Genomic DNA, 60,948 nt, shown 5'->3' on the forward strand with positions numbered 1-60,948 from the left:
GAAGTTAAGCAAATTGGTTAATTTCACTGCCGCCTCTCTGACTGGTTACTGATTAAAGGAATGGTTCATGCAAATATTTGGATCCAGCCATGGATAGGGAACAATTGGCTAAACGGTTAAATGATTTTTTAAATATCCAAGTGTTTTTCAAAATATATTAAAATAAAAATTATTTTAGGTATGTTTTCCCCATTATCCCTCGGGAAGAACCAGAAGGCAGGACATTTTTCCCTGTTGCCTCATTTCTCTTGCTGTTTCCTTTCTTTCATCAGTGCTCTTAATGTCCTTTAGATGTCCTTCAGGTGGGCCATCATTCTCTCTGATTCAGACTCTATGGTTTTTACTTGTGAACGCAGATTATCAGTTTTCTTTCTGAAGAAGGGGATTGAGAATAGTTACACATGACAGTTTCTTCCCTGTCATGTATGCTTTGAACATGAAATATTTCCATACAACCTCAACTAGTGAACTGCCGGAGCTAAATGTGCCATTCCCTGCGTCTTGGTTAAGGCTGCTCTAACAAGGTCCCAGCGCCTGGTGGCTCATCAGTGATAGTTTATTTGTCACAGTCCTGGGGGCTGCAAGTGTGAGATCAGGGTGCCAGCAGGGTGGAATTCTGGTGAGAACCCTCTTCTGGGTTGCAGACTGCCAGCGTGTCTCTATGTCCTCACATGGTGGAGAGCAGAGACAAAGCAAAGAGTCTTGTGAGCCTCATGAAGACAGTAATCCTGTGCATGAGGAATCCCCCCTCATAATCTCCTCTGACCCTAATGATTTCTCTAATATCCCACCTCCTGATATGATCACATGGTGGGGGAACACACACACATTCAACCTGTAACATGATAACAAGAAGATACCCAGGCATTGTGTTTATTGCAGATTCATTAGACTATGTTTCATTCTTGATATTTGTTTGAGGAGAACACATTCCCTGATGCTGTCATCCCTCATTATGGCTCATTCATCCTGAATTGATTCCTAATGAAATGTTACAATGCTACTGTGCACATGATTACCAAGAACTTGCCAAACAAATTCCACAGACTTTCAGTCTTTATAAAAAATGACATTGACAGCAACTACAAATTCCTTAGCCCTTCAAAGGGACACTCAATCCTTCCAACATAGTTGAACCTGAGTTGTAAATATTCTCATTTCCAGGAGCCACCTGCTAAGACTTGATTTGAATAAAACAATCGAATGAGAAAATGGCAAGTCCAGGTTTCAAAACCTATTATGTCAAATTCCGTATTCCCCCTCCCCATCCATTCCATAAACACCTGTGCAAATTGTCTGTATTGAACCATCGCTTATTTTCCTATTTCACTAACACACGTGTGCCTTTGTTTTCCATACCTTGCTGTTACAGTACTCTATATTTTCATTAGTTTATCGTCTACCTCCAGATTTTTAGATGAATTGAGCAACTGACAAAGAATCCTGATTATTTTATGTAATAAGCAAAATGAAATTATCAACTGGTAATTCTTTCTGAGAGTCTAAATGTGACTGACAAAATTAATATTTCTAATAATTAAAAAGAATCATATTTAACCATCCAAGATGATTCATATAGATGCTCAATTAACCGTCACCACAAATTTGAGATGCATGATAGATAAGACCCTTGAGAATAAGAGACTGGATTACAAACATTTCAGTGAGTCTCTGTAGGAAACAGGCTTCCCTGGTGGGAAAGAATCTCTCAGTGGATTAAAGAATCCACGTGTCCATGCAGGAGAGGGGTGTTAGATGCCTGGATTGGGAAGGTCCTCTGGAGGAGGAAATGGCAAGGCACTCCAGTATTGTCTGGGAAATCCCATACAAGAAGCCTGGCAGGCTACAGACCATGGGGTCACAAAGAGTCGAATAAGACATAGCAACTAAACAATGAGAACTGTAGAAAACACCAAGCTGATAGAGCTCTCGTGGATTTAGGTTAAAAACACTTAATGCTGCCAAGTGAAGTGAAGTGAAGTGAAGTCACTCAGTCGTGTCCGACTCTTTGTGACCCCACGGACGGTAACCTATCATGCTCCACAGTCCATGGGATTTTCCAGGCAAGAATACTGGAGTGGGGTGCCACTTCCTTCTCCAGGGATCGAACCCGGGTCTCCTGCATTGCAGACAGACGCTTTACTGACTGAGCCGCTAGGGAAGCCCCTGATGCTACCAAATACATGAATATGGGAAATGACTGGAAGAATAGAAGACGACATATGCTAAGGGGTGAAACATTAGGGATGGAGCAGAGCATCCCGGTTGCCATCAGCAGGGAGACCAGAGTTTCAGAAATTCAGCACTTCACCTGGGTCTCAGTGAAACAGCTCAGGTCCTGCACTAAGCCAGGTCCTCCAAGCTCCCTTCGCTGCGCCCCAGCGGCCGGGATGTGCACCTGAACTCTCAGTAATGGACCGGACGCGCCTCCAGGTCCAGCGCCGCGAACTCCTGCGCAGGATCCAGGGGAGAACCGAGGAGTCCCTGTCAAGAGCCTTGACCCCTGCGAGGCGCCACCATAGCCCTGGGAGCCCCTGGGGCCGCGGAAGCAGTGAGGAAGCTTCCTTTTCGGTCCCACCGCCCAGGGGAGCTTTAATGCTACTTTGCTCTGATCCTCAGATTTCTGCACCTGCCCTCATGTCCACCCTCCCCTTCCTAGGAGGAGATTTTGGCCAGAGCGGTTTACACTGGTGCCCTTTATGCTGTGATTGATGGCTGGAAATCAGAGGATGTTGTGAAGTATTTTGAAATTCAAGATTGTTTCTGTGGAGAAAGACTAGTTCTTTCAGGGATTCAGGGAAAGGGAAAGGCACGTGAAGTCTGTCCAGGAATCTAGGAGATATTTGGACCCTCCAGTGGGAAGACTTGGGGACAAGACTGAGACTGAAAAGTATTACATTTAATATTAATATAAATGGTTAATTTCTCTTGCAGTCTTAATTGGTTAAAAAAGATTTCAAAATGTATAGTGAAAGTCGTTCAGTCACGTCTGACTCTTTGTGACCCCACGGATTATACAGTCCATGGAGTTCTCCAGGCCCGAATACTAGAGTGGTAGGCATTCCGTTCTCCAGGGGATCTTCCCCACCCAGGAACGGAGCCCAGGTCTCCCGCACTGCAGGCAGCTTCTTTACCAGATGAGCTATTAGGGCAGCCCCAGAATACTGGAGTGGGGAGCCTAGTCCTTCTCCAGGGAATCTTCCTGACCCAGTCATCGACCCGGGGACCCCTGCATTGCAGGCAGACTCTTACAATTTATAAGTAATTATGAGCAACTTACACTTTATAAGTCTTAAATATCAAGTTAAGACATTTTCTTTAAGACCAAACAAAATGTTAAGTTCTTGGCTTCAGTGGAAACATTATCATCAGTAATGTTTGCAAAACTGTTTCCTAGTTTATCTGACTTCATTGCGTGAATGCCATATTTCACTAACAATGCCAAAGAATGCTAAAACTACCTCACAATTGCACATATCTCATATGCTAGTAAAGTAATGCTCAAAATTCTCCAAGCCAGGCTTCAGCAATATGTGAACCGTGAACTTCCAGTGTTGAAGCTGGTTTTAGAAAAGGCAGAGGAACCAACGATCAAATTGCCAACATCTGCTGGATCATTGAAGAAGAAGAGAATCCCAGAAAAACATCTCTTTCTGCTTTATCGACTATGCCAAAGCCTTTAACTGTGTGGATCACAATAAACTGTGGAAAATCCTACAAGAGATGGGCATACCAGACCACCTGACCTGCCTCTTGAGAAACCTGTATGTATGCAGGTCAGGAAGCAACAGTTAGAACTGGACATGGAACAACAGACTGGTTCCAAATAGGAAAAAGAGTATGTCAAGGCTGTATATTGTCACCCTGCTTATTTAACTTATACTCAGAGTACATCATGAGAAATGCAGGGCTGGAAGAAGCACAAGCTGGAATCAAGATTGTGGGGAGAAATATCAATAACCTCAGATATGCAGATGACACCACCCTTATGGCAGAAAGTGAAGAAGAACTAAGAGCCTCTTGCAAGTGAAAGAGGAGAGTGAAAAGTTGGCTTAAAGCTCAACATTCAGGAAACGAAGATCATGGCATCTGGTCCCATCACTTCATGGGAAATAGATGGGGAAACAGTGGAAACAGTGTCAGACTTTATTTTTGGGGGCTCCAAAATCTCTGCAGATGGTGATTTCAGCCATGAAATTAAAAGAAGCATACTCCTTGGAAGGAAAGTTGTGATCAACCTAGACAGCATATTAAAAAGTAGAGATGTTACTTTGTCAACAAAGGTCCGTCTAGTCAAGGCTATGGTTTTTCCAGTGGTCATGTATGGATGTAAGCGCTGGACTGTAAAGAAAGCTGAGCATCGAAGAATTGATGCTTTTGAACTGTGGTGTTGGAGAAGACTCTTGAGAGTCCCTTGGACTACAAGGAGAGCCAATCAGTCCATCCTAAAGGAGATCAGTCCTAGGTGTTCATTGAAGGACTGATGTTGAAGCTGAAACTCCAATACTTTGCCCACCTGATGGGAAAAGCTGACTCATTTGAAAGGACCCTGATGCTGGGAAAGACTGAGGGCCGGAGGAGAAGGGGATGACAGAGGATGAGATGGTTGGATGGCATCACCGACTCAATGGACATGAGTTTGGGTGGACTCTGGGAGTTGGTGATGGATAGGGAGGCCTGGCGTGCTGCAGTCCATGGGGTCGCAAAGAGTCAGAGATGACTGAGTGACTGAACTGAGCTGAATGGATGATCCAGGAACTGTCATAAATAATTAATTTCAGTTTACAAAATCCCTTTTTCTCTCATTTCTTTCAACCAAGGGTCTTCCCTTGTGGATCAGACAGTAAAGAATCTGCCTGAAATGCAGATTCCAGATTCCATCCTTGGTTGGGAAGGTCCCCTGGAAATGGCAACAGACTCCAGTAGTCTTGCCTGGAGAATCCCATGGGCAGAGGAGCCTGGTGGGCTATAGTTTATGGGGTCCCAAAAGATTCGGACTTGACCTAGCAACTAAACATAAAACAGTAAAAAATTCAAGAAGTTCACCTTGATAATATTTAATAGATAAAAAAAATTACAAATTTAATGAAATAAAAATGTGACTGTATTTGTTAAATTTTAATACAATATAAACAAAAATATTTTATATAGAAAAATAAATAGGAGGAGATCAAAGAATAAGTATAACAAAATAAATAAGCAAACAAACAATAAAATCAGGGCAGTCTTCACTTCAGGACTGATGCACCTGCAGCCAAGAATATTTATATATCTTCAGTTACTACTGACAAAGCATTGGCTGAAGTAATTCAATCAATTTGGTGGGTAAAGTAGAAATCAGAGTCTTCTGAAATGGCCACAGATGAGTGTGCAAAGATGATGGGGGCATCTGAATCAGTGAGAGTCATGTCAAGGTGAGTTCACGTCTCCATCCATCATTCTTAGCCTTTCTTGCAAGCTGGTTGATGAAGACAAGGATCTCATGATTTCCACTCTGACGGTTTCCCAGGCGCAGTCACTGTATCCCTTCTCTTTCAGGTAGACATGGATGCCCTGAAAGTACCTCTTCACGGCCAGGGTGGGGTCCATCCTTCCCAGGGCAGAGTCTTCCTCTCCCATATCCTGCCCCAGGCAGGTATCCAGGTCGACAAGCTGGTCCAGGAGTCCTTTGCGGAGCTGCTTCAGGAGGGTGGTGTCCCAGGCAGGAGAGGAGCGCTCTGTGTGGAAGAGGTTGAAGCTCTGCTGGAGCATCTCGTGGAGCACAGAGATGGCCTGGGCCTCCTGGAGCTGGCCGCCCTCCACCATCTCCTGGGGGAAAGCGAAGTCTTTTCTGTCCTGCAGACACAAGTGAGGGGGGAGTCTCGTCATTTTGCCCAGGAGCCTGAGGTTCTTCCTGCCAACCAGCACGTGGTTCTGAGACAGGTCGCAGCCCAGGGATCCTCCCTGGCCATAGCTGACCAGCACCAGGGCCATGAGTAGAGAGAGCACGAAGGCCATGGGGAAGATGAGGCTGCTGCTGGGCTGGCTGAGATGGTGTCTGGTGGAACCTTGAGGTAGGTTCTCTGATGCCAGGCTTTCTAAGCGAGGCTATTAAATAGGGAACATGGTAGTTTTCATTTTCTAGTCATTTCTATGCACTTTTGCTTCCTTTTTTGATTTTCATTTATGTATTCTGAATATGGTCAAAGGAATTGTCATCAGTCTAAACTATTAATTTTATCTGTTTCCCAATAACTTCAAATGTACCCATCCAAATGGATATTTTTCAATCAAATGAGAAAGGTCTTTGTCAGACATCAGAAATGATGTAGGTTTCTAAGTACAAACATTACCACTCTTTCTCCTTCATGTGTAAATGTAGCTCTTCTCTGTTCCATGAACACATTTTTGGCCCTGATCCTAGGCTCAATTTCTGTTTCTTCCTTTACTTTGGAAGGCAGGCTCTGTATTTATCAGGGATTTACCAGGTCACTCTAGCAAATAAACTGTTTGAAACAAAGGATGGGTTTTCTTTAGTGTCTGATTTAGAGAAGAGGCTGATTATTATGAGTCCATGAGCTCCCTCATGTTTCTCTTCCTTCTAGAACACGTCCCTGCAGGTCCATGTGGTTGTGCTTCAGGGAACCACAAAGTCAGGACTATTACAGACATCAGGCTTGTGTTCCACCGTTTTCGTACTGGAGACCTATTGTCCTTTGCTGGCCCAGCCAATACGCCTACCAAGAATTCTGGTTCTTCTCAGATAAAATGGGTGGGGAGACTCTAATTCCAGGATAATTGATTGTATTTGCCCAGCAGCACCTCACTCACACAGGAGAGATCACATGGAGCCACCCCCTGTCCTCTGGAGTGACAGAGTCCCCTTGCTCACCTGCTGGACTCCCTCCCTTAGGGCAGGCTGTTATTGGAAGCTTATGTCACGGAATCTAGTGAGTTACAGCTGTTCATTCAGGCAGTTGATTCCACCAGGCATCTCTGTTCCTCTGAGAATGCAGGGCAGTGAGACCCAGACTACTTGATCAGGAGAAATAGTCTTCTTTCCTTGACTGTAATTTTTCATTTAAACTTTTTATATTCACTTAGTGACTTATTTTGGGTAGGATCTGGGAGTTGGTGATGGACAGGGAGGCCTGGCACGCTGCAGTTCATGGGGTTGCAAAGAGTCGGACACGACTGAGCGACTGAACTGAACTGCACTGACTGACTTATTGGACAAGGTTTGTCTCATTGCTCCTGTTGCGGTTGTAATTGATGATGATGTGAGAACAACAAAGGGAAGTGAAGAAGCCAGAGGGGCTGCATCTCTATCCCTTTCAAGACGTTAGTTTTTTTGTTTCTCTTTGCAACTTTTCTAGAAAGTAAAATTGCACATTTTTTTGTGTGGGCAACACAAAACAAGGGTAAGTCTCAATGTCATGAATATGAAAGAAGGGAAGTGGTTTTCCCCTGACCCAGTGACGTGTTCTGAGTTAGCAAACTTCAGTGCAGCACAGCTGGAGACAAGTCTGAGGCAGAGGGAAACGATGAGGCCAATATGAACAGCAGAAAGGCTGGGACAGGGCTGCTTCTTACAGAAGCGCAAAGAAGGACAAGCCCTTGATCTGTTGACTGCCGTCAGCTTTGTAAGACCAGCCACCTAATTTTTCTTTTCTTGAATCAGCATGTGGTCAGTATAAGGGCAGGAGGAAGAAGTCACACTCACCAGCTCACCAGAGACAGGCAATCAGAGCCCCAGTTGCTCGAACACTAATGCTCTCTGGCAGGGCTGACGAGACCAGCCTTGCTGATCATCTGCGTAGGTGATAAATCCACCTGGGCAAAGAGAATATGCTTTGAAATAACTAGAATGAAAGGGAATTAAATGATTCCAAAAGAGCCTGATCTTAGTCTAGCTAATAGTAACTATGACATTAAAAATAATACCTGAATTTTATTGATTACTAACCCTCATGATCTCCCTAATATTCCAGCTCTCGGTACTATCACATTGTTGGGTTGGGTTTCTGTGGGTTTGTAAAGAATTTTTAAAATATTTATTTCATGTGTTTATTTGGCTGTGGCATGTCTTAGTCGATGTATGCTCGTTCTTGGATCTTGGTTGCTTCATGCAGGATCTTTACGTAAGCCATGGGAAGTCCTGCTTGCCATGCAGAATCTAGTTTCCTGGCGAGAGATCCAGCTCAGGCTCCCTGCTTTGGGAGCATGGAGTCCTGGCCCCTGGACCATCAGGGAAGTCAACGGGGAGGGTTTCAATACATGAATTTGGGGAACGCACACACATTCAGTCTGTAACATGGTAGTAAGGAGATACCAAGGTATTGTGTTTATGGCAAGGATTCATTAGCATATATTTCATTCTTGATATTAGTGAGGAGTAAGAACATGTTCCCTGATGCTGCCCTCACTTTTTATGGCACCTCCATCCTGAATTGATTGCTAATTAAATGTTACAAGACTACCGTGGACATGATTACCAAGGACCTGCCAGAAAAATTTCACAGACTATCAGTGTTTATCAAAAACGACAGTGACAACAACTACAAACTCCTTAGCCTTTGTGAGGGACTCACGCAATACTTCCAGCATAGTTGAAACTGAGTTAATAGTTTTGTTTCGAAGAGCCTCCTGCTAAGACTTTATTGGAATAAAATAATCTAAGAATGAAATGGCAAATCCATTTTTCAAAACCTAACATGTCAGATTCCAAACTGCTTATCTAGACTGTGACGCCTGCGCCCGCTGCGTGCACTGAGCGCTCACTTAATTTCCTAGTTTATTTCTAACACAAGATGCACCCTTGTTGTTTCATACCTCGATGTGACAAACCTCTTATTTCCATTAGTTCACATCTACCTCCAAATTCTAGATAAGCTGAGCAATTTACAACGTATCTGATTATTTTGTATAATAAGCAAAATGAAATTATCAACTGGTAGTTATTACTGACAGTCTAAATGTGATCAACAAAATAATAATTCTAATAATTATAAAATAATCATATTTAACTGGTCAGGATGATTCATATAGATTGTGCAATGAATCCTCACCATAAATTGGGGATACATGATGGACAAGATCCTTATGAGTTTTGACTCCAGCAGGAGATTGGGTTAGAAACATTTCAGTGAATCCTCTGTAGAAAACACCAAGCTGATGGCTTTTGTGACTGTAATTAAAAAAAATACTTAGTGCTTTTGAGAGGGTAACAGACAGGAAAACTGGGGGTCTCCAAACAGAGGAAGCAGGCTGCAAGCGTGAGACATTTTTAATCTCTTTACTCTTGCCTGGAAAATCCCATGGATGGAGGAGCCTGGAAGGCTGCAATCCATGGGGTCGCTAAGTCGGACATGACTGAGCGACTTCAGTTTCACTTTTCACTTTCATGCATTGGAGAAGGAAATGGCAACCCACTCCAGTACTCTTGCCTGGAAAATCCCATGGACAGAGAAGCCTGGTAGACTACAGTCCATGGGATTGCAAAGACTCAGACATGACTGAGCGACTTCACTTCTCTATACAAATTTAAAAAGAGATTTCTCTTAAAATTCTGTGTTGCCATAATGACACCTGGTTCCACCCGAACTTAACCTTTCCCAAACCTTGAGCTAACCAATGCACTTTTCTTCTGGAAATGTTTGTCTTAAGCTGTTAATGTACTGTGTATTTACCCTAGACTCTGTGTTTAAGTCAGTTCCACCCAAAGGCTCAGAACCGACTTGACAAACCAGTATGTTATACTCATACACTGTTCTCCTAATCTGTGTTAATGAAACTGTATATTTGTTTGGAAATCTGCCTTTCTTCAAGATTCACGTCCATCATTTTGTGGCCGGGGATGACTCACCTGGTGCCAATGTTGTCTCAATGCATGTTGTGGGTGAGGGGCCCGGTGCCATTCTCTGAGTTTTGAGACATTTCCATTCTCTAATTAGCAGACTGCTAGTAGCTATATAACATCTGGCTGAAGAGTAGCATGGGGCACTCTTACTGCCCCCTTCTGATGTCTATGTCAGAAGCTTTCTCTATCTCTGTTATACTTTAATAAAACTTTATTACACAAAAGTGCTGAGCGATCAAGCCTCGTCACTGGCCCTGGATTGAATTCTCCTCCGGAGGCCAAGAATCCAGGTGTCTTTCGTGGTTCAGCAACAAACTTTTGCTTCCAAATTATATGAATTTGGCAAATGTCAAAAAGAATAGAAGACGACCTATGCTAACAGGTGAAATGTGAGGGATGGAGCAGAGCCTCCCCGTTGCCATCAGCAGGGAGACCAGGAGTGCAGAAATTCAGCACTTCACCTGGGCCTCTGTGAGATGGTTCAGGTCCTGTGCTTAACTCCGGAGCCCTCCAAACTCCTTTTGCTGCGCCCCAGCGGCCGGGAGGGGGCGCCCGATCTCTCAGTAACTGACAGACCCGCACTGCCCACCCAGCGGGACCCGCCTGCAGGGCTGCCCCCTGGGGCATCAGATCCACGGGGAGAACTCGCGGGTGGCCGTGGGCAGGAGCCACGACCGGAGCGAGGCGCCGCCGGGGCCCAGGGAGAGCTTGGGGCCGCGGGAACAGAGAGGAAACTTCCTTTTAGGGCCCCACTGCCCAGGCGAGCTTTGCGCCGCGTCGCTCAGAGCCTTTGATTTCTGCACCTCCAAATTCTAGATAAGCTACCATTGCGTCCATCCTCCCCTTCCTGGGAGAAGATTTTAGCCAGAGCGGTTCACACTGGTGCCCTTGAATGCCGCGATTGACGGCTGGAAATCACAGCATGTTGTGGTATGTTTTCAGATTCAGGGTTGTTTTGGAGTGAGTGGAAGTCGTTCAGTCGTGTCTGACTCTTTGCGACCCCATGGACTATACAGTCCATGGAATTCTCCAGGCCAGAATACTGAAGTGGGTAGCCTTTCCCTTCTCCAGGAGAGCTTCCCAATTCAGGGACTGAACCCAGGTCCCCTCACTGCGGGCAGATCTTGACCAGCCGAGCCACAAGGGAAGCCCTTGTTTATGGGGCAAAGGAGTAATTCAGGGAAAGGGGAAAGGTATCTACAATCTGGATGGGAATCTACTAGATATTGGGACCCTCCAGTGGGAAGACTTGGGGACAAAACTGAGACTTCAAAAGAAGCTCCTTAGTACAGGGAAAATTATTTCATTGAACATTAATAGAAATGGTTAATTTCTCCTGTCATGTTCATTGGTTGGAAAATGTTTTAAAATGTATAAGTCTTCAACTCACATCAAATTCAAATATTTTCTTTATGCCACAACAGTACTTTAAGTTCCTGGCTTTAATGGAAGCAAAATCATCAATAATGTTTTCAATATTACTTTTTTGTATCTCTCTCTTCATCTGAGCGAAAGCCATATTTGACAAACTTATGAACCAGTAACTATTTTGAATAACTCATTTCAATTTACAAAATCCTTTTTTCCTCTCATTTCTTTTAACCAAAGGTCATCTATTAAGCATTATTTTTTAGTCAGTTTTTCATTGGAGAGTTTCATGAACTTTTTCAAAATGTCTTCTCATGTGGATACGTTGTTTAAAAGTTGCAATTAAAATGCTTTTGATTTCAGCATAATGTATACTCAGTAGACACCAACTGTGAAATAGGCAGTTGGATATATAATTCCAGCATGTGTCTTTGGAAGACATCATCATCAAGATAGATTTTTAAAGGCCTGAAAACTAGAGCAGGTCATGACCTAGTTCATCAGTTTGGACAGAAGACAGTTCTGGGCTTTGAACACAGGAAAACCACAAACTCCTTGGTCACAAATGAAATTCAGACTGGATACCAGCCAGATGGCAGGAGTGCAGTGTGAGTGTGCAGCCTGGGATCTGGTTGAGGACCTTGCAATCTGTGTGTCTTCTAGCTGGAGATCACGGAGTTTGAACGAAAATGAGTCATGAGCTCCTTTACCTGGGTAAAGAGACAGTGCAAGAGCAGTGGGTGCATTCTCTACGGATCAGAAATTCACAGAGGAGGCCTGCACTTCCAGTGGATATGATGGGGAAAGGCTGCCGTCTGTTCTAGTGCAGTGGTCTTAAAACTAACGTCTCAGCTCCACAGCTCTTCTCCTCAACGCTACTCGGTGATGCTGGGGCTGTAGTTCCTTCCAGGACATTTCTCCTTTGGCTGCAGATTGTTTTTCTTTCCCATGCCAGTTCCAAGGGTGGACTAGAAGGCTGGAAGGAATTTTCTGTTTTCCTGACTGGAGTATGACTGATAACAACCGCCATCAATTAGGAAAAGGAAAACTAATGGTTGCTGCTAGATGCTATGTGTCACCAGTCAGATGGGCAAAAACTAAAAAAGGTGATAAGACCCTGTTTTGGTCAAGGTGTGAGAACATATAAGAGCTTATATGGTCTTGATATGGATTAATGTAGCCATTGTTATCATGGACAGTTGGCAGTATGCCTGTGCAAGATTTATGTGTTGACAAATAATATTGAGTTCATGCCCCTTATTCAGAGAAAGACTCTCACTAGGGTATGACACCTGCATTCACTTGTAGCAGTCTCTCCTCTAAAGGCACTAACTTCTGAGAAGGAACAACTTTAGGAGGTGAGCCTGCCAGCACTTAGGGACTGGAGTCTTTATGGAAAACAACTAGGATCAAACCCAGGACAGCCCAGGGTTGGAGAGCAGAACCTCACACTGCGTGGCCCTTGCTCTTTTCTTCCCGCCTGTGCCTTGCTGCTGAAAGACGGAAACCCAACAGAGAGTTGAGAAGGTGATTTTAGAAATAGGTTAAAAAGTAGTACAGGACTACTCATACTAAAGAACAAGAAACATTATTAATGAGCAATGTGTGTGATTCTCTGCAGTCCTAGGAGATCTCTCTGATTTCCGTATTATTCATTTTTATAGTAGATCAAAGCATTTTCTACTAATCCTTCTTTTTCAAAGAATTTCTATGACTTCCTAGAATGCTTCTAGAAGTCTGAAACACAGAAATTGGAATTGTCTTCAGCATTGAGCACAGAAGAGTTCACAAACTAAATTGTGAAACTAGCACCCAAGTTAAATATTTTTACCAAGGACCAGCATCTTTCCAGTGTTGCCTTTCAGTCACTGCCTCAAGCCAGCTGTCCTCTCTGTTTCCTGTGGGCAGCTACTCTGGGACTCACTGTCCTGATCATTTCTGCCAGGCACACTGTTATGCTTCTTGTAATATGGGCCCATTGATCCTAACAGTAACCCTGTGAAAAACTACTGTTATTTTCCACATGTTAAAGAAGAGGATCAGGACAGCATGCGTGCCTGCATGCATGCTAGGCTGGTTCAGAGGTGTCCAACTCTTGTGACACATGGACAGTAGCCCACCAGGCTCCTCTGTCCATGGGGATTTTCAAGAAAGAATACTGGAGGGGGTTGCCTTATCCATCTCCTTAGTGTTTGTGATATTTTGCAGGGTCACACTGCCGTTAAATAGCAGAGCTGCATTCAAAGGTTTTGAAACTTCTAGAATGCTCCTTTCACTTGTGCTCTCTTCCAGTGATTTCCACTCAGAGAAACTTTGAAGCCAGAAACCATCACAGAACAGAGCTCCTGTGTTGGAGGCAGTGAAGATATAGTGTAAGGGAGTGGATTGTTCAGTAAAGCAGGACCGAGGAGAAGGTGGGAGGAAGAGTAACAGGAGTCAGGATCAGCCAGTCAGCACCACATGTTGGCAACTTTTCTGGAGGAGATGAGTCTTACCCCAGATACTGACACCAACAGTTCTTTGCTGACTGGGTATAAATTAGTTTCTCTGTGACTTCAGGACTAATCATTTTCCACAGTTTCAGAACTCCTTTCTACCTTTTTTTTCTTCTTGGAGGGGTGGAATGGAGGGCTGCACTCCGTAGCTTGCAGAATCCATGGCACCTGAGCTTCCTATACTGGAAGCGTGGAGTCGAAACCACTGGACTGCCAGGGAATTCCAGTAATTCCACCTTTTGACAATCAAGTCCTGAGGAGTAATAGAACCATTCCATAGTATAAATGGATAAATGCTATTCCACAATAGGTTTATGTAGACAAAATAAAGATTAAGGTCTTCAGAATGAAGAAACAAGTTTTCCCTCATAAGAATTTAATAAAAAAAAAAACAAATTAGAAGATTAAGGAAATGAACATGTTTTCTAAATTTTATTACAATGTAAACAAAATTTTTAAATGAAAATATAAATATGATGAGATAAACTAACAAATGAAAATATGTACATAAAGAAACATATAAATAACATCAGGGCAGTCATCGCTATGCACAGATTCCCGTGCAGCTGAATACTCTTTATACCTACTTGCTTATTACTACTGAGAAAGAATTTATTGACTTATTCAATAAATATTTTGGCTAAAGCAGAATTCAGAGTCTCTTAAATGACCACAGTTGGGAGTGATGTGGCGTCTTACTCAGTGAGAGTCATGTCAAGGTGAGTTCAGGTCTCGATCCATCATCTTAACCTTTCTTGCAAGCTGGCTGATGAAGAGAAGGATTTCACGATTTCCAGTCTGACGAGGTCCCAGGCGCAGTCGCTGTATCCCTTCTCTTTCAGGTAGACACGGATGCCCTGGAAGTACCTCTTTACGGCCAGTGTGGGGCCCGTCCTTCCCAGGGTAGAGTCTTCCTCTCCCATCACCTGCCCGAGGCAGGCCTCCAGGTCGTCCAGCTGCTGATGGAGTCCAGTGCGGAGCTGCTCCAGGAGGGTGGTGTTCCAGGCAGCAGAGGCGCGCTCTGTGTGGAAGAGGTTGAAGCTCTGCTGGAGCATCTCGTGGAGCACAGAGATGGCCTGGGCCTCCTGGAGCTGGCCGCCCTCCACCATCTCCTGGGGGAAAGCGAAGTCTTTTCTGTCCTGCAGACAGAAGCGAGGAGAGATTCTCCTCATTTGGCCCAGGATCCTGAGGTTCTGGCTGCCAACCAGCATGTGGTTCTGAGACAGATCACAGCCCAGGGATCCTCCCGGGCCATAACTGACCAGCACCAGGGCCATGAGTAGAGACAGCACGAAGGCCATGGGGAAGATGTGGCTGCTGCTGGGCTGGCTGAGACGGTGTCTGGGTGAACCTTGAGGTAGGTTCTCTGATGCCATGCTTTCTAAGCGAAGCCATTAAATAGGGAAGATGATAGTATTCATTTTCTAGTCATTTCTATACACTTTTACTTCCTAATTTGGTTTTCTGTTATGTATTCTGAATATGCCCAAAGAAATTGTCATCTATTTAAACTACTAATTTTACCTTTTCCCGGTAACTTCAGATGTGCTTATCCAAATGGATAATCATCATCAAATGAGAAAGGTCTTTGTCTTATGTTAGAATTGAAGTGCATTTGTGATTACACACATCATTGCTCCCTGTTTCTCATGCATAAATGTTCCTCTCCTCTTTTCCGGGAACACGCCTGTAGCCCTCATCTTGGGCTCCGTTTCCCCTCTCACTCTGCCTAGGAAGCCAGGCCCCTCAGCCCTGTGGTTTCCATATTTATTTAGGGATTTAGCAGATCACTGTGGCTCCTGATCTCACTGAAACGAAGTATGGCTTTTCCTTAGTGTTTGATATAAAGAGCAGGCTGATTATTATCAGTCCATGAGCTCACCCCACGTTTTTCTTCCTTCTAGAACACGTTCCTGCAGGTTCATGTGGCTGTGTTTTAGGGAACCACAAGGTCAGGGCCATTACAGACATCACCCTTTCTTTCCACCATTTTCTTGCTGGAGACCTGTCGTCCTCCACAGCCTGGGCCAATACCCCCACCAGAATCCTGGTTCTTCTCAGGGAACATGGGTGAGGAATCTCTAAATCCAGGATAATTGTATTTTCCCAGCAGCACCTCACTCACAAGGGAGAGATCACATGGAGCCTCCTCTGTCCTCTGGAGTGACTGAGTCCCCTTCCTCACCTGCTGGACTCCCTCCCTGCAGACAGGCTCACCACATCCTGTGGCCTCAAAATCTCCTTTCTGTGGAGGGCTTGTTGATTTGTTGGGAAAATAAATTCTCTTCCTGAACCCCATCCTCTCTCCTGGAGTGTTTCTGTGAAGGACCCTAGTTCTCGGTGGTGACCTCCTCTTCTCCTGACCCCAAGTGTCCAAAACATCAGCAGTGCTCAGATGCTGAGAGCAAAAGTGTGCTTGTGTAAAATAAGTTGGTGAAGGAATTTCCAACTGCAATCATTTTGCTTTTAGTAGATAAATAATATCTACTTTGCCAAGTACAGTTATTATTCAACTCTTTTACTTAAACTGTTCAACACTTGTTCTGGACTGTGTTTCTGAGCTGGAGGAAGGAGATTCAGTGCTGGGGTTGTCTCTTGTTGGAAGCTTGTGTCACAGAATCTAGTGAGTTACAGTCGTTTGTTCAGGCCGTTGATTCCACCCGGCATCTCTGTTCCTCTGTCTCTGTCTCCTCTGAGAAAGCAGGGTGGTGAGACCCAGCCTAACAGATGAGGAGCAATAGCCTTCTTTCCTTGAGTGTAATGTTTCACTTAAACTTTTATATTCATTTAGTGGCTTATTGGACAGGATTCATCTCTCTGCTCCTTCTCTGGTTGTAATTCATGATGAGGCGAGAGCAAGAAAGGGAAGGAAAGAAAGCCCGAGTGGCTGCATCACTTTCAAGAGGTTAGATTTTTTTGTTTCTCTTTGCAATTTTGCTAGAAAGTAAAATTCCACAGCTGTTTTGTGGGCAACCAGAAAACAAGGGTAAGTCTTAATGTCATGAATATGAAAGAAAGAAAGGGGCTTTCCCTGACACAGTGATATATTCTGGGTTAGCAAACTTCAGTGCAGCATAGCTGGGGCCTAGGCTGTGGCAGAGGGGAAGGATCAGGTCAATATGAACAACAGAAAGGCTGGGACAAGGCAGGGACAAGGCTGCTTCTGACAGAAGCTCAAGCAAGGCCAAGCCCTGAGTCCATGGACTGCCCTCAGCTTTGTAAGACCAGCCACCTGATTTTCCTTTCCTTTAATCCATTTGTGGTCTGTATAAGGGTAGAAGGAAGAAGTCACACGCACCAGCTCATGGGAGACAGGCAGTCAGAACCCCAGTGCTAGAACACTGATCCTCTCTCATAGGGTCAAGGACACCAGCCTTGCTGAGCATCTGTGACAAACCCACCCGGGGAATGAGAAGTTGCTTTGAAAAAACTAGAATGAAAGGGAATGAAGTGATTCAAAAGATCCTGATCTTAATCTTGGTAAAAAATAATTATGTTCTTAAAAATGATAACTGAATTTTATTGATTGTATCCCTTATCTCCCTAATATCCCACCTTGTGATATGATCACATTGATGGGATGGGTTTCTTTGGGTTTTTTAAGAATTTTAAATGCATTTATTTGGCTGTGCCAGGCCTTGGTGGCGACATGCTGGATCTTCCATATTCCTTGCTGCAGATAGGATCTTCACTTGTGGCATGGGAAATCTTGGTTGTGGCCTGTAGGATCTAGTTCTCTGACCAGGAACAAAACATCAAACTTCTAGGAGAGTGGACAACTTTCCTAGAATCTCCTCCTCAGCAAAGAACTTCAAGTGCTGTAGGATTTCTCTCCATTATGTACAAGGCCCTGCTCAAAAGGGAGGAAACTTGGGCTCCTGGGCTCGTCACCATCCTGCAGGCATTCCCTCTCCTAGAATGAACACTTAGGGATTTAACATGCAGACCCTTGCCTGTGTTAAGGAACTTGCCCTCAAAGCTTCTCTTGGTTGGACTGAGAGTGGTTATATTGATATGAAAGACTGCTACCATTCATGAAGTTCCACATTTTCAGGCTAATTTGCGAACTTTTCATTATTTGAATTAAAGGGTGTCCTCTGTGACTGCTACTAAAGTTGTCTCGATGTTTTAGAAGACGAAAGGAAAGTCTGGTGTCGGCTGCACTCAGGAGCCCCAGACTGTGAGAGTAGAGCTTCCTGCTGCTCCCCGTCCCTCCTCTTCATCAGCTCTGAGTACTGGCCCTCAGCTGCTCTGAGCACGTGCTGCCTCCTTCCTCCTCTTCCTGCCTCCAAAGTCTTCTCCCCTGCTCCCAGGAGGGCAGTCATCATCCCTTCCTGACACTCCTGGAATCCTCATCGCCGAGCACATTGTCACATATGTGTGTGTGTTCAGCACACTTTGGTCAGAGAATGAAGAGAACACTACGAATTAACCCATGTTCATCATTATGCCACTATTATCTGTAGACCACCAGAAAACAGGAGCTATAGACCTGTAAATAACTGAACAATTCAAACCTCATATATTAGGCCCTTAGAAAGGAAATGCAGAGAGATGTGGCAATTTAAAAATTGGTGCAATTTAAAAATTGTCACAGAGGACTATGGAGTCACACCTCTCAGTTCTCTTTTGGACTAAAGAAGAGAGATGGAGCCTCAGGTTTTTCTTTCAAGCTGAGTTGACTCATGTAGATGAATATCTCCTTTTGGATTGACACTTTTCCATGAGTATATTTCATTTCCAGTATAATAACACAAAAGAAGCACTGAAGCTGTGACATTCTCTGATGCCCAGAATAGAAGGGAAAAGTTTTTCAGTGGAGACAAAATTGAGAAAAGTGCAGAAAGTGACAATTCTGACCTATTTAAAGATCCTATCTGGGGGGAAGGTGCGGGGAACAGCTGGATAAAGGCTGGCACAGCCCCACGTCTGCAGCATCACCAAGCTCACCAGATGCCAACCCCTTCCCTGATGACACAGAGGGTGATGTTCTCCAGCCCTGGAGAATGGTGATCATCACCATTGCCACCCTCTGAGAGACCAGGAATCCCCCAAAATCAGCACTTGAGTGAAATTCAGTCCCACAGCTCCAGCTCAGCAAGATGCTCAAATCTGCCTTTCCTGCGCCCCAGCGACTGGGAGGGCGCCACAGCACTCCCTGTAACAGAGCAACTGACCTTGCTCTCCCAGCAAACCTGTCCAGGTCCAGTGCCTCGAACTCCAGCACCACATCCACCGGGAGAACCGGGGAGTCCCTTTGGGCAGGAGCCTCCAGCTGAGCTAGGTGCTTCTGGGGCCCAGGGAGCACGTGGGGGCCCCAGGAGCAGTGAGGAACCTTCGTTTTGGGGCCAGACTGCCCAGGGGAGCTTTGCAGGGGTTTCACTTAGAACTTGATTTCTGCACCTGCCCCTGATTCCATCCTCCCCTTCCTGGGAAGAGGTTTTACCCAGAGCGGTTTACACTGATGCCTGTTTATGCTGCCACTGAGGGCTGGCAATCTGAGCATGTTGTGGTATGTTTTCAGATTCCGGGTTGTTTCTGGGGAAAAAGACTAATTTGGGGAAAGGGGAAAGGCATCTACATTCTGGACAGTAATTTAGATATTGGGACCATCCAGTGGGGAGACTTGAGGACAAGACAGAGACTTACAGGAGCCCCTGGGGAAAGGGGAAGTGATTTTATTTAATATAAATGGTTAATTTCTCCTGCAACGTTCAAGTAGTTGGAAATATTTTAAAAGGTACAAAGAAGTCTGAAACTCACACCGAGTCTAAATATTCCTTATGCCAAAACAAAACTTTAAGTTCCTGGCTTCATTGGAAGCAAAATCATCTGTAAAGTTTTCAAAATTACTTCTTTGTTCATGTCAGTTCAATTGAGGGAAAGCCATATTTGAGAAATTTATGACCCAGTAGCTACCTTAAATAATGAATCTCAATTTTCAAAGTCTTTTTTCTTCTCATTTCCTTTATCTAAGGATCTTATGTTCAGCTTTCAAATTTATCCATAGTTTTGCATTGGAGAGTTTTATTAACTTTTTTAAAAGGTCATTTCGTATAGATAAGTTGCTTTAAAATTCATAATCAAGATGTGTTTTGTTTCAGCATAATGTAGATTTTCACTTAATATACGATTTTCTACCTAATAAGCATCTTATATGCCAAATGCACTGACTGCATGTTGATTTGATGCCCACTAAATATCACGGTGTGCTGGTACAGTCACGTGAGTATTTTATTTGCTAGTAAAATTTCAAAATGTGTAGATATGGTTTGTACAATACGAGAAAAGATTAACTTACTCTAACTTGCAGAGGTAGAGTTTTTGCATTAACAACTGAGTTGAGCAAGTCGCAGATATGGCATAATCATCTTTAGGGTAGACGTGAGATAATGGTGAAACTTAATATACACTGGTCACAGTAACAACTCTCACAGCTGTTTAATGTGTCCATGATGCTTTATATAATCTACTCATTTAAGATAATTGTGTAAGTTGTTATATTAATATCATATAGAGTACAGAACATGAGATGGTATATTGAATGGCGTACAATATTCTCATTATCCCTATTTTGATTTTAATTGGAGAAAAATTCCTTTACCATGTTGGGCTGGTTTCTGCTGTACAACAATGTAAACCAGCTCTGAGTACACATGTATCCACTCTCATATCCTTATTTTAAAGCTGAGAAAACTGTAGCATAGAACAGAAAAATCAACTGGACTAAATGATTCAGGAACTTGAGGGAAAACTAAAGAGAATGCCCAGTATAACAAATATCCTGGTCACCTGGGAAGACAAGAGTAACCCACAGAAAATAAAAACAAAAAATGTAGAAAGATTGTCGTTTTCAAACAGTTTAACTGGTAAAACCCTTTTAAGCTTATCACTGTTACACTTACACTTTTATTGACAACTCTGAGGACCAGTAGTATCCTACCATTGTGCAGGATGCTGGGTGGGAATAGGAAATGGAGACATGTTCCTGCTCTGGGGAGTCAATTCCTCCCCATTTAAGGGGCTCTCAGTTAGAAGATCCTGGTGGAGGATGTGTGAGGGGGAGCGGTGTTTAAAATGAAAAGAAAGACTTTGATCTTGAAAAGTACAGATGATAGGAAATTCTTAAAATAATAAAAGTTGAAATATGGTGAATGATATGTATAAATTGGTGGGATCTTTGTTGATCAATTTTTATAAACAATCCCACTTGTTACTGTGGGAAACTGGATATACCTCAATAACAATATTTTCTGTGCAGCAGATTGACATGTTGATTTTTAAAATCTTTCTTAGAAAATCATACTATTTGAAGACAGACAACATACCTATTTCCAGCAGTTAACCACGTGTTCAAATCTCAGCCACACGTACGTCCATGGTGGTGAATAAAAGATATGGTGGGTGTGCATGAGATAGTTCAGCATATTTCAAATGGTCAAATATCAAGATTTTGGCTTAGCTTCTGGTTCATGATGGCAGAGTAGAAGGACATGGACTTATCTCCTCACGCAAGAGCAACGAAATTGCAACTAGCTGTTGAACAGTCATCCAGAGGAGGACTCTGAAGCCCGCCGAAAAAGATGTCCCACGTTCAAACACAAAGAAGAAACTACAACGAGATGCAGGAGGCGCTCAAGCACAATAAAAATAAATGCCATATCTGCCAGATGGGAAACCAACAAACTGGGAAACAATAATACCAGAAAAGTTCTCCCACTGTTGGGAAGGTTCTGAGCCTCATGTCATGCTTGCAAGCCTGCAAAGGGACTGGGAATCCCCAGGCAATCTGACTCTGAGGATCAGTGGGAGTTGATTACAGGACTTCCACAGGACGGGGGGAAAGACTCTTCTTGCAGGCGACAAACAAAATCTTTCATGCACCAAGACCCAGGGGAAGGGAGCAGTGACCCCACAGGAGACTGAACCAGACCTACCTCCTAAAGTTGGAGTCTCCTATGGAAGTGAGGTTCAGAAGTGGCTTGCCCTGGGGACAAGGGTACTAGCAGCAGCAATCCTGGAAGGCGGCCCTTGGTGTAAGTCTCCTTGGAGGTTGCCGAAAATCAAGCACTTCATTCATTAATAGTGTTTCTCACTTCTTTCGTATGAGAAGAGGTAAAACTGGCTTCTGAACCATTTGTTGGGTTTTGTTCTTTCAGTAGCAAAACAGAGGCTCCAGGAGGTGACATTGCCAGCAAGTATGAACAAGGGATTTTATGGGAAAGAGAGCTAGGATGCAACCTGGGACAGCCCAGAACTGGAGATCGGAACCATACCCTTCACAGCTCCCGCTCTTTCCTTCCTGCCTCTGCTTGTGTTTGATTATCTGCACTGATGTGCGATCTCTATTCTTTCCCTATTATCGTATTTATGTTAGATCAAGTGTTTTCTACAAATTCATCTTTCTCAAAGAGTTTTCATAGGAATGCTTTTAGAAGTATGAAACCCAGAAATTGGAATTCTCTTCAGCATACAGCAAAGGAAGGTTCTCACACTGAAAGCACTCTGAAACTAGCACCCAAGATGAAAAGAAAATACCTTTGTCGGGGGCCAGCACCTTTCCATGCTGCCCTGCAGGCGCTGTCTCAGGGCGGCTGTCCTGTCTCCTCCCTGAGGGCAGCCACTCCGTGCTTCTCACAGTCCTGATGATTTCGGCCAGGAGCGCGTGATGCCTCTTGTGTGATACGGACTCACTGAATCCAAACAGTAATTGTATGAAAACCACTCTTATTGTCCCATATTAAAGATGAGGAAACTGACATGTTGTGTTTGTGAGATTTTTCAGGGTCACACTGTTGGTAAATAGCAGAGCTGGGATTCAGAGGTTTTGGAATTTCTAGAACTCTCCTCTCACTTGGGCTCTCTTCCTGGGGCTTCCACTCTGACTACACCATGCAGCTAGAAACCAGCACAGAACAGAGCTCGTGTGTGGAGGCAGTGAAGTTACTGTGGAAGGGAGTGAATTGCTCAGTAAGGCAGTCCTGAGGAGAAGGCGGGAGAGAGAGTAACAGGAGTCAGGAGCAGCCAGTCAGCAGGGTGTGTCCTCAGCTTTCCCGCAGGAGGTGACTGCTTCCCTCAGATATGTACATCAACCAGTCTTTAACGAGTGGGGATAAATTAGTTACGCCTGTGACATCGAGACTAGCCATTTTCTACAATTCATAATCTCCTTTCTACCTTTTTTCTTTTTGGCACCCTCCACAGCTTATAGGATCTTAGTTCCTCAACCAAGGCTCCCTGGAGGAAAAACTCAGAGTCCTAAGAACTGCACCACAGAAGATTCTCAGAATTCTACCTTTTGACAGACATTTGTTAGAAAGTGATAGAACTGTTTCACCGTATGAGGTGAACAAATACCATTTTGTGATAGGTATTTGAAGACAAAATAAGGATTTAGGTTTTCAAAATCAAAACTCAAGAAATTTATCGTGATAACTATTTAATAAATAAACCAAATAACAATTTTAATAAAATAGAGAAATATATCTTCTAAATTTTAATACAATGTAAACATACACATTTTTATATGAAAATATAAATATGATGAGATAAAATATTCCATTACCTAAATAAATAAAGAATAAATAAATAACATCAGGGAGGTCATCGCTTATGGATTGATGCCCTGCAGTTGATTTATTTTATATCTACGTGTTTATTACTAAGGACATGTATTTGCTGAGTTAATTCAACAAATTTGGTGGCTAAAGCAGAATTCAGAGTCTTCTGAAATGACCCCAGGTGAGTTTCCAAGGATGACAGGGCATCTTCATCAGAAAGAGTCATGTCAAGGCGAGCTCAGGTCTCCATCCATCATTCTTAACCTTTCTTGCAAGCTGACTGATGAAGACAAGGATCTCATGATTTCCACTCTGACAATTTCCCAGGCACAGTCGCTGTATTCCTTCTCTTTCAGGTAGACATGGATGCCCTGGAAGTACCTCTTCACAGCCAGTGTGGGGCCCCTCCTTCCCAGGGTAGAGTCTTCCTCTCCCATCACCTGCCCCAGGCAGGCGTCCAGGTGGTCCAGCTGCTGATGGAGTCCAGTGCGGAGCTGCTCCAGGAGAGTGGTGTCCCAGGCAGCAGAGGAGCGTTCTGTGTGGAAGAGGTTGAAGCTCTGCTGGAGCATCTCGTGGAGCACAGAGGTGGCCTGGGCCTCCTGGAGCTGGCCGCCCTCCACCATCTCCTGGGGGAAAGCGAAGTCTTTTCTGTCCTGCAGACAGAAGCGAGGGGAGAGTCTCCTCATTTGGCCCAGGAGCCTGAGGTTCTTCCTGCCAATGAGAACATGGTTCTGAGACAGATCACAGCCCAGGGATCCTCCCGGGCCATAACTGACCAGCACCAGGGCCATGAGTAGAGAGAGCACGAAGGCCATGGGGAAGATGCGGCTGCTGCTGGGCTGGCTGAGACGGCGTCTGGTGGAACCTTGAGGTAGGTTCTCTGATGCCATGCTTTCTAAGCGAGGCCATTAAATAGGGAACATGGTAATTTTCATTTTCTAATCATTTCTATGCACTTTTTCTTCCTTTTTTGGTTTTCTGTTATGTATTCTCAAGACAGTCAAAGAAATGTTCTTCCTTCTAGACTACTAATTTTGCCTTTTCCTAGTCACTTCAGATGTGCCCATCCAAATGGATGTTTTTCAATCAAATGAGAAAGTCTTTCTCTTAAGTCAGAATTGATGGACATCTGTAATTACACACTTTATTGCCCTTTATCTCTCATGCATAAGTGTTGCTCTCCTCTCATCCAAGAACGTATTTTTGGCTTGCTCTGAAGCTCCAATTTTCCCTCTTAGGTTCCTTAGGAAGCCAGACTCTGTCTGCTCTATGGATTCCGTATATAAGGGATTTACCAGATCAGTCTGGCAGTTAAGCTCTTGGAAACAAATGATGAGTTTTCTTCAGTGTTTGATTTAGAGAAGAGGCTGATTATTATCAGTCCTTGAAGTCCTCCCACATTTCTCTTCCTTCTAGAACATGTCCTGCAGATCCCTGCCCTTCAGGGAACCATGAGGGCAGGACTATTACAGACATCACCCTTCTTTCCACCATTTTCTTGCTGGAGACCTGTCGTCCTCCACAGACTGGGCCAGTACCCCCACCAGAATCCTGGTTCTTCTCAGGGAACATGGGTGAGGAGACTCTACATCCAGGATAATTGTATTTTCCCAGCAGCACCTCACTCACAAGGGAGAGATCACATGGAGCCACCCCCTGTCTCTGGAGTGACAGAGTCCCCCTTCCTCACCTGCTGGACTCTCTCCCTCCCTGAGGGCAGGCTCACCACATCCTGAGGACTCGAAAACCTCCTTTCTGTGGAGGGCTTATTGACTAATTGTCTTCCCGAAACCCCAACCTCTCCCCTGGAGTTTTTGTGTGAAGGACCCTAGTGCTCAGTGGTGACCTCTTCTTCTCCTGACCCCTGTCCCCAGGTGTCTAAAGTGTCAGCAGTGCTCAGATGCTGAGGGCAAAAGTGTGTTTGTGCAAGTTAGTGGAGGAGTTTCCAACTGCAATTATTTTCCTTTTAGTAGATAAATAATATTTACTTTGCCAGGTATAGGTTTTATTATTCAACACTTTTACTTAAACTCTTCAACACTTGTTCTGCTCAGAGTTTCTGAGCTGGAGGAAGGAGACTCAGTGATGGGGTTGTCTCTTATTGGAAGCTTATGTCTCAGAATCTAATGAGATTCGGTCATTGATTCAGGCAGTTGATTCTACTGGGCATCTCTGTTCCTCTGTTTCTGTCTCCTCTGAGATTGCAGGGCAGTGAGATCCGGGGCACTAGACCAGAAGGAATAGCCTTCTTTCCTTTACTCGAGTGTAATTTTTCATTTAAACATTTTATATACACACTTAGTGACTTATTGGACAATGTTGGTATTCCTGCCTCTGCTCTGGTTCTATTTCATGATGAGGTGAGAACAAGAAAGGGAAGTAAAGAAGCCAGAGAGGTTGCATCTCTTTCACTTTCAAGACGTTAGATTTCTTTTTTGTTTCTCTTTGCAACTTTCCTAGAAAGTAAACTTCCTCAGTTGTTTTGTGGGCAAGAAGAAAACAAGGGAAAGTCTCAATGTCCTGATATGAAAGAAGGGAAGGGGTTTTCCCCTGAGGTAATGATGTATTATTCTGAGTTAGCAAACTGCAGTGCAGCACAGCTGGGGAGCAGACTGTGGCAGAGGGGAAGGATGAGGCCAACATGAACAACAGAAAGACTGGGACAGGGCTGCTTCTTACAGAAGCTCAATGAAGGCCAAGTCCTGGGTCAGTTGCCTGCTCTCAGCTTTGTAAGACCAGCTAGCTGATTTTCCTTTCCTTTAATCCACATGTCATCAGTATAAGCAGAGAAGGAAGAGAGACGGGCACTCAGAACCCCATTTGCTAGAACACAAACCCTTTCTGGCAGGGTTTAGGAGACCAGCCTTGCCTAGCATCTGTGTGGTTGATAAATCCATTTGGGTAATGAGAAAATGCTTCGAAAAAACTAGAATGACAGGGAATGAAATGATTCCAAAAGATCCTGATCTTAATCTGGGTAACAGTAAAATTATGATATTAAAAGTAATAGCTAATTTTATTGATTACTAAAATTAAAAGACGCTTACTCCTTGGAAGGAAACTTATGAGCAACCTAGATAGCATATTCAAAAGCAGAGACATGACTTTGTCAACAAACGTCCGTCTAGTCAAGGCTATGGTTTTTCCAATAGTCATGTATGGATGTGAGAGTTGGACTGTGAAGACAGCTGAGCGCCGAAGAATTGATACTTTTGAACTGTGGTGTTGGAGAAGACTCTTGTGAGTCCCATGGCCTGCAAGGAGATCCAACCAGTCCATTCTAAAGGAGATCAGTCCTGGGTGTTCTTTGGAAGGAATGATGCTAAAGCTGAAACTCCAGTACTTTGGCCACCTCATGGGAAGAGTTGACTCATTGGAAAAGACTCTGATGCTGGGAGGGATTGGGGGCAGGAGGAGAAGGGGACGACAGAGGATAAGATGGCTGGATGGCATTACCGAGTCGATGGACATGAGTTTGAGTGAACTCCGGGAGTTGGTGATGGAAAGGGAGGCCTGGCGTGCTGCAGTTCATTGGGTCGCAGAGAGTTGGACACGACTGAGCGACTGAACTGAACTGAGCTGTACCCTAACAATCTCCCTAATATTCCAGTTTGTGATATGATCATATTGATGGGTTGGGTTTCTGTGGGTTTTTAAAAATTTTTTTAAATATTTATTTTATGTGCTTATTTGGCTGGGCCATGTCTTATTTGAAGCATGCTGGATCTTGGATCTTCCTTGCTTCGTGCAGGATTTTTACTTGGGCCATGGGAAGTCTTGCTTGCCACATGCAGGATCTAGTTCCCTGACCAGAGATCCAACTCAGGCTCCCTGCTGTGGGAGCATGGAGTCCTGGCCACTGGACCATCAGGGAGTCTCGAGGGGTAGGGTTTCGATATATGAATTTGGGGAACACACACACATTCAGTCTGTGACATGGTAATAAGAAGATACTAACGTATTGTGTTTATGGCAAGGATTCCTTAGGATGTATTTCATTCTTGGTATTTATTGGAGGAGAAAGAACACATTCCCTGATGCTATCCTCACTTTTTATGGCATATCCATCCTGGATTGTTTACTCATTAAATGTTATAAATGGTATACTGTGAACCTAATTACCAAGGACCTACCAGGCTTCCCTGGTGGCTCAGATGGTAAAGAATCTGCCTACAATGCAGGAGACCAGGGTTCAATCCCTGAGTCGGGAAGATCCCCTGGAGAAGGAAATGGTAACCCACTCCAGTATTCTTGCTTGGAGAATTCCATGGGCAGAGGAGCCTGACAGGCTACAGTTCACGCGGTCACCAAATGTCAGACTCGACTGAGCCACTAATACTTTCACCAGACAAATTCCCCAGACACTCAGTCTTCATCAAAAATGACAGTGACAACAGCTACAAATTCCTTAGCCTCTGAAGGGACTCACTTAATCCTTCTAACATAGTGAAATGAGTTAATATTCTCCTTTCCAAGAGCCCCCTGCTAAGACTTTATGTGAATGAACTAATCTAATAATGAATGTCAGATTCCAAACTCCCTATCCACAGCATAAACACCTGAGCACACTGCATGTACTGAACTCTCACTTATTTCCCTCTTTTGCTTCTAACACAAGCTGTCCCTTTGTTGTTTCATACCTCAATGTTACAAATCTCTTATTTCCATTAATGTCTCCCTCCAAATTCTCGATAAGCTGAGCGATTTACAAAGTATCCTGATTATTTTGTATAAGAGGCAAACTGAAATTATCAAGTGGTAGTTATTACTGAGAGTCTAACTGTGCTTGACAAAACTAATAATTCTAATAATTATAAAATAACCTCATTTAACTGTCCAAGATGACTCATAGATTGTTAAGTGATCCTCACCATAAAATTGAGATACATGATGGACAAGATCCTTGAGAGTTATGATCCCTGCTCAGATTGGATTACAAACGTTTCAGTGAATCCTCTGTAGAAAACTCCAAGCTGATGGTACTTGTGGCTCTAGGTAAAGCATACTTGCTGCTACCAAATTACCTGAATATGGGAAATGACTGGAAGAATAGAAGACGACGTCCGGACAGAAATCTGCCTGATACTGTGACCCTCCAGTGGGAAGGAAGACTTGGGGACAACACTGAGACTTAAAGGTTTCCCAAGGGAAAGAGAAAATTATTTCATTCACTATTAATATAAAAGGTAAATTTCTCCTGTAATGTTAATTATCTGAAAAATCTTTTAAATATATACATTTTAAACTCACATCAAGTTGAAATATTTTCCTTATGCCACAACAGTACTTGTAAGTTGCTGGCTTTAATGGAAGCAAAATCATCAGTACTGTTTTCAAAATTGCTACTTCGTATATATCTCTCTTCACTGAGGGAATGCCATATTTGACAAATTACGACCCAGTCAGATCAGTTCAGTTCAGTTCAGTTGCTCAGTTGTGTCTGACTCTTTGCGACCCCATGAATTGCAGCACTCCAGGCCTCCGTGTCCATCACTAACTCCCGGAGTTCACTCAAACTCACGTCCATCGAGTCAGTGATGCCATCCAGCCATCTTATCCTCTGTCGTCCCCTTCTCCTCCTGCCCCCAATCCCTCCCAGCATCAGAGTCTTTTCCAATGAGTCAGCTCTTCCCATGAGGTGGCCAAAGTACTGGAGTTTCAGCTTTAGCATCATTCCTTCCAAAGAACACCCAGGACTGATCTCCTTTAGAATGGACTGGTTGGATCTCCTTGCAGTCCATGGGACTCTCAAGAGTCTTCTCCAGCACCACAGTTCAAAATAATCAATTCTCCAGCACTCAGGTTTGTTCACAGTCCAGCTCTCACATCCATACATGACAATTGGAAAAACCATAGCCTTGACTAGACGGACCTTTGTTGGCAAAGTAATGTCTCTGCTTTTGAATATGCCATCTAGGTTGGTCATAACTTTCCTTCCGAGGAGTAAGCATCTTTTAATTTCATGGCTGCAATCACCATCTGCAGTGATTTTGGAGCCCAAAAATGTAAAGTCTGACACTCTTTCCACTGTTTCCCCATCTATTTCCCATGAAGTGATGGGACCAGATGCCATGATCTTTCTGAATGTTGAGTTTTAAGCCAACTTTTTCACTCTCCTCTTTCACTTTCATCAAGAGGCTTTTTAGTTCCTCTTCACTTTCTGCCATAAGGGTAGTGTCATCTGCATATCTGAGGTTATTGATATTTCTCTCAAATAACAAATCTCAACTAACAAATTCCTTTTTCCTCTCATGTCTTTTCATCAGGAATCATCTATTAAACATCCATTTTTTTATGTAGTCAGTTTTTCATTGGAGAGTTTCATTAACTTTTTCGAAATGTCAAATCATATGGATTAGGTGCTTAAACACGTGCAATCAAAATGCTTTTGATTTCAGCATAATGTGTGCTCAGTAGGTACCAGCTGTGAAATAGGCAGTTGGGGATATGATTCCAGTATGCATCTTTGAAAGGCATCACCATCAAGACAGATTTTTAAAGCCCTGAAAACTAGAGCAGATCATGACCTAGTTCATGAGTTTGACCGGAAAACAGTTCTGGGCCCTGAACACAGGAAAAGTACAAGTGCCTTTGTCACAAATGAAACTCAGACTGGATTCCAGCCAGATGGCAGGAGTGCAGGGTGAGTGTGGAGCCTGGGATCTGCTTGAGGACATTGCAATCTGTGTGTTTCTAGCTGGAGATCACGGAGTTTGAACAAAAATGAACTATGAACTACTTGGCTATTTCAAGTCCTGAAAGATGAATCTGTGAAAGTGCTGCACTCAACATGCCAGCAAATTGGGAAAACTCAGCAGTGGCCACAGGACTGAAAAGGTCAGTTTTCATTCCAATCCCAAAGAAAGGCAATGCCAAAGAATTCTCAAACTACCAAACAGTTTTACTCATCTCACAAGCTAGTAAAGTAATACTCAAAATTCTCCAATCCAGGCTTCAACAATATGTGAACTGTGAACTTCCTGATGTTCAAGCTGGTTTTAGAAAAGGCAGAGGAACCAGAGATCAAATTGCCACCATCTGCTGGATCATCAAAAAAGCAAGCGAATTCCAGAAAAACATCTGTTTCTGTTTTATTGACTATGCCAAAGCCTTTGACTGTGTGGATCACAATAAACTGTGGAAAATTCTGAGAGAGATTGGAATACCAGACCACCTGACCTGCCTCTTGAGAGATCTGTATGCAGGTCAGGAAGCAACAGTTAGAACTGGACATGGAACAACGGACTGCTTCCAAATAGGAAAAGGAGTACATCAAGGCTCTATGTATATTGTCACCCTTCTTATTTAACTTATATGCAGAGTTTCATCATGAGAAACGCTGGACTGGAAGAAACACAAGCTGGAATCAAGATTGCCAGGAGAAATATCAATAACCTCAGGTATGCATGACACTACCCTTATGGCAGAAAGTGAAGAGGAACTCAAAAGCCTCTTGATGAAAGTGAAAGAGGAGAGTGAAAAAATTGGCTTAAAGCTCAATATTCAGAAAACGAAGATCATGGCATCCAGTCCCATCACTTCATGGGAAATAGATGGGGAAACAGTAGAAACAGTGTCAGACTTTATTTTTTGGGGCTCCAAAATCACTGCAGATGGTGACTGCAACCATGAAATTAAAAGACACTTACTCCTTGAAAGGAAAGTTATGACCAACCTAGATAGCGTATTCAAAAGCGGAGACATTACTTTGCCGACTAAGGTCCATCTAGTCAAGGCTATGTTTTTTCCTGTGGTTATGTATGGATGTGAAAGTTGGACTGTGAAGAAGGCTGAGCACCAAAAAATTGATGCTTTTGAACTGTGGTATCGGAGAAGACTCTTGAGAGTCCCTTGGACTGCAAGGAGATCCAACCAGTCCGTTCTGAAGGAGATCAGCCCTGGGATATCTTTGGAAGGAAAGATGCTAAAGCTGAAACTCCAGTACTTTGGCCACCTCATGTGAAGGGGTGACTCATTGGAAAAGACTCTGATGCTGGGAGGGACTGGGGGCAGGAGGAGAAGGGGACGACAGAGGATGAGATGGCTGGATGACATCAATGACTCGATGGAAATGAGTCTGTGTGAACTCTGGGATTTGGTGATGGATGGGGAGGCCTAGCGTGCTGCTATTCATGGGGTCGCAGAGAGTCGGACAGGACTGAGCGACTGAACTAAACTGAACTGAACTTACCTGGGTAAAGTGACAATGCAAGAGCAGAGGGTTCATTGCCTATGGATCAGATTCACAGAAGAAACCTGCATTTCCAGTGAATGTGATGGAGAAAGGCTGTCACCTCCTCTAGCATACTGGTCTTAAAATGAAAGTCTCAGCTCCACAGCTCTTCTCAGCTCTACTCTGGGATGCTGGGGCTCCAGTTGTTTTCAGTACATTTCTCCTTTGCCTGCAGATTGCTTTTCTTTCAGAGTTCTCCAAACCGATTCCAAGAGATGGACGAGAAGGCTGGAGTATGACTGATGACAACCACCATCAATTAGGAAATGGAAAACTAATGGTTGCTGCTAGATGCCATGTGTCACCAGTCAGATTGGCAAAAACTAAAAAGGATCATAAGATCCTGTTTTGGTCAATGTGTGAGAACATATAGGGACTTATATGGTCTTGAATATAGATTAATGTACCATTGTTATCATGGACAGCTGGCAGTATGCATGTGCAAGGTTTATGTGTTTTGACCAATAATATTGACTTCAAGGCCCCTTGTCAGAGAAAGACTCTCGCTTCCATTATAAGACACCTGCATACACTTGTAGCAGTCTCTCCTCAAAGGCACTGATTTCTGAGAAGGACCGACTCTAGGAGGTGACACTGCCAGCACTTAGGGACTGAAGTCTTTATGGAAAACAACGAGGATCAAACCCAGGCCAGCCCAGGGCTGGAGAGCAGAACCTCACACTGCATGGCCCTTGCTGTTTTCTTCCTGCCTGTGCCTTGCTGCTGAAAGACGGAAACCCAACAGAGAGTTGATTAGGTGATTTTAGAAATGTCTTCAAGAAGTAGTAGAGTAGTACTCACACTAAAGAAGCAAGAAACGTTATTAAGGAGTAATGTGTGTGATTTTCTGCATTCATGCAGAGATCTCTATGATTTCCCTATTATTCATTTTTATGATCGATCAAAGCATTTTCTACTAATCCTTCTTTCTCAAAGAATTTCTGTGACTTCCTAAGAATACTAGAAATCTGAAACACAGAAATTGGAATTGTCTTCAGCTTTGAGCACACAAGAGTTCACACACTGAATATACTGTGAAACTAGCACCCAAGTTAAATATTTTTACCAAAGACCTAGTATCTTTCCGATGTTGCCTTTCAGTCACTGCCTCAGGCCAGCTGAACAGTATGCTCCCTGTGGGCAGCTACTCTGGGACTCTCACTGTCCTGATTATTTGTGCCAAGCACACTTTTGTGCTTCTTGTAATATGGACTTATTGATCCAAACAGTAGTCCTATGAAAAACTACTGTTATTTTCCCATATTTGAGAAGAAGATCAAGATAGAATGCATGCCTGCATGCCTGCTAAGTTGGTTCAGACAGGTCCAGCTCCTGTGACCCATGGACTGTAGCCCACCAGGCTCCTCTGTCCATGGGATTTTCAAGAAAGAATACTGGAGGGGGTTGCCATATCCATCTCCTTCGTGTTTGTGATATTTTTCAGGGTCACATTGCTGTTAAATAGCAGAGCTGCATTCAAAGGTTTTGAAACTTCTAGAGCTCTCCTTTCACTTGTGCTCTCTTCCAGTGATTTCCACTCAGAGAAACTTTGAAGCCAGAAACCATCATGGAACAGAGCTCCTATGTTGGAGGCAGTGAAGATAGAGTGTAAGGGAGTGGATTGTTCAGTAAAGCAGGACCGAGGAGAAGGTGGGAGGAAGAGTAACAGGAGTCAGGCTCAGCCACTCAGCACCACATGTTGGCAGCTTCCCTGGAGGAGGGGAGTCCTCCCCCCACATACTGACACCAACCATTCTCTGTTGATTGGGTATAAACTAGTTATACTTGTGACTTCAGGACTACTCATTTACCCCCGTTTCAGAGACTCCTTTCTACCTGTTTCTTTTGGGTAGAGGGGGCTGCACTCCACAGCTTACAGGATCTTAGTTTCCTGACCAGGTATCCATGGCACCTGAGTGTCTCACACTGGACGCATGGAGTCCATTCTACTGGACTGCCAGGGATCCAGAAATTCTACCTTTTGACAATCATTTCCTGAAAAGTGATATGACTATTCTGTGGTATAAATGGACAAATGCTGTTCTATGATAGGTTTATGTAGACCAAATAAGTATTTAATTCTTCATAATGAAAACAGTAATTACTTTCATAAGAAATTAATGAATAAAACAAATTAGAAGATTAAGGAAATGAACATCTTTTCTAAATTTTATTACAATGCAGAAAAACATTTGTACATGAAAATATAAATATGATGGGATAAAATAAATACATAAATAAACATAAATAACATCAGGGCAGTCATCCCTTACGGACTGATCCCTGTGCAGTTGAATACTTTTTATATCTACTTGCTTATTGCTACTGAGAAAGTACTATTGATTGAATTCAGGAAACATGGTGGCTAAAACAGAAATCAGAGTCTTCTAAAATGACTTCAGGGGAGCGTACAAAGGTGATGTGGCATCTTAGTCACTGAGAGTCATATCAAGATGAGTTTAGGCCTCCATCCATCATTCTTAACCTTTCTTACAAGCTGGCTGATGAAGACAAGGATCTCATGATTTCCACTCTGACGGTTTCCCAGGCACAGTCGCTGTATTCCTTCTCTTGCAGGTAGACATGGATGCCCTGGAAGTACCTCTTCATGGCCAGTGTGGGGCCCGTCCTTCCCAGGGCAGAGTCTTCCTCTCCCATCACCTGCCCCAGGCAGACGTCCAGGTGGTCCAGCTGCTGATGGAGTCCTTTGCGGAGCTGCTCCAGGAGGGTGGTGTCCCAGGCAGCAGAGGAGCGCTCTGTGTGGAAGAGGTTGAAGCTCTGCTGGAGCATCTCGTGGAGCACAGAGATGGCCTGGGCCTCCTGGAGCTGGCCGCCCTCCACCATCTCCTGGGGGAAAGCGAAGTCTTTTCTGTCCTGCAGACAGAAGCGAGGAGAGATTCTCCTCATTTGGCCCAGGAGTCTGAGGTTCTTCCTGCCAACCAGCATGTGGTTCTGAGACAGGTTACAGCCCAGGGATCCTCCTGGGCCGTAGCTGACCAGCACCAGGGCCATGAGTAGAGACAGCACGAAGGCCATGGGGAAGATGCGGCTGCTGCTGGGCTGGCTGAGATGGTGTCTGGTGGAACCTTGAGGTAGGTTCTCTGATGCCATGCTTTCTAAGCGAGGCCATTAAATAGTGAACATGGTAATTTTCATTTTCTAATTGTTTTAATACACTTTCACTTCCTTTTTTGATTTTCATTTATGTATTCACAATATGATCAAAGAACATGTCATCAGTTTAAAGTATTAATTTTACCTATTTCCCAATAATTTCAAATGTACCCATCCGACTGTATATGTCAATTAAATGAGAATGTTTTTATTATTCATCACTTTTATTTACACTGTTCAGCACTTTTCTGCTCAGAGTTTCAGAGCTGGAGGAAGGACATTCAGTGATGGTGTCTGTCACAGAATCTAGTGAGTTTCAGTCATTCATTCAGGCAGTTGCTTCCACTGGGCATCTCTGTTCCTCTGTCTCTTTCTTCCTGTGAGAACGAAGGATGGTGAGAACCAGGCTACTCGTTCAGGTAATACTATAGTATTGAATGAAAGGTTATTTAGAAAATAATCTGTTAATGAAATGGTATTTTTAACAGTAATATCGGAATGTTTTTTACTTGTTTAGGACCCTAATCCTCAAGAAGGTTTCCAAACCTCTCAATGTACTTAAAAGTTCCCTTAGGGGCTTCCCTGGAGGCTCAGTGGTGAGGAGTCCACCTGCCAACAGGACCCCATGCGGTCCTAGAGGATGCGCGTGCTGCAGGACAGTGAGCCCGGGGGCACAGCTACCGCCCTGTGCTCTAGACCCCGGGCCCTCACCACCGAAGCCAAGTGCACCGGAGCCTGTGCTCCCCAACAAGAGAGGCTCCCACAGTGAGAAGCCTATGCCCCACAACTAGAGAGGACCCACCTCTGCCACAGCTAGAGAGAAGTCCGTGCGGCAGTGAAGACACAGCACAGTGAGAAATGAATAAATGAATAAAATTATTTCAAAAGTCCCTCTGACTTTACATATAGCTGCTGAGTGCGGTATGTCCCAACTGGAAAGAAGAAAAAGATGATTGATCCATCAATGTCCTGAAGATTGCCTACATTAAATACATGAATTTCCACAAAGATCTTTGTTACTTTCAGAAATTGTATTCTTCCAGTGTTCACTTTACTAACATATGTCCTGCGAGGAAAGCTCTGTCCCCCTGTTGCTAAATGTATTAAATGTATTAAAAGCCCTGCACATGGGATAACCTAGGTGCACGGTCAGAGGAGCCCCTGGTGTCTCCACCATTGCTCACTGTGGGGCGGGGTTCCCTCTATTTACTGTGTTTCTCTGGGAGGCTGGACAGTCTGGACCCGCAGTGCTTGGCAGGCAGAGCAGGTGAAGTCACAGGAGAGTCTCTGACAGAGCCAGAACTTTCACTCAGGTTCTGCTTTTAGCTGGTGGTTTGCAGTCGTAAGGGGAAATTGACAACCAGAAACCGTAATGGAGAAGGACACAGCTGTATGAGTGGAGAGGACGCCTTCATGCAGAGTGAATGAGGAGAGCACGCTGGGGATTTCTACACTGGGAGGAAGTGCTGAGGATTACGGTGCATCCTCCTAGAAGTCAAGGGTAGGCACTCCTTTGAATGAATTATTCAAAGTTTAGTGATGGCATGTGTGTTTAATATATATAAATAAGCTTGAGAAACCCTTTTACTTCCTTAGAGTCACATTTCTCATGGCAGCTACTGGTTCTGCATGGCCTCTCTCAGCTGTCTCTGCAGTCCCCAGCCTGCCTTGTTCTTCTTGCCTCCATTTGAAGAGTTCAGGAAGATTCTTTTCTCAGGAATGGCCAAGTGTAGAAAACTTCCTCTCCCTTCCTCATCCTACTGCAGGATCCTAGACTCCACATATGCAGATTGACCTCCCATGATGGATGTGCTGCTGCTGCTGCTAAGTCGCTTCAGTCGTGTCTGACTCTGTGCTACTCCATAGACGGCAGCCCACTAGCTCCACCGTCACTGGGATTCTCCAGGCAAGAACACTAGAGTGGGTCACCATTTCCTTCTCCAATGCATGAAAATGAAAAGTGAAAGTGAAGCCACTCAGTCGTGTCCAACTCTTAGCGACCCATGGGCTGCAGCCTACCAGGCTCCTGCGTTGCTGGGATTCTCCAGGCAAGAGTACTGGAGTGGGGCCGCCATTGCCTTCCCCGCATGATGTATGTGTTTCTCCACTAATCCTTGAAGGCACTCCGGTTCTCACAGGCCCCAGGCAGGCACCTGAGTCCATGACCTGGGCTTTTCTCCTCCCATCTCCCTCCCACCTCTAGTCTGTGTCTCAAGAATCACATTCAATCCCCGCTCAAGTTGTCCATTGTTCCTTCTATGACCCAGGGTGGGTGACCCCGTTCCCTCTTTATTAAGAAGAATTCAGTACAGGCTTATCTTGTAGGATCAGGCTTTGGGTCAGGTTTTATTCAAAGATGTGTGCAAGCCCATTTGTTTTTTTCAAATTACTTTTATTTTCTCTACTGAAAAACAAGAGTAGTCTTGTACAAAATATAGTACAAAGCAAGTATCTTATGAATGATAAAGATTTAAATTCTATGAACAGCCTAAATATTTCCAATAATTTAAAGAAATAAATAAATGTTACAACTTTTTAAGATATGGAAAATGGATTCTTAAATCTGTTTTAAACAGTTATAGTAACAAAACCTTTAACATATATTTAAATAATCCCATACGTTAGCTATTACTTATATTTCATCTGACACAAAAATAGAGTTAAAGGTTGCACCTTGAGTCTTAGAAAATAGCCATTTAGTTGACCAGATGAACTGTTTTCAGATTCAACGCCTTCTTTATTTCCTGAGTTTTCCCATGAGTTTGTTGGCAAAGACCAAGCACCTTCTGATTTCCACGCTGACAACCTCCCAGGCACAGTGCCTGTATTCTTTCTCTTTGAGATACACACTGATTCGCTGGAAGTAACTCTTCACAGCCAATCTGGAGTTCTCACTGCCTAGAGGTGACTGTTCTGGCATCCTTCCCTCCCTCAGACTCGTGTCCACGTCCTCCAGCTGCTGATCAAGTCCCACGAGGAATCTGTCCAGGAGGCTCTCGTCCTGACCTGCAGAAGAGCCCGTGGTGCTGAAGAGCTGGAAGGTCTGCTGGAGCAACTCGCGCACAACAGCTGTGGCTTCTGTCTTCTCACGCCTGGTCCCGGGCACCAGGGTCTGAGGAATCTGAAGTCAGTCCTGTCCCTCAGACAGGACACAGTGGGCACTCTCTCCATCTGACTCCAGCGTGTGAAGCTTTCCAGATTGCCGTGGCCGGCAGGCAGCTCACAGCCCAGGGAGCACATGGGGCTGGAGCAGAGCATCACCAGGGCCCGCAGCACGGAGACGGGGAGGGCCACTGGGATGCTGGGGGCTTGCAGGACCGCCTGCAGGGGAGGCCTAGGCCAGTTCTGAGGGCTTGAGGTGATGGGTGGCTCTTAAAGAGTGAGTCGAGAAACTTTCGTTTTCTGGGTTTTTCCACATTTTCCCCTTTCCTTTCTTTTTCTACTCTTTGTAATGAAATCAATAAAAGTGCTAATTTTTGCCATGAGTGCCTAGGTGGGGGACATCAAATCATGCATGCCACTGTGGTTGATATCTACACAGCCATATATTATGCTTTTCACACCTCCTTTGTTGCTCCTCGGAGAAGAGTCTGATCAAAGTCAGAGAAGGGACAAATATTCATACAATTGTGGCTTTTCCAGGTCACCAAGACATGTTCAGTATGAAAAGAGCTTATGAGAGAAGCTTTGGATTTTTCTCATTTTTCCCTCATTGACCCTTTTCTCCCTTCTTTAAAAAATTTTGGTTCTCTATGTACCTTTATTATGTCACCTGAGTAGGCCTTAAGCTCCCTGGAGACATTATAGGGAACAATATCACTGACATCATTTGTTAAAAATAAGTTATTTTGCAACTATAATCCACAAGGCACTTTTTAAGGTGCTGGTTGTCCTAAACACTTCATGTTTGCCTGTGTTTATTTCTCTTTCTCCTCTACCACTGCAATATTTCAGAGGATACTTTGCTTCAGTCTTTGTGTGATCGTGCAGATAATCTCATCTCCTTAGATATTTCACGGGGAAGTGATAATCTACCATACATTCAGGGATACTGAGGTTGCGATTACATTTCTCCTTGTAATGCATGTCTTTACCAATTCTGTAAGGTACAGATAATTTTTAATAATATTAATGACAGAAATTTTTGCATGCAGCCTCTCAACAAAGTGTTTTTAATAAACATGAATTAATCTTCACAGCTTTCCTATGAGATAATTACTATAATTATTGACATGTCTGCAAATACTGCTGCTACTGCTGCTAAGTCGCTTCAGTCATGTCCGACTCAGTGCAACCCCGTAGACGGCAGCCCACCAGGCTCCCCCATCCCTGGGATTTTCCAGGCAAGAGTACTGGAGTGGGTTGCCATTGCCTTCTCCAGTTTGCAAATAAGGAAACTGAAAACTCAGAGAGATTACTTAACTTGCTAACAGTCAGGATTAACTGTGTAAGTGGTACTTGACCACTGTACTCTTCAGCCTCCACATTATTCTTCATTAACCTTAAGCATTCTCCATAAGCTACATAACATACAGTTGTAATTAAGTAATCCCTCTAATTATGTAACATTTGACTTCCCTGAGAGATTGTAAGCTCCCTAAAGGCAGTAATGGCACAAGTGGAGAACCTAGGAAGGTGTGTGTCCCTGGACAGAGGGGTCTCTGTCCCATTGTTGTTTGTCACTAAGGCATGTTTGACTCTCTTTGATCCCATGGACTACAGCACCCCAGGTTTACCTGTCCTTCTCTATCTCTCAGAGTTTGTTAAAATACATGTTCATTGATTTGACCCAAAGTGATCAAATCATCTCATCCTCTGTTGATCCCTTCTCCTCCTGCCCTCAATCTTTCCCTGCATCAGCGTCTTTTCCAGTGAGTGGGCTCTTCCCATCAGGCGGCCGAAGTATTGGAGCTTCAGCTCTGTCCCAGAAGTAGTTCTAAGAGAAGTATCCACACCAAAGTTTGAGTAGACCTAGTATTTGAAGACTGTTTCAGAAAATGAGAATCTTCTGAAAACAAAGATTGTAAGAGTAAATTTAAATGGGTTTTTTAACTTTCTGAATAGTTTCTCAGAATATTATCTCAGGTGGAAACAGAGACTGTCAGAGTTGTGGTTTAGTTGCCATAGTCGGCCAGGCTCCTCTGTAGATCTCAAAAAAAAACACCACTTGAAATACAGGATTGGAACTTATCAGGTACAAAGGGAACTGTGTACTCAACTGTTGTCTAATGATTGTAATGTCCCAGGAATGAGCGAATGGCACTTTTGTGACATTGAGTAATAGGAATTGGAGAGGAAGACCTTACTAAGTGTTCCTCTAAAATAGGAAGCACATTGTCAGAGCAGACAGCTCGGTCCAGTGCATGAGACAGTGGACATGGGGCAAGATCCCTGGGTTGATGTCACAGCTCCAGCCTGCACTGCCTGTGTGACCTGCGGCACTACGGTTTCTCCTCTTAAATGGAACTGATCATCATAGAAGTCTCACTGGATTTTTCTGAAGATTGTAGAACATAACGTACTTCTGACAATGCTTGGACAGATAAGCTTTCAGTGTCTGTTAACTGTTTCCACGAGGCAGAAAATTCACACATCCATCTATGGAAACTGGATAGAATTTCCCTGAGATGACCTGCTTCCTTCCCTTAATGCTCAGCTCACTGGTCAACATTATCACATCTAATCTCATCTCTGGTGAACATGATGTGCTGTCCAAACACTACATCTAGTAGCTTCCAGGGAACAGCTGGCCTCTCACACATGAATAGGGTGACCGTCCAGTCTGTACCCAAGTCTCTTTTCAGGGTGAGTTAATAGGTCTATATCCTCAGAATCCCATAACCTCCACGAAGAGGGAGAAATGTGAACAGACAAATAAAGATACAAATAAAGATAAATAAATAGATACTGGGAGTTAGCAGAGCGGTCCTCTATCCTTTTAGGTAACACTGTGCCTAAGAGCCTGCCACCCTCCTTGGCTCTGTCTGCAGCTGAACAGTGTCACATAAGCTGCTCTGACATCTGTCATCTGTAGAGCTCTGCATCCCTGTTTGTGTAGTTAAGTGACATTTTGTCATTTGGCAGAGATGTCACTGTAGGTTTTTCAACTACACCATTTACTTTCTCTTTACCTAGGTGCATTACTTCTTCATTCACAGCTTACTTTTACTTTCTAGGAATGTTGAATGAGTGGAAAGTTGGATCTCTTGAAAAATCATGGAGGAAATACATTAACTGTTCTATTCATGTCTGTTTTCTGTTCCTGTTTTTGCAATAAACCTCAAAATGGAAATAGAAAAGATTGTAGGAGCATTAGCACAGCTTTTACAAACTGAAATACAAATGACAAGGAAGAGGCAGCAATATGAAAAATGTGTAAAAGTACCTAACAAAATGTGGGTTGCTCGGACATGACAGGACACTGGCCTGGGCTAAGAAGGCACATTCTAACCACTTGAACACTTGGACAGGAGTGGTGGTTACACTTTATTTTATTAATTTGAACTTAGACGAGCATCAGGATTTAAGATGGAAGTGTTGTAGTCCCAAATTCTATTTAAATGTTCTAATTGTTGAAACATTTCTTTTGTATTTAGAATATTTCATTTTGTGTATCACAATTCAGATTGTATGCATGGAAAACAAAACAGAGAGGATTTTTTGGAATGAATATGCCAATCTCAATAAATAAATTTTCCATTATAATAGCAATTTCAAAAATTCAAATTTTGAAAATCTTCAGCCATCATGTAAAACAGACTCTCTATAACATCTATAGTTTCCCTGACCTAAATTAACCACCTTTTTAGGGAAACAATTTGAGGCACAGCTAAACCAGACCTCCCCCATAAAAATACATATACATATATAGTTGCATCAACATTCAAAAAGCAAAGATCATGGCACACAGTCCCATCACTTCATGGCAAATAGATGGGGAAGAAGTGGCAACACTGTCAGATTTCATTTTCTTGGGGTCCAAAATTACCACGGATGGTGACTGTAGCCACAAAATTAAAAGACTCTTTCTCTTGGAAAAAATTATATGAGAAACCTAGACAGTGTGTTAAAAAGCAGAGATACCATGTTGCCAACAAAGGTCCATCTAGTCAAGGCTATGGTTTTTCCAGTGGTCATGTATGGATGTGATTTGGATCAAAAAGAAAGTGAGTGCCGAAGAATTGATGTTTTTGAACTGTGGTACTGAGGAAGAGTCTTGAGAGTCCCTTGGACTCCAGGGAGCTCAAACCAGTCAATCATAAAGGACATCAACCCTGAATATGCATTGAAAGGACTGATGCTGAAGCTGAAGCTCTAATACTTCGGCCACCTTCTGAGAAGAAACCGACCCTTTGAAAATGACCCTGATGCTGTGGAAGATTGAGGGCAGGAGGAGAAGGGGGCGACAGAGGATGAGATGGTTGCTTGGCATCACTGACTCAATTGATATGAGTTTGAGCAAACTTGGGAGATAGTGAAGTACGGGGATGCCTGGCATGCTACAGTTCATGGGGTCACAGACAGTCGGATATAACTAAGCGACTGAACAAAAACACATACACATATATAAATACACACACTTGCACAATATATATTAAATAAGTATATACATATGTGTTGCTACTTTAACATAAAAGGGTGAACAGCAAATGTTTATTGAATTGCTATTGTATCCTGTATTATTTATTTTGCTGCACCATAAATGTTACCTCATCAGCAGGATGACGGCTAGACTAATTAAGTGACTGTTTGTGGTATTAATAGACTGAGCATAGTAATGTGTCAAATCCTTTATATACTGTTCCATCAATTGCGATTAATTTTATCGCTTAACTCTTTGTGGATACAAAAATTTGCTTTTGTTTTTTTTGTCCTCGCACACAGCATGTGTGAGTTATTTTTTGAAGATCATTATTAGGAAGACTGTCTTCAACTTTCCATTTCCAATATGTAGAAGATCAGGATGAGGCTCTTGGGCCTGGACCCAAATGGAAGACTCACTCATCACTTTTTCTTCAGTCATCCTCACCTAGTTGCAAGGAACTGCCTGATTATTCTTTTCTTGTCTCCCTCAGGTAGTAAGGAAACAGCCTGTAATGTGTCTGCACTGTGGATATTTCCCTGCAGGCAATGCCTTCAGGGATCAGCTTGGAAGTTTCTTTCAAACAGCTGATGATACTGTGAACTATGACAGGCATTCTTGTCATTCTCCCCAAAGCTGAACTTGGAGAGAAAGCATTTGGTTCAGATTGTATTTTAAAGAAGTGTGTGCAAGCAAGAACAATCCTTGTTCCCCTCGACCCCTACCAGAACTTCATTTGAACAAATAGTACAAACGTGAAACCTGGCTTCATGCCCTGTCAAGTACAAACTAGCACGTGCCATTGGCACTTGCCATCTCCCTACAAGGATTAAATCATGTGCTCTTGCAGTTGCTGATTTTCAACACCCCTGGAAAAGTATCTAGGGTGGAAAGCAGAAGTGAGGCATTCTGTGTGCAGGGAAAACTGTCAGAGCAAGTCTTCAGAAGGTGAGCTATTCTCAGGAGCCCATTTTAACTCAATGGTTCGTCTGTCTCCTCATAGCTAGAAAAGCATGGAAACCCTTCATGGTGACGACTGCTTCTTGTAACTCCAAGAAACCTTCACGACACAGGCAGAAAACGTCCACAAAAAATAGGCACATGATTGCATGTATTGCCTCTTCACCAAAATCACATATATCCCTCTGTGTGTCTTTGGAACAGCTTCTCAGAACTATCTGAGGTGCTGTCTCCTGGGCTGCAGTCCTCATTTTGCTCCCCAAACACTTAAATTTCAACTTTCGTGTTGCACATTTCTGAAAGTCAGCACCCTGAACTTATCTCTTCATCCATTCATCACCCAACAGTTTCCCAACTTGCTTGCAGTGAGATTCCCATGAGGATAAATCCAGGCCAGGGAACGTGAGAGGAAGGGCTCTCACCCTGCATAGTCCTGGCGCTTGGAAGCATCCCCTGTGAGCCACCAGACTTCATGTCTTTACTGCCGCGTGTACTAGATCCAGGTACCACAGACAAACTTGGAGTCACATATTGATGATGGAAAAAGCCACAGAACAGAAGGTACCCATGTCCCTGAATCACCTTTTGAATGCAAGCAAACCAGAAGGTTCACCTGATCCGGAAGGCCTGCATTGTGCTCTTCAGAGAAGGATAGATAAGTTTCTATGATGATGAAAATCCACACAGTTTATTCTTTATCTCTATAGCACCTAGACTTAACAGAAAAAGATATTTAAGAACAGAGGATCCTGGACACCTGTCCATGGAAAGAAACTCTGGACTCTGAGTATAGAAAATACCAGCCCCACAGACATCAAGAGATCTTTTTAATGATGATCAAAAGATCTTTATGCAGGAAAAGACATTCTGTTCTGCTGTCCACACCTGCTTCTGAAAAATTATGATTTTCATTTCGGTTTTCAGTGCCTGAGAAAGTACGAACTGCAATTGCTTTGGAACAGGAAGCAAACAATAATGGAATTCATTAACGAGTGTTACAAATATAAACACCCTTATCGTTGCCATTTCTTTCAGGATTCTTACATGAGGGAAAGGCACTTTTCATTTCCACTCTGACAGCCTCTCAGGCAAAGTGGCTGTATTCCAGCTCCCTGAGGTAGAGATGGATGCCCTGGAAATACTCCCGGGCAGGAAGTCCCAATGAGAACAGCACAGACTGTCTCCTTCCATCGGCTCCAGTTGTTTCAGGCTCTGATCCGGGCTGCAGGGTAGCACGGCTGTCCTCCGTGGTGAAGAGTTGAAAGCTCTGCTGGAGCATCAGATAGTGGTTGCAGGGGCCCTGAGTCATCTGCACTGGAGTGATCATCTCTCTTTTCCGAGGAAATCTGAAGTCGGCTCTGTCCTTTAGGCGCGACTGAGAGCGGATCCTTTGCATCTGTTTCAGGCGTTTGAAGATTTCCCTGTGTTTCTGGCGGTGGATCCCAGGCTCCTTCCAGCGAAGATAGCAAGCAGGGATGCAGCAGCTCCTTCCACCAGCAAGTGGATGTGGGCCATAGAGAGTGTCAGTGCTTCTGCAGACGGCCGGCAGGGGGCGCGCGAGCACCGCGAACGGTGAGAAAGCGCTGGGATGGACCCGCAGACCGCCTGCTTCTCCAGGCGAGCGCGAGAGCGCGCACGCTGTGGATCCATCGTTTTTGCTTTCGAATCACAGTGGTAGGAGAGTTTGCAGTTGACTCTCGTGGGGCTGCTAGAGAGACAGGACGCAAAGTTTCCACAGAGCTTTTAATAGGAGCACTGATTCAAGGGTGCGCATATCATTAGCTCTTTTGTGGGAAAGGCCTGGTTTCCGCTGTCCTGAGTAGGGAGAGAGAATATTGCATTTTCGGAAAGATCCCCTGAGTAGTGGGCTTTCTTCCACATGTCAGCTCGAACTGGCTATTTTTGAGGAAAGGAACCCCCAAGGTGGGGTTGAGTGAGATGAGGCTGATTTTACAGATTGGGGCTCACTTGCGGCGAAGGGAACCCACAGCTCAGAGAAAGGGACCCGGCAGCGGTGGTGGGATTATTGGCGATGCGCCCTAAAGTGAAACTAGAGGGTGAGCAAGACACTACTGGTGCCGGCTCATATGGGCCGTTGCTGACCTAGTGAAACACAGTGTCTGGGATGAGACAACCAGCTGTGCCGCGTTGATGGAGGGTGGGGGGAGCGCGGCGAACACGCTGGAATCCCGCGTTGGCTTAAGGAGGATAAGCTGTGGAAGGATGGGAGGGGGTCGTGCACCAGGTGAACCACGGGGGAGTGGGCGTTGCGCACATGGAGCGCGGCGGCTCAGAGACTATTCGCTGTGGGACCTGCTGGGGCGTTGCTCACACGGTCGCATCCCGCGGTGGCTAGGACGGAGAGCGTTCGGCACAAACGGGAACACAGTGGCCGCGAGGAGACTATTGGCTGTGGGACGATGCCTATAGGCGATAAGATCTTGTCAGAACATCGCAGACTATTGGCTATGGGGTGATGGGAGGGCGTTTCTCACACAGGGGAGCCCTGCTTGGCTCTGAGAGGAGGAGTCCGCGTTGCGGACAAAGTGAAACCGGACGGTGGCGAAAAACTGCTGCTGGTGGGACGATTGGACAGCCTTGAGACAAAGTTAAACCCTGCGGAGGGATGAGACCACCGGACGACGGATGGGTGTGGTCCACACAGGGGACCCTGGAAGTGGCGACGAGACTATTCGCTGAGGCAGGATGGAAAGGCGTTGGGCACACAGTGAAACACGGTGGCAGCGCTGAGGCTTTTGGCTTCGAGTGGACGGGACGGCTTCGCGGACAAAGTGAAAGCGAGCACAGGTGATGAGACTATCGGCTTGGGGCGGTGGCACCGCGGCGTGGACAGAGTTAAACCCGGCGGTGGCGGTGAGACTGTGAGAGATGGGACGATGGGAGGACCTTGAGCACAAAGCCGAGCCAGGGGGAGTCAGTGAGGCTATAGGCTTAGAGCCATTTTGGACAACGTGAGAAACAGCCAAGGCGATGAGACTGGCCATGGGACCCTGGGAGTGCGTTGCAGCCAGAGGAGAAGTCAGCGGTGGCCAGGACACAAATAACCATGGGACGGTTTGGGGGACTTTCTGGGGCTGAGAAGGAACGCGGCCACCACCTGGGTCAGGGATCAAAGAAGTGTGCGCCCCTGGAATGCTCTGGAATTTTCAGGGTCTCTCAAGGATTCGGCGTTGAAGTGGGGGAGTAAGTCTTGAATAGCTGAAAACTAGGAATATTTGAAAAAGCAGAGCACTTTATTTGTTTGAATTAATTTTATATTGAATTATATACTTATTTTAAAAGAAATATCTCACGTTTCCAATTTTATTATAAATTTATAGAAGGCATTTTAAATATTAAGCATAGAATATTAAAATATATTTTGTATATAACAGTACATTTTATTAAACTTTATTTAAACTATATTTTCTGTGTACTAAAACAAGTATTTAATATCATTTTACTTTTCTATCTTTTATGGATGTAAATTTAATATTTCCAAGATCACTTTTCACTTATTTTTAATTGAGTGAATTACCATCTTTGACAATTTCTAATGACCCTCAAGACAGTCTTAAGTAATTTTCGACTCATGTTCCTGAAACCTCTTTCTGAGGACTGCGTTGTTGGAAATAAGGGTTGGAGTATACAAGCAACTGAGGACATTTAGAAGGTCAGAATTTTTCATTTACTTTAGTAAGAATTTTATAAATTAATTGGATTTTGCCCAAATTTTATTGGTTTAAAGAAGTCTTACTTTGTAAGACTCTCAAATGTAAGGTGGTGTATATTTTACCCCAATTGGAAAAAAAAAGAGAGGAAAAAACGCCCACATCATATAGACGGGCCCTCTGGCCTGAGCTCTTTGGTACATTTAAAGAAGTGAACAAGACAAGCGCAGGTAGACTGTGTGGATACATGGAGAGCATGCATATAACTCGGACATTCCACAGGGCTGCCATGTATTTTAAATTCCTCAAAGGCAGGGGCCAGAAATGCTACTACTCTGCAGGCTTGTTTGGCAATGAATGTCTCCAAGGTGCTCTGCAATTTTTAATATGTGTTGTCACAAAAATCAAATTGACATTGAAACTGCAACATTGACTTTTGTTTCATAAATAATTTATTTCTCATATAAAAGTTTAAATAAATAAATAATGCATAAATCAATTTAAAAATAGGTTAGTCTTTAACTGTCCATTGAAATCAGTGCCTTGCATGTCAGTTACTTCAAGAGCCTCTGCTGCTGAAGAGTCTCACCTCAAAGTCACATTGTCCCTTCCCAGAGCCACAGGTGGGAGATGTTCAGTCCCGGAGATAACCTGATAGGCTCTTCAGGAAAGAGAAGTTCCTGAGCAATTGCACTTGCACGACTGCCCAGGCACACCTGTTGTGCTCCTTGGACTTGAGGTACTGCACGAGGTTGAAGTAATATTTCTGCAGGTGAAGAACGGTTTTGTCTCCCATAGTGGAGGTTTGCTTCTGCATTATTTCCTTCTGGATTGGCTCCAGACGATTCATCTGCCGATAGAGTTCCTCAAGGAGGTGCTCAATGATGGTGTCAGACCAGCCAGTGCTGGAGAAGTCTCTGGTGAGAATATTGAAGATCTGCTGGAGCATCTGATACATGACCAATACGGCATCTTCCTTCCGGAACTGCTGTGCTTGCATCATCTCCTCAGGCATCTGGAAGTCCATCCTGAACTCGAGGCAATGTTGAGGAGTTGAAGGTAACTGCCACAGGAGGTTCTGACACACCTCAAGGCTCTGCCCTTGTTGGAATCGAAGCAAGCTGTAGCTCCTGGAAAGAGCTGTGGTGGAGAGACACAGCAGGACAACCATCTGGAGGAGGCACCGGTAGGTCATGGTGAAATCAGGCCCAGGGCTGCCTGTTCTGCTAGTAGGTGCTGAAGCTGAGTCTTCAAGAGTTTGCAGAGTGCATGTCCTTCCTCCTTGAGTGTGAGCTACTTATACAGGATGGCCCTCCATTCTTTCTATTTGAGAGGAATTTCCCACTTTCAGGTCTCCCTTTCACTTTTCTCGTGTCATTTAAATGATCACTTACCTCTAAAACTCTTTTTCTTTAAGCTCCTTGCTATTTTAATTTATATATACCTTGGGGAAAAAAGATATAGAACCTGAGAATTTCTAATGTATTTTAAAGTTTCAATGAATTGCTGAAGAAAAATATAAGCCAAATATTTGAACTAGATTATTATACGATTCCTTCATTCTGAAAACATTTTTTTTTTCATATTATGAGATTTGTGGAAAGGGGGCCTTGTTTGTAAGAATTTTCTTTTTCATAAGAATTAGGTTTAATTCTCTAATCTGCTATTACCTAACAATAATTTTTGCAGTTTATGATTTTTAAAAAGATACCTATTTTTTCCTTTCTAAAAGAGAATAATATTAAATTAAGTTGATGAACAATAAATACCATATATCTATGATTTAAATATAATACATGCAGTTTATGATTTTAAAAAAGACACCTATTTTTTTCTCTCTAAAATAGAGTGATGTTCCTAGAGGGATGGGAGAGGTTCCAGAGGGAGGGGAGATATGTATACCTGTGGCTGATTCATGTTGCTGTATGGCAGAAACCAACACAATATTGTAAAGCAATTATCATTCAGTTAAAAATTAATATATTTAAATAAAAAGAAATAATAATGCATATAAAAAACAAAATAGAATGTTGTTAAACTAAGTTGTTCTGAATTGTTTTGGAGGCCTTAGCCATAAGGAGCAAGACATCACATAACGTTATCAACCTTGATGTTTTCCAGTTACTAAGTCGGGTCTGACTTTTTGCGACCCCATGGAATGCAGAATGCCAGGCTTCCCTGTCCTTCAGTACCTCCCGGAGTTTGTTCAAACTCTATCACTTCATGGTAAATAGACGGGGAAACAATGGAAACAGTGACAGACTTCTTTGCTTGGGCTCCAAAATCAGTGCAGATGGTGACTGCAGCTAGGAAATTAAAAGATCACTTCTTTTTATATGAATGTGCAATTTAAATTTTTCTGGAGGTCACATCAAAAGAGTAAAAAGAAAAAAGTTAATTTTAACAGTATATTTTATTTAACAATATATCTATAAGTTATCATTTCAACATGAACCAATACAATATTAGAAGTGAGGTAGTTACATTCTTCTTTTCCATAGTGCCTTCAAAATAGAGTACACGCTGTTAGTCACAGTACAGCTCAGGCTGGACTAGTCAAGCGCTCAGCTGGCCACTTGGGGCTGTCGGCTCCACGGTGACCAACACAGCTCAAGATGGAGGGAGCAGTAGGAAAACAAGATCAACACTAAAACTCAACCACTTCTTTTTATATGAGCAATTAAAAGTTGGAAAATGACATTTAAAAATGATACCATTGACAATAACATAAAGTGTCTACTACTGAGAAACTGTCATACCAGAGGTGCCTAAGAAGACATGGCAATTAAAGGTAATGGGGCATCCTAAATGACATCCCAGAAGAGAAAAAGAACATTAGGTAAAAAACGAAGGAGACCTGGGAATTCCCCGGAGATCTAGTGGTTGGGACTCTATGCTTTCAGGGCAGGAGGTCCGAGTTCCACCCCTGGTCAGAGAACTAAGATCCCACAGGTCTCAGAACCAAAAATAAGAAACTAAATAAAAAGTTGCTACAACCAGAGTGTATGTGGGAGGGGGCGGGGGGAGGGAGAGGCATTAGGAGTTCTTCATAAAGTGTAGACTGGGTAATTTTTAATAACAGTTTGTGACTGGACTGGCTCTTTGTGGCAGCAGGTGGGCTTTCTCCAGTTGGAGCAAGCGTGGGCTGCTCTCTAGCTGAGCTGCTCAGGCTTCTCCCTGCAGAGCTCTCTCCTGCTGCAGAGCACAGACTCCAGGGCCCAGCTCAGTAGTTGTGGGGCACAGGCGCAGGGGCCTCTCAGCACATGTCATCCTCCCTGAGCGGGGCTGGGACCCAGGTCCCCTGCACTGGCAGGTGGTTCTTAACCACTGGCCCACCAGGGAAGCCCTCGACTTTAATCCTTTTGAATGTAGCATTGAGAGGCCCAATTACCTTCCCTTTTGGCCTCTAAGGACAAGTGTATAATTGAAATTTGACTCAGATTAGATGGCCAGAAACTAATGAAGAATCGAAGGTTTCTCTGTTACATTGAGATTGTCTTTTGTTCCATCTTGATCATCAATAAGGATTAAGCAACTTGCCCAACTAATTCTTCTTCTGGGTGAGCAAAAGACATGCAAGCATGTGATGAGGTGGTCAGCATCCGTGAGAAGGGAATACAGAGTCTACAATAGGAGACTGCCAAGGTCACCTGCTACTGAGACGCACACTGTCATTGAGTGAGCAAGTATTTAGCAAATGTTTCTTAACCACTTCATAAACAAAAGGAAATGCTGCCAATTTATTGGACTATTTAAAAAATTGTCTCAATAAACTTTACTACTGGCTTGATTATATATTCTTCATATTCTTTTTCAGGTTTTTTCCCCAACATATTTATTATTTACTGTTATTGCAAGAATGAATGAAACAGTTTTTTCATTACATTTCTAGTTTTTAATGGACTGGGTTTTCCTTCCATTTTCATACACAAACACATAACAAAATAATTTTGGTTTTTAATCTGGCTGACTTTACAAATGCTATATCTAAATGTAATTGGTTGGATTCTCAAATTTTTAAATTAATGTATATTGTCTGCATATAGAAATTTTAAAGGATTGAAAATGTCAAAGGTGATGTTCATATAGAGCAACTGCTATTTGGTATATAAATTTGTACTTTAAAAACATTTTGTAGCATAGTTGAAATATGCATAGCCTATGATCTAGTAACTCCAGCAATCACCCTGGGAAAAAAATCAAGTGGCTATGCATCAGGATATGAGAAAAGAATATTTATACCAGCACTATTAATAACAGTACTAAACACCAAATGACATAAAATCCCTTAAAATGGCATAAATAAATTAATTGTTGTCTACGCTTCTAATAGGGTTTTTAATAACAAGATGTAAGAAGCACAATAAATGCACAAACATAGTGGTGAGTAAGAGAAACTCAGTTCAAAAGAAAACAGAAACCATTTGTATAAATGTATACAACATGTAAAAATAGGCCAACCTAAACTGGAGCAATTTTGCTCAGCAACCTAGAGAGCTCCTGTGAAGCTTCAGGACCACAATGGAAAGTCTGTCTCCACGTTAGGGAAGAGCGTGTCTTCCCACCTTCCAGCTGCGGCCTCGCTCTCCCCCTCTCTCAGCACCTGAGGCTGACTGTGCTGGGGTTGCCCTGTGCTCACGGCCAACAGCTGGTGGGCCCAGAGCCCCTCCTCAGGCCTCCCACCTGGTGTGGGGAGGGACAGCATGCAGAGAGATCTAAGCGCTCCTGGTTGCAGTCTTCTCTCTTGCCCTTTCTCACACCTGGACATCTTGTCACAGGCCTTGGATAGACTCATTGCGCGATTTTTTTCTAGCTGACTTCAGGATGCAGAGGAAACTAGGTACTTGGCTGAAGGCCTCTCTGCCTAGCTCTTCTAACTCCTCCAGAACATACCCAACCAGAAGATCCCACACTCTGCACCCGTCACTCTCAGAATGCTCCCATCAGAGGGTCGATGGCCCAGGAACAGGCAGGAACAGCGCAAGCCTTGTTTTCACTGTTTGCTGCCACGACCCGCTGCTGCTGGACACTCAGACTGGCCCTTCCAGAACATGCCCGTCTGCATCAAGCCTGCATTTACTTCAGATTCCAGGCCGTTCTCTGAGCTGGACTTTAATTCTCAGGATCACTATCACGAATGCAGTGAGTCAGGCTAACCCAAGGTTGGGAAAACGGTTAAAAGGGACAACACATTGGCTGCAGCTGCTGAACAAGCCTTAGAGGCCCCCCTCTGCTGACACGTGAGCAAGTCCCACTGTGTGGGTGCTGGGTTAGTTTCCTGTCTCTGAGGCAGTTTCTGAATCTTCCTTAAAGTGAAACAGCCCAAAATAAAGCCATCTACATACTCAAAACAACAAGTGCCTTGAGTTTTGTTACATCATCAGAGATTACGTCATGAACCCCAGAAGGCAATAGCAAGGGAGTTGATGTAACAAGTGAAAAGGAAACAATGCAAGGTGCCAAAAGGGATTTCAGGGTCCAGCCTGGGAATCCCCTCTGGCCTGGCCTCCTGGCTCAGCTGAGTGCTCAAAGCAGAGGATCCTCCTGACTGCCTGCCAGATGCCTGTGTCTTCCTGACTGATTCTCTGAGCTCCTAAAGTCCAGAAGAACCAAGAATCCATTGAGGGTGGGGTTGAGTCCTTGTAGACAGCTGGCCTGTGTGCCATGCAGGAATGTTTCCGTCTAGAACTCTAGGTATTGTTGCCACCTGCTTGGCCCCGTCATCCCAGTAAATGGCTATTTCTCCCCTCACTGTGTGGTGGTTGAGCTGCAGGAATGTGTCTCTGAACAGCTCTCTGGGAACTGCCTCATCTTCCTGACCACAGACCCAGAACCTCAGGAAATAATCTAACCAGATTCAAATAAAACAGTTAATATGTAAGGAGCATTTGGGAAGTGTCTGGTACCATTCTGAGAATGTGCTATCAATTAAGGCAATTAATCTTAGCACACTTTCAAGATAAGCTTTTATGATTATCTTAGTTTTGCAGTTAAGACATAGTGCAGCAATTTATCCCTAGGCAATCTATTTTTATGTACTAATGAAGAAAAATCACAAACACCTTTTGCAAGAAAATATAAATAAATGAGAACCTGAAGTATATGAAAAATGGATATTAATATACATTAGTGATATACATTAGTTTGTCCATATGTATAGATTTATTAACTACATATAAAATGTCTAGAAGGATACCCATTAAATTGTTAACAGTATAGGATTATGGTGCATCCTCCTAGAAGTCAAGGGTAGGCACTCCTTTGAATGAATTATTTAAAAGTTTAGCGATGACATGTGTGTTTAATATATATAAATAAGCTTGAGAAACCCTTTTACTTCCTTAGAGTCACATTTCTCATGGCAGTTACTGGTTCCACATGCCCTCTCTTAGCCGTCTCTGCAGGACCCAGCCTGCCTTGTTCGTTGTGCCTCCATTTGAAGAGTTCAGGAAGACTCTTTTCTCAGGAATGGCCAAGTGTAGAAAACTTCCTCTCCCTTCCTCATCCTACTCCAGGATCCTAGACTCCACAGATGCAGATTGACCTCCCATGACGTATGTGCTGCTGCTGCTGCTGCTGCTGCTAAGTCGCTTCAGTCGTGTCCGACTCTGTGCTACTCCATAGACGGCAGCCCACTAGCTCCACCGTCACTGGGATTCTCCAGGCACGAACACTGGAGTGGGTTGCCATTTCCTTCTCCAATGCATGAAAATGAAAAGTGAAAGTGAAGTCTCTCAGTCATGTCCGACTCTTAGCGACCCCATGGACTGCAGCCCACCAGGCTCCCGCGTTGCTGGGATTCTCCAGGCACAAGTACTGGAGTGGGTCACCATTGCCTTCCCCGCATGATGTATGTGATTCTCCACTAATCCCTGAAGGCGCTCTGGTTATTACAGGCCCCAGGCAGGCACCTGAGTCCATGACCTGGGCTTTTCTCCACACATCTCCCTCCCACCTCTAGTCTATGTCTCAAGAATCACACTCAATCCCCCTTCAAATTGTCCATTGTTCCTTCTATGACCCAGGGTGGGTAACCCCGTTCCCTCTTTATTAAGGTGGATTCAGTACAGGTTTATCTTGTAGGATCAGGCTTTGAGTTAGGTTTTATTCAAAGGTGTGTGCAAGTCAATTTTTTTTTTCAAATTACTTTCATTTTCTCTACTGAAAAACAAGAGTAGTCTTGTACAAAATATAGTACAAAGCAAGTATCTTATGAATGATAAAGATTTAAACTCTATGAACAGCCTAAATATTTCTGATAATTTAAATAAATAAACAAATGTTACAACTTTTAAGATATGGAAAATGGGTTCTTAAATCTGTTTTGAAAAGTTATAGTAACAAAACCTTTAACATACGTTTATATAATCCCATATATTAGCTATTACTCATATATCATCTGACACAAAAATAGAGTTAAAGGTTGCACTTTGAGTCTTAGAAAATAGCCATTTAGTTGACCAGATGAACTGTTTTCAGATTCAACGCCTTCTTTATTTCCTGAGTTTTCCGATGAGCTTGTTGGCAAAGACCAAGCACCTTCTGATTTCCACGCTGACAACCTCCCAGGCACAGTGCCTGTATTCTTTCTCTTTGAGATACACACTGATTCGCTGGAAGTAACTCTTCACAGCCAATCTGGAGTTCTCACTCCCTAGAGGTGACTGTTCTGGCATCCTTCCCTCCCTCAGACTCGTGTCCACGTCCTCCAGCTGCTGATCAAGTCCCACGAGGAATCTGTCCAGGAGGCTCTCGTCCTGACCTGCAGAAGAGCCCGTGGTGCTGAAGAGCTGGAAGGTCTGCTGGAGCAACTCGCGCACAACAGCTGTGGCTTCTGTCTTCTCACGCCTGGTCCCGGGCACCAGGGTCTGAGGAATCTGAAGTCAGTCCTGTCCCTCAGACAGGACACAGTGGGCACTCTCTCCATCTGACTCCAGCGTGTGAAGCTTTCCAGATTGCCGTGGCCGGCAGGCAGCTCACAGCCCAGGGAGCACGTGGGGCTGGAGCAGAGCATCACCAGGGCCCGCAGCACAGAGACGGGGAGGGCTACTGGGATGCTGGGGGCTTGCAGGACCGCCTGCAGGGGAGGTCTAGGCCAGTTCTGAGGGCTTGGGGTGATGGGTGGCTCTTAAAGAGTGAGTAGAGAAACTTTCATTTTCTGTTTTTTTCCACATTTGCCCTTTCCTTTCTTTTTCTACTCTTTGTAATGAAATCAATGGACGTGCTAATTTTTGCCATGAGTGCCTAGGTAGGGGATATCAAATGCGTGCCGCTGTGGTTGATAGTTACACAGCCTTCTTGGGAGAAGAGTCTAATCAAAGTCAGAGAAGGGAGAAATATTCAAAAGGTGGCTTTTCCAGGTCACCAAGAAATGTTCAGTATGAAAATAGCTTATAAGAGAAGCTTTTGATTTTTCTCATTTTTTCCTCATTTTCCCTTTCCCCCTTCTTTAAAAAATTTCATTTGTATATGTACCTTTATGATATCACCTAAGTAGGCCTTAAGCTCCCTGGAGACATTATAGGGAACAATATCACTGATATCATTTGTTAAAAATGAGTTATTTTGCAACTATAATCCACAAGGCACTTTTTAAGGTGCTGGTTGTCCTAAAAAATTCATGTTTGCCTGTGTTTATTTCTTTTTCTCCTCTAGCACTACAGTATTTCACAGGATACTTTGCTTCAGTCATTGTGTGATAGTGCAAATAATCTCATCTCCTTAAATATTTCACCGGGAAGTGACAATCTACCATACACTCAGGGATACTGAGGTTGCAATTACATTCAATCCTTGTAATGCATGTCTTTACCAATTCTGTAAGGTACAGATAATTTTTAATAATATTAATGACAGAAATTTTTACATGCAGCCTCTCAGCAAAGTGTTTTTAATAAACATGAATTAATCTTCAGAGCTTCCCTATGAGATGATTACTATAATTATTGACATGTTTGCATATACTGCTGCTACTGCTGCTAAGTCGCTTCAGTTGTGTCTGACTCTGTGTGACCCCATAGACGGCAGCCCACCAGGCTCCCCCATCCCTGGGATTTTCCAAGCAAGAGTACTGGAGTGGGTTGCCATTGCCTTCTCCAGTTTGCAAATAAGGAAACTGAAAACTCAGAGAGATTACTTTACGTGCTAACAGGATTAACTGCAGAAGTGGTACTTGACCACTATATTCTTCAGCCTCCACATTATTCTTCATTAACCTTAAGCATTCTCCTTTAGCTACATAACATACAGTTATAATTAAGTAATCCCTCTAATTATGTAACATTTGACTGCCCTGAGAGATTGTAAGCTCCCTAAAGGCAGTAATGGCACATGTGGAGAATCCAGGAAGGTGTCTGTCCCAGAGGAAGTGCACAGAGGGGTCTCTGTCCCATTGTCGTTCGTCACTAAGGCATGTCCGACTCTCTTTGATCCCATGGACTACAGCACGCCAGGCTTCCTTGTCGTCTATCTCTCAGAGTTTGCTAAAATTCATGTTCATTGAGTCGATCCAATCCGATCAAATCATCTCATCCTCTGATGATCCCTTCTCGTCCTGTCCTCAATCTTTCCCAGCATCAGGGTCTTTTCCAGTGAGTGGGCTCTTCCCATCAGGCGGCCAAAGTATTGGAGCTTCAGCTCTGTCCCAGGAGTAGTTCTTAGAGAACTATACTCACCAAAGTTTGAGTAGACCTAGTATTTGAAGACTGTTTCAGAAAATGAGAATCTTCTGAAAACAAAGATAGTAAAAGTAAATTTAAATGGATTTTTTACCTTTCTGGATAATTTCTCAAAATATTATCTGACGTGGAAGCAGAGACTCTCAGAGTTGTTGTTTAGTTGCCATAATCTGCCAGGCTCCTCTGTAGAGCTCAACAAAACAGGATTGGACGTTATCAGGTGCAAAGGGAACTGCTTACTCAGCCGTTGTCTAATGATTGTTACATCCCTGGAATGAGCAAATGGCACTTTTGTGACAATGAAGAATAGAAGTTGGAAAGGAAGACCTTACTAAGTGTTCCTCTAAAATAGGAAGCACATTGTCAGAGCAGACAGCTGGGTCCAGTGCATGAGACAGTGGACATGGGGCAAGATCCCTGGGTTGATGTCACAGCTCCAGCCTCACTGCCTGTGTGACTTGCGGCACTACGGTTTCTCCTCTTAAATGGAACTGATCATCACAGAAGTTTCACTGGATTTTTCTGAAGATTGTATGATGTAACATACTTCTGACAATGCTTGGACATATAAGCATTCAGTATCTGTTAACTGTTCCCACGAGGCAGAAAATTCACACATCCAACTATGGAAACTGGATAGAATTTCCCTGAGATGACCTGCCTCCCTTCCCTTAATGCTCAGCTCACTGGTCAACATTATCACATCTAATCTCATCTCTGGCTGAACATGATGTGCTGTCCAAACACTACATCTAGTCGCTTCCAGGGAACAGCTGACCTCTCACACATGAATAGGGTGACCGTCCAGTCTGTACCCGAGTCTCTTTTCAGGGTGAGTTAATAGGTCTATATTCTCAGAATCCCATAACCTCCACGAAGAGGGAGAAATGTGAACAGACAAATAAAGATAAATAAATAGATACTGGGAGTTGGCAGAGCGGTCCTCTACCCTTTTAGGTAACACTGTGCCTAAGAGCCTGCCACCCTCCTTGGCTCTGTCTGCAGCTAAACAGTGTCACATAAGCTGCTCTGAAATCTGTCATCTGTAGAGCTCTGCATCCCTGTTTGTGTAGTTAAGTGACCTTTTGTCATTTGGACAGAGATATCACTAGTTTTTTCAACTACATCATTTAATTTCTCTTTACCTTTGTGCATTACTTCTTCCTTCACTGCTTACTTTTACTGTCTAGGAATGTTGAATGAGTGGAAAGTTTTGATTTCTTGAAAAATCACGGAGGAAATACATTAACTGTTCCATTCATTTACGTTTTCTGTTCCTGTTTTTGCAATAAGCCTCAAAATGGAAATAGAAAAGATTACAGGAGCATTAGCACAGCTTTTACAAACTGAAATACAAATGACAAAGAAGAGGCAGCAATATGAAAACTGTATAAAAGTACCTAAGGAAAACATGGGTTGCCTGGACGTGGCAAGGAAAATGGCCTGGGCTAAGAAGGCACATTCTAACCACTTGAACACTTGGACAGGAGTAGTGGTTACACTGTATTTTCGTGAGAGTGACTTTGGAGGATTCATCATCTTGGTCTAAGCTTAGTTTCTAACCAGGAAGGGTTAATTTTGAATTTACACTGGATTTGCTTCTGTGACTTCAATTATTTTTGTCCCAGAAATTCACATTTGAGAAGGCCAGAATCACAGATAGATATGACATCTTTGTTTGTTGACATGACATGAGATATTCCATTTCACACCACCCATGAAATGACTATAAGGAAGTGCAACTAACACTTCCTCCTACCTGAGGCTTGCTGGCTATTCTGGGAGATATTTTCAGGAAATAAAAAGTCCTTTTCCTTTGTTTCCTCACCTCCCCCATCTTTCATTCAAAAGAGAATCTGACATCCAGGAGCCCCACAAGATGGTTGTTTTGAGGCACTGGCCTTTCATCTTCTCAGTCAGCCACTTCCCGAATGAAGTCCTTTCCTGATCCCAGCACCTCATCTTGGATTCACTGATTTACCCTGCTGCAAGCAGAGCCACTTGACCTCTGTAACAAGCTCAGCATAGTGATTGGCACCTAATAAATGTTTAGTAATTTTCTCAGTTATGGAGAGCAAATAAAACCAAAATTGGCAAATTAAACTCTCTGCTGCAGAGAATAAGGTGAGATTGGTGCATGTAAAACTCAGATATTTTTCACATCTGATCAAGTGTTCCAAGAGGAATATGCAGAGGCAGCAAAAAAAAAAGATTTGAAAAAGAGTCTAACAAAGCTTCCCTAAAAGTTGATCTTAGCATCAGGAAGAAAGATCCAATAGCTCTTAATATATCCCTAGTTCAAAGTTACTGAGATGATAAGCATTCCATTGAGTTAGAACGTCTATTTTTTAATGAATACATTTGACTTCAAGGTAAGGACACAGAAGAGCGGACCCTCACGACAGATCTCCAGGCTCTTGAAGTGAAAGGCAAGCCCAGAATGAGGTAGTGCATGAATCTGGGTAGACTCAGAATGCGAACATTTTGGACTTCATATTTAAGAGGCACACAGCAGAAGATCCTTAGATGAAATGAAGATGAAACAAAGCTCACAATCGCTCATCTCAACCGGAATGCTTCCTTGTGGAATTGACCAGTGGCGCTTCATCTCCTCAGTGATGACACTGATGATGCTTGTCTGTAACCCCATCTCATCCTCTGAGTCCATGAGCTGCCTCAGAGCCTTGACTTGGAAAAGCAGGAGACCTTCACATTTGAATCAAATAAATGCAATCTCTCTCTTTCCTGTCTGGGATACAGGAAAGACTTCAGATTCCCTCAGGAGCAGGTGAGTGGCGGCCAGCTGCAGGAGGCCCAGGCCATCTCTGTGCTCCACGAGATGCTCCAGCAGAGCTTCAACCTCTTCCACACAGAGCGCTCCTCTGCTGCCTGGGACACCACCCTCCTGGAGCAGCTCCGCACTGGACTCCATCAGCAGCTGGACCACCTGGAAGGCTGCCTGGGGCAGGTGACGGGAGAGGAAGGGCCCCACCCTGGCCGTGAAGAGGTACTTCCAGGGCATCCATGTCTACCTGCAAGAGAAGGGATACAGCGACTGCGCCTGGGAAACTGTCAGAGTGGAAATCACAAGGCGCTTTCTGTGTCAACAAGTTCCTAAGAAAACTCAGGAAGTTAGAAGGAACCTGATCCTCAGTGACTCGTGTCCTAGCTCAGACTCTTCATTGTTCAGTCATTTCCAAAACTCTGATTTCTGCCTCAGCTATGAAAGAGTTTGAGTGACAATCAATATTGGCATTAATGGGTGGGGTACAGTACCACACAAGAGTGCCTGGCACTGTGTGTGCTTTCTCTCCTTCATTTTTCTGGGGGAGAGGTGTGAATTATGGAAAATTTAAGTTTTTGTTTGGTTAGAATGTACCAAAATTAGGGAAACTGGCTTGCGAAAAGATGGCGGAGGAATAGGACGGGAAGACCACTTTCTCCCTCACAAATTCCTCAAAAGAACATTTCAACTCCGAACAAACTCCACAAAACAACTTCGGTAGGCTGGCAGAGGTCATCAGGCATCCAGAAAAGCAGACCATTGTCTTCAAAAACAGATTTTTAATCTTTGCTCTTAGGTTTCTGTTGTCAATTTTGTACATCTAAAAACCCAAACTTCACTACCCAAATTTACCTGAGAGCAAGATTACTGGCTTGACCACTCTCTCCTCCTTTGGACTCTCCTTTTTCTCCACCAGGTGGCCTCTGCCTCTTTTCTCCCCCATCTCTTCTCTATCCAACTCTGTGAATCTCTGTGTGTTCCAGCCAGTGGAGAACACCTAAGGAACTGGTTACAAGCAGGATTTGTCTCTCTCCTTCTCATTCCTCTCTCTTATCCCCCTGGTCACCTCTGTCTACTTCCTCCCTCTCCTCTTCCCCGTATAACTCCGTAAATACCTCTGAGCGGTCCAGACTATAGAACACACATAAGGAAGTGACTACTGGCTAGCTTGCTCTCTCCTCTTTTGATCTCACCACATCTAATTCCAGTTACCTCTAACTACCCCCTCCATCTTCTCTTCTCCTTGTAACTCAGTGAACCTCTCTGAGTGTCCCTCAATGTGGAGAAACTTTTCATCTTTAACCTAGATGTTTTATCATCGGTGCTGTATAGTTGGAGAAGTCTAGAGGCTACTGTAAAAATAAAACTGAAAACCAGAAGCAGGAGGCTTATGTCCAAAGCCTGAAAACATTAGAGAACTCTTGAATTCAGGGAATATTAAGCAATAGGAGTTCATCAAATGCCTTCATACCTACACTGAAACCAAGCTCCACCCAAGGGCCAACAAGTTCCAAAACAAGACATACCACTCAAATTCTCCAGCAACACAGGAACACTCCCCTGAGCTTCAATATACAGGCAGCTCAAAATTATTCCAAAACCCTTGATGTCTCATAACCCATTACTGGTCACTCCACTGCACTCCAGAGAGAAGAAACCCAGCTC

At 43.7% G+C, this 60,948-nt stretch overlaps 5 protein-coding genes and 2 pseudogenes across 5 annotated transcripts; all 7 read right to left on the bottom strand.

Moving 5' to 3' along the window:
• Positions 1-5,409: 5,409 nt before the first annotated feature.
• LOC128052300 (interferon omega-1-like) lies at positions 5,410-6,085 on the bottom strand. Its single transcript, XM_052644807.1, has one exon. It carries the CDS (start codon positions 5,995-5,997, stop codon positions 5,410-5,412), a length of 588 nt encoding a protein of 195 aa, XP_052500767.1. The 5' UTR covers positions 5,998-6,085.
• An 8,356-nt stretch (positions 6,086-14,441) lies between these two features.
• On the bottom strand, positions 14,442-15,077 carry LOC128052331 (interferon omega-1-like). The gene has a single exon (XM_052644860.1). The coding sequence runs from the start codon at positions 15,075-15,077 to the stop codon at positions 14,442-14,444; it is 636 nt and encodes a 211-aa protein (XP_052500820.1).
• An 8,411-nt stretch (positions 15,078-23,488) lies between these two features.
• Positions 23,489-24,151, bottom strand: LOC128052291 (interferon omega-1). The gene has a single exon (XM_052644800.1). It carries the CDS (start codon positions 24,149-24,151, stop codon positions 23,489-23,491), a length of 663 nt encoding a protein of 220 aa, XP_052500760.1.
• A 9,833-nt stretch (positions 24,152-33,984) lies between these two features.
• Positions 33,985-34,605, bottom strand: LOC128052283 (interferon omega-1-like). The gene has a single exon (XM_052644786.1). It carries the CDS (start codon positions 34,603-34,605, stop codon positions 33,985-33,987), a length of 621 nt encoding a protein of 206 aa, XP_052500746.1.
• A 2,740-nt stretch (positions 34,606-37,345) lies between these two features.
• Positions 37,346-44,062, bottom strand: LOC128052687 (interferon alpha-2-like; annotated as a pseudogene).
• Positions 44,063-47,455: 3,393 nt separating this feature from the next.
• Positions 47,456-48,016, bottom strand: LOC128052635 (interferon beta-2-like). The gene has a single exon (XM_052645217.1). The coding sequence runs from the start codon at positions 48,014-48,016 to the stop codon at positions 47,456-47,458; it is 561 nt and encodes a 186-aa protein (XP_052501177.1).
• Positions 48,017-54,314: 6,298 nt separating this feature from the next.
• LOC128052690 (interferon alpha-2-like) lies at positions 54,315-59,520 on the bottom strand (annotated as a pseudogene).
• Between the last annotated feature and the right edge of the window lie 1,428 nt (positions 59,521-60,948).

The sequence above is a fragment of the Budorcas taxicolor genome, chromosome 8, assembly GCF_023091745.1.
Source record: "Budorcas taxicolor isolate Tak-1 chromosome 8, Takin1.1, whole genome shotgun sequence".
Taxonomy (NCBI): domain Eukaryota; kingdom Metazoa; phylum Chordata; class Mammalia; order Artiodactyla; family Bovidae; genus Budorcas; species Budorcas taxicolor.

Bases quoted from the DNA above. Each gene is read 5' to 3' on its own strand.
- LOC128052300 (XM_052644807.1), bottom strand. From the start codon at position 5,997: ATGGCCTTCGTGCTCTCTCTACTCATGGCCCTGGTGCTGGTCAGCTAT.
- LOC128052331 (XM_052644860.1), bottom strand. From the start codon at position 15,077: ATGGCATCAGAGAACCTACCTCAAGGTTCACCCAGACACCGTCTCAGC.
- LOC128052291 (XM_052644800.1), bottom strand. From the start codon at position 24,151: ATGGCATCAGAGAACCTACCTCAAGGTTCCACCAGACGCCGTCTCAGC.
- LOC128052283 (XM_052644786.1), bottom strand. From the start codon at position 34,605: ATGGCATCAGAGAACCTACCTCAAGGTTCCACCAGACACCATCTCAGC.
- LOC128052635 (XM_052645217.1), bottom strand. From the start codon at position 48,016: ATGACCTACCGGTGCCTCCTCCAGATGGTTGTCCTGCTGTGTCTCTCC.